Below are 71,828 nucleotides of genomic sequence, written 5' to 3' on the forward strand. Positions count from 1 at the left end.
GTGGATTTGCTTGAGGGAAGAACTCCTTCGTGCTGGATGTTGGGCACTAGTAAAACATTAAATCACCTGCTTCATCATAAAATACAGGATCCTTAAACATTCCAAACCTTCAGTTCTGTGTTTGGCACTGTAAAGAAAGGTAACTGTAAAACTCTGTGTTAAATGTTAAGTGCAAAATGTTAAAATGAGCTGGAATCTCTCTTATGCAAGATTTTTTTGGTGTGTGTTACAGAAGAGCAAATTTCAGTACTAATGTCATGTGCTCATGTAGCTACCAATTTCAGTAGGAGTTAAGCAGGTACTAATAATGTGCTTTTGAAAATCCAGTGAAATAATTTTGTACTTTTACTACTTAAATGAAATACTTTTGCAGAAATTGGCCCTGAGCTCCTGAATGAGAATATATTTTCCATTACTTAATTTTCCTTCATATCTGTCTTGAAGTGTTCAAAATTCTCGGTTGAGTAGTTGTGAGGTTTCTGAACCAAAGTCTGAAGAAGAGCTGCTTTTTCCATTTGTCATCCTCATAGAATCAGGTTTCCTTTAGGAATATAGATTTCTGAATATTCAAACATTTAGAATAAGGGACTCTGTTTGAGACAATGTGGGAGAATTGTCCAAATCCTTAAGAGCATGCAGTAGAACAGTCTTTTTTTAGGTTTACTAAATTAGTAGAGGAACAGTGAGACAACACAACACATGTGAGGCTCTGAGGCACCAGGCTTAGGCATCCAAGAGGACAGAGCTGGTGTGGGAGTCAGCAAGGTTGAATCCAATAAAAATGAGCTGAACTTCACAGTTCTGGGTGTCCTTCTGGGCTGTTTTAGACACACATGCATTGCCATTTATGTACATTTGGGCATGTGTGCATGCAGCTCCTCCCTGGTAACGGAAGGCAGGAAGAGATGGGGAAGAGGGAGGAGCATTTGTTGGAAGTTTCCTTTCCTTGCACTCAATTCTGCTGCTTCTGGGGACTGAGGAGTTAGAGGCTGAGCAGTGGGGAACAGGAGCACATTGTTTAAGCTCCCCACAGAACACTTCATGATGGAAAACATTGTCTGCTCAGTGTGTGTGGGCTCTGCAGCCCCAAAGCTGGAGCTGTGATTGCCTTGCCTTCTCTATGTGTCAGTAGCTGTTGTGGCTGTTCTGGGCACAGGCTCCTTTTGAATGTATTTCACTGCAGTGACACCCGAGTGGCAACTGGACAGAGGTCCCAGGGTATGCAGAGTGTGCAGAGCTGCCTGTGTAAAGGAAAGGGATTTCCCTGCTGTGCTGCCTCCTTGATGTGTGAGTGCTGTGAAGGTTTATATACCTGTGTGTGTAGCACATATATCTTGAAAAGAGCATTTGTTCTGGACAGCTTTTGCTATTAATTTGCTATTGTCCTTCATGACTAGCTTGTTTCTTTCTCCTTTCTGCTGTATTTCACAGATTTTAAAATAAGGCCATCAAGATAAATTGCCTTTTAATGTTTACTGTCCCTTCCAAATAGATTCCCCCCTCTCCCTATTCACAAATCACCTTCAGAAGAGCTAGATGTACTGCAAGATTCCTCACTAACACATAATTTTTGCTAACTAGAAAAATTCTAAGTAAATTTTAAACTTAGACTTTGAAATATGTATCTGTGTTTTTTCTTTCTTAAATTATGATATGCCAAAGGCCCTGGACTAAAATGCCAGATTCCTCTGTCTATTAGGGAAGCCGCTATGCTGACCTATTTTGCCTTGACATTAATTAAATTGGTAGAGAGGTGTTCCTTCATTGCCAGGTGTGGTGTAGGGTGCAGTCTGCCTTGGTAACTTGCCTCACTTTGGTGTCACTAGTGTAGGTCTTGACTGGGTATGACAGATGGGTTTGGGATTTGCTAGGCCAGAGATATGCCTTTATTTTCTGGGAGCTTTCTTGATGTGTGATGTAGCTTGTGGCACCATTCAGGTGACACATTTGATCCTGAAGTGGCTTCAAGCTAACTCTGTGTTACCTCTGGATGTCATTCTGAGCCAAGGACTAGCTGAGGTGTCCTTGCTCTGTGAAGTAACCCAGGTCTAAGCCTGGGGATGTGGCACAGGTCCACACTGCAGTGAGATGCAGTTCCAGTGGTTCAAAATGTTTCAGTGGCTCTCTCACAGTGAAGGAATTTGTGTATTTTTGCAGGATCAAGCCCTAGACCTATGATAAGGGATTATAAATGCAGACAGCAGTTGTAAATTTTAAAATAGATTAAATTGTTTCTTCTTATGTTTCACTGTTTGTCTCTGAAAGCTTCCCAGTGGCTTTTAGGGCCCTTCCTAAAATGAGATGTGATGAGGTACTGCTGGGTTTCCAAGTTTAACTTTACCCAATACCATGTCATTTTTTTTCTACCTTTCTCTCTTTTTAACTAGGATGCAATGCAAGTTCACAGATCTGAGAGTCTTTTAGGTTGGGAAGAGTTGTTTGTGGGATCCAGAGCTGGAGTGTGTGTGGAGTGATGGGGCTGTGCACCACATGCCCATCCTCTGGTGTGTGAAGTGGTGCCAAACCCAGTGGTGGCACTGCAGAGCTGGGTCCTGTGCTGCTACCCCCATGTCTGTCATGTGCTCTCCCTATTTCTTTGTAGTCCTTTCAGGCCAACAGGGAATACAGAGAGCAGCTAAAGATAATAAATCAGGGGGATTATCTGGTGAATATCTTTGCTATGATGTGCAAAATCTTCAGATGGGAACCCTGGCCTGAAAGGCTTTAGTTTCCTCATCCCTTTGCTCAGCACTATGGGTCTGTGAGATGAAACATTTTATAACAACCAGCACAGACTGGAGCCCAATGTGGACTGATGGCAGAGGACACACCACAGAAAGGAGAAACACTGGATTCAAGTGAGGTATGAGCTGTCTAGAAAAGTTAAAACTAAAAAAAGCTAAAGTTGTCTGAAAGAGCTAAAATGTAATTCAAGCTCTCTGACCTAAGCTAAGCTGCACTGTGACTCTGGAGGGTGCCTGCTTTCTTTTAGAAAAAAAGGCCATCCTATCCCAGTGCATCCATGCTGTGGGATCAGATGTTGTTGCCTGGTATAGTTCCTCAGGCAACAATCTGGGGGCTTAAATTCTTAGCTCTTATCCCTCTTCCACAAATGGTAGAGGTCTCACAGCAACGACAGGCAAGGATATTTTAACCAACAATATTGACAGAGACAATTTATAGCCTATTGTGTGGATGCAGCTGCTGAGCATTCATATCCTGCCACCATCTTGGCATTCCTGACTTTATTTTTGACAAAGGGTCTTTAACCAGGAATACCTTCATACCTCAGCATAATTCCTATCTTGGCTGTTTGCATCTTTTCTCTATTGACTTTCTCCAGCTTTCCTTCCTTCCCTTACTTCTCACACACACACACATCTCTGATTGAAAAAAAAAAAGAAAATGTGTGTATGTGTAAGTAAATGAAGCTAAACCCATCATCACAAACCATAAGTAAAACTTGGTAACAGAAGAAATGGCAGTTTGGCAAATATTTTACATAAATCAATTCTGAAATCAATAACATTTTTGTATTTACTACTACAATAAAAGAAATCTTTTTACACAGATAACAGAAAAAGGGTTTTGAAGGGCCATATTTTCAAACCCCCCTTTTAGGGTTTCCTTAGGATGGTGCTTACTACAGAGAGGATCCTCAGTGTGTTCTGCCAAGGCATTGCAAAACCTGTGAGCAGAGACCTGGGAGAAAGTATTTGTGCAGGTATATTTTTACTTTATGAAACTATTAGTTTTACCTTTTACTCAGGTAAGACGTGCTCAGCCCAGCTGCAGTGCCCCCAGGTCATGGAGTATCTCCATACAGCTCCCTCTGAGCTCCCCTTGCTCCCCAGAGCAGTTGTGGGTTGAAGCACACAAGCAGGGCTGCGGTGCCCAGCCTGTGCCTGGGCTGTTACCACGCCACAGGTGTCAGGAAATCACTTTTCTCCCTTGCTAGACCACACAAAGACTCCTCCTTCAGCTGCTTTTGTTGGGATTGTTACTATTTCCTGACTAAATTTTCACAGTGTGTTCATCCTTGCCACAGCACAGATTAAAGAGGACAGTGCAACATCCCAAATCTGGTGGAACAGTGGCTGGAAGATGGTGGTAGATTATTTTCCCCAAGGTAACTTGGGTGAAAAGTGATGCAAGAAACAAACAGCTGAGAGTCTTATTTTCACCCCTGCTTTTTCCTGGGGTTCAGCACAGTGGCACAATATCCAGGACATGCTGTGCAGTTGCATCTTGCTGAGCCCACAGGCATTCTGCTCCAAGTGGGAGCTCCCTCCACCGCTGCTGAGGGGCTGCTGGCTGTGAGAATGATGGTCAATCACCCCTAAGATCTTCTGAGTGATTTCCAAGCAGTTTGAGTGAAGTACTAAGCAGTTTCAGCCAAAAGGACTGATATAAATTAAAAATGAGTGACTTGTGTCATCTTGAAAACCAGCCCCATGCTTAAGATTTTTATTTTTTAAAGCGTGCCCTGTTTTTCATCTTGCCTGCAGGGAGGCTCAGCTTGCTGCCCGGCTCAGCACACAGAGGAGAGTTTGCTGTGGCTGTGATTGACAGGGCCATGGTGTTCTGTCAAGGAGGTTTTGATTTAAAAACCAAGTGGTTTTGGGAAATTTCATTGGAATAGCTTCCAGTGACCTGAACTGAAGTTGCCTTTCAAGCACAGGGATGCTCATCCTTTTCTATCTCCTTTCCTTCTCTAATTCATCTGCAGTTCTTGTGGGGAGACAGAAAGGTCTGTTATTTCCTGGTCTATGCTATTTTTTCCCTCTCTCCCTGTCTTTCACCACTGAAGTATCCCAGCAATGCCAGGAGGCTGGTATGCCCTGGGAGGGTAAGAATAGCCTACAATGCCAGAGGTCACTCCTGTTGTTGCCTGTCCACTTGCAGTTGCCTGGACAGAGGATCCACACAGAGGTAGGAGCAATTGGATCTGACAAGCCAGAGCTTTTGTAAGACAACGTGTTAAAGGCTGAAGAAGATCAATATTCAAAACTAACAGTCCTGTTCAAATCATCAAATTCAATTAATCAGCACATTGTTTTGGCTGAGTTCCTGATTTCTGTCCTTGACCCTCTGCAAAAATTATTTCCTTTTTTACTTTTTTCCCCCTTTTTCTACCCGCTTTCTTCCCTGTCTAGGTCTAATCTCCTTTGGAAATGACAAAACTCTTAGGACATCAGGAGCTGGAAGTGTTTTGAGCCTGTTCAAACATGGAGCACTGGGATTCACTTGGGTTTTTGATAGTCACACTCAATTATAATGTGACTATTGTAGGTAAGTAGACCTCTCTTCTTTCTTTTGCTGCTTCATATCCTGAAGCCACCCAAGTGCCCTACTGATAATCAACTTTAATTTCAGGTTCTGTGATCTGTACAGTAAGTTGTTTTCTTGATACCTGATAGAAGAGGTTAATGTATTTATTTTCTTGTTAAACAGATTACTTCTCTATCTTTGATTTTTCCTAAACATTGCATAAAATATTCTGGCAAGGTTTTCAAATTTGGGTCTTCTTGATGCCAGGGCTTCCTGTCAGCTGGAAGAAGGGATCATGGTAAAAACACACAGAAGTAATGCTGAACTTATACCACATAAATTGAATGGTAGAATGTTTGCAATAGCTTTAGTAACAAATTAAAAAAGTTAAAGAAGAGGACAGAAGACCCACTCTCTTTTACAGGAGGAAGTTTGTGGTTACTACCATTGTGGTTAATTATTGCTTTTCATTCTTTCTTCTTTTAAACAAATAAGGATCATGTGCATTAAAAAAAAAAAAAAACACAAAAAAAACCCACAGCAAAATGCCATTGTCTTTTCCTTGGCTAACTGTTTGCTGCTTATTTTTCACCTGTGTAATTTAAATAAGGTTCTGTTCCTCTTTCATGGGCTACTTTGAACAAAGTGTGAGCCAGTGAAAAACTTCCAAGGGCCCTTTAGAGACTCTTTCCCTGCAGCAGTGCTGTAGTTTATGCTGTGCACTGCAGGGAGCATCCAGCTGAGCCCCAGCAGGGCTGCTGGAGAGGCTTGTTCTTGTGTTCCAAAACAAGATTGGGCCTTTAGGGACAGGGATGCATGGAGGGGTTATCTCTCAAGTGTATGTCACACTAACTGCCTCCTAAGGAGCCATTGATTTTTCTTAAGCAGTACTCCCCATTGTACATGTTCAAATTAAAAATTGATAGTGAAATAGCATGTAGTATTTTGAGCCTCATTAACTAATGAGCTTCAAACAGTTTTGAGGTCCTCAAAGGGAAAAAAAAATGCTACCAAAGGATGAAACATGGTTTGCTAAAGATGATGGATTTGTAGAGCTGGTGTTTCCCATTGACCCACACTGTGTCAAAAAGTGAGTAACAGGGCAGCCTGCCAGCAAACACAGGAAGCTGGAAACACAGCAAAACCACCACTACAACTCAGGTGATTAAAGATAAAATGGAAAGGTCTCAACTTATTTATGGCTGGATAATATATTATTTTGCCAGGAGCAGCAGTTTCTCTGATGATCTCTCATAAACCTTACACATTCTTCATGTTTTTTCACTACAGAGTGCAGTTTTGCTGATCTAGCCCATAATCAGTCTACTGGCTACAAATGGATTTTAGAGGGCACTTGAACTGTATGTTCAGTACAATAATAGGTATCACACAATGTTGTGGAAATACTTGAATATTTTAAATTAACACCAACTACTGGGAAATAGCTTTATGGGAAATACATAAGAAAATTCTCCAAGGCAACACCCATAAATAGTTGTATAGTTTATAGAAAAATGCTTTGTGATATGTTTTTTTAAAAGCCTTTATAGTGTGAATTGGTGCTATTTCACAGATTGCACACAAAACCTTGTATGCACGTGAGAGTGCATTCACGATTAATGACTTGATTTTTCAGTACATTTCTCAGCCATTAATTCTGTATAATATACTTCTCTTTAGTCACTGAGTCTTGCTGTTTCTCTGCTTGTGTTTACATTTGTGTCTTAACAATTCTGTAAAACAGAACTAATGTTATAATTCTTTTAAGTTGGTTCCTCCCCCCCCTTTTTTTAACAGTGTTTTTCCTCTTTTCTTGTAGGGGATTATTAAATTAAATTACTTTTTCAAAACTATATAGGGAATTGATGACAGGATTCAAAAGGAAATGTGAGAAATTCAAATGCAAAACTGAATTTCAGAATATGTGTTTGTACAGAATGCATTTTTAACTTTTGGCAACAGAATGGCATATCTTTAAACCTTCCTATCCTGCCCCGGAAAAGGTTTTAGATTTTCACAGAATCATGGAGTGGCTTGACAGAAGGGAACTTTGAGTGGAGAAAAGCTGCTCACTGAGGTGAACAAAGGTCGGAAATCATGGCCAAGATGGGACAGCCAAAGAAGCAACAGAGAGAAATGGCTGGGGTGCACATTTGCACAAATGTACATTTGCAGAACACTTTGCATGAGTTTGCTAATAATAAAAATAGCTAATTAACAGCTTGTTAGTAAATACCATTCTGAACACAAAAAAGATTTTGTTGGCCAAAATGTCATACAATGTCATGGCCAAGACCAAGAACAAATACTATGTCATGGAGCCATCTTTTCTGTCTAGATGAGTCTCATACTGTGTTACCTGAACTGTATTGTTGAAATAGGACAAAATTCAGGGGCAGGAGCTCAACAGCAAGGGAAAATTGTGAGTGAAATGGATTGTTTAGTCAAATTTGATCACTTTTTTACCAGTGTTTTCATTAGGTTTCAGCTGGCATGGCTTATTTTGTGTTTAACTCCTACATTGTTGAGTCTAGATGAAGATTATGGAATATGTCAGCTACACATTTTTCACTGGATTTTCAGTCCCAGTCAAAAAAAAAAAAAAAAAAAAGGAGCTAATAAGAGGGGAGATTGTTTCCTCAAATGCCTCATGTATAGAAAGAGCATCACTGTATGACCTTTCTTCTCAGGATCTGACTCTCTTATCTCTTGTAGGGAAGATCTGGCTGATGTTAATGGTCCTGCTGCGGATGGCAGTGGTGGTGTTAGCAGGCTACCCCCTGTACCAGGACGAGCAGGAGCGCTTTGTCTGCAACACCCTGCAGCCAGGATGCTCCAACGTTTGCTATGACTTGTTCTCTCCCGTGTCTCACTTCAGGTTCTGGCTCATTCAGACCGTGTCTGTCCTGCTGCCCTATGCTGCATTCAGCATTTATGTTTTGCACAAGGTAGCTGTGTACATTGTCAGAATGCACTGTCTGGTGCATGGGTGCAAGAAGAACAAGGGTTTGTCAAGCCCTGAAGATGTGAAGGAGCTCTGTAGAAGTGCAGTTGTCAATAGAGAAGATTGTGGTGCAGACAGCCTAAGTGTCCTTAATTTTTCAGGGGCATATACCATTCATCTTTTTATTAGGACGCTACTTGAGGTTGCCTTTGCAGCTGTGCAATACTTTCTTTTTGGATTTTTTGTTCCTGACCGCTTTTCGTGCTACCACTCACCTTGCACAAGCACTGTTGACTGTTACATCTCCCGGCCCACTGAGAAATCCATCATGATGATTTTCATCTGGGGGGTCAGCAGTCTGTCCTTTCTGCTCAGCCTCGCTGATCTCGTCTGTGCTCTCCAGAGAATGACAGCAAGAAACCAAAAGAAAAAGCAGCTGGCAAAACTTTACACAGACAAGGAGTGCATGATATATCTTCCCCCAGTCCAGCACAGTAGCTCTTCTCCACCTCAAAATGGGGATGGCCCAGTAGCAAACAGCTGCCAGACCAGTGATGGCTCCTGCTCACTTCCCCCTGACGAGGAAGAAGAGGCTGTTCCTCACCCTGGAGGTGTCCCTCAGCAAAGTGCCAGCACTAAGTGCTGTGTACCAGACCTTGCTGTCAAGCAGCAGAGCACTGAAGAGCCCTTGTGTGCCAGTGACCACCAAGGAACTCCCTGCAGCCAAGTGAGACCCAGGCTCCAGCAAGACTTCATTAAAGATGCTGCCCTGGCTTTGGGGCCTCAGATTGAGTCTCCCCTTGGAGTTTCTTCCTCTGTTCTCCAGAGCAAGCTTTTAGGGTTCTACCCTACAGCTGAGCTAAAAAGCCCTGATGCACAATCGAATTATAGCAGCACAAGCTGCCTGAGGTCAAAAACGTCCGAATGGGTATAGAAGCCAGAGTGATCACTGTGCTGTGACCTTGACAGGGCAAATCATTGCACCACTGAAGAGGCTTCAGGGAGTTTCAGCTGAATCCCTTGGCTGTGCTTATGCTGCAGAGACACTCTACTCCATTAAAGAAGAAGCAAAAACTTTGGATAAGAGTTTGAAGGGACATGTTCTTTAGAAAATGTGATATCTTTGGTTTTTTTGCATGTAGATGGTTTAAAAAGGCTGTGGACTGTCACTGATGTGACTGACCTGGTTTTCCAGGAGTATGTGTGAACACTTGTTTATTCTAACCTAGTTTTATTGCAGAAGATTGAGCTTAGCAAAGACAGGTTGTCTACTCTCAGAAGCCTAATTTATCTCCTCATACTAAATTCTCAAAGCCCACTCTAAGACAGGATATTCAAGAAGACAAGGCAGTGAATAAAATAAAAACACTTGTTTTGTAGCAAAGTGTTAATTTGTTAAAACCCCGGGATCCTGTTTCTTGAAGGCAATACCCCTCTCCCAGCTAGCAGTGCCTGGGCAGTACCTTCCTCTGACACTGATGCCAGCTGCAGTCTGACCACGCCTGAGGTATTCAACTACAACACCTTCCAGTGCCTAAAGGAAAGCCAGAGGGGGACTTTCTACAAGGGCATGTAGTGACAGGACAAGGAGGAATTGCTTCAAACTGAAGCAGGGTAGGTTTAGATTAGATGCAAGGAAAAATTTTTTTACTTGATGGTGGTGATACAGTGGAAGAGTTTGCCCAGAGAAGCTGTGGATCTCCTGGATGTCCCATGTCTGGAGGTGTTCAAGGTCAGGTTGGATGCAGCTTTGAGCAGTCTGGTTTCGTGGAAAGTGTCTCTGCCTATGGCAGGGGTGGTGGAACTAAATGATCTTTAATGTCCCTTCCAACCCAAACCATTCTATGAACTACAATAACCTCCAAAACAGAGTGGCTGCATCTACATTAGCTGCTGGGCATGGTCCTGTGCTTGGGAATTTCTCAGGAGACAACAAGGAGGTGTGAGCCAGAAGGGTGTCAGGGAGTGCTCCAGCAGCTTGCCAGGGGTTGAGCAGCAATGCCCATGCTCTGGCTCCACTGACACATCTTCAGGGTGTTACTCCTCAGCCTTAAATAGTCACACTGGGCTCTCAATTTCAGGAGGTGGGAATGAATCACCTGACCTGTTTTAGGGGTCTCTAAAGGTAAGATGAGTCACTTTCTAGATATACCTATTTCTCCCACAATATGATTATCTCATCATTATCCCTGGGTTTAGGGAAAATGGTTTTTCCCCTGAAAGAAGGATATAGGGGCAATGTCTATATCAGAGTGCTTGCCCTTTTTGTCTGACAGAGTTATGATGCTGATAATTTGAAAACATGTCTAAATTGAGTGAATCACAGGAGATTTTATTACAGCTATGCTTTGTGCTTTCCTTCAGTGTTAATTCTGTCCCATTTGCATAAGCGTGGTCCACACTACAGCGCAGCAGAGCGTGAGATGAATTTTCTTTTAGCTACAAGTTGGGGTTTGAAGGTTGCACATACCTGCAGATCATCAGTGGGAGTGGATGTGGAGGAGCATGTACCTAGAGAAATGTGCTGGTGGTAGAGTCTTATAAAACAAATTATTCCGAGGGTGTCAAGAGCTGGTGTTTGTAGATCCTGCTTGGTGCTGGAGTAGCTCCGATGCTGTTTAGACCAGGCAAGGTTTAGCCTTGCTCTTGGGCTGCCACGTAACAATTTTCTGTAATAACTCAAGGGTTGGCTCCCATCTGCAGGGCATGAAGGGACAACAGCTTTCACAGTCTAGCTTTTCTCTCCTATGGGTGCAGAAGTCTTCAAGACAGGCTCACCTGTGTATTATTTCTCGCATGTATAAGGCAAAGACTAGCAATTATCCCTTCTCTTCTGCATTCCCCTAAAATTAGGTGGCTTAATAGGTAGACAGAACTGCTCTTGGGATCAGGAGAAAAGTACTTTGGGATCCTGAGGTAGGCTATGGGCATTTTTAACTACTACCTTCTAAGTAAGGGTTTCCTCTCCATTAGCTCTGTTTGTTTCTTTTATTGTGCATGCTTGTTGTGTGATTTGTCATTTCCAGGGTAGAAGCAGCATTAATTATTAAACTTATCGTAGGCAGAAAAACATTAAATATTTAAAGTTCTCGTCCTCCAAACCCTCTTTAATGGGGTCTGTGCTGATTACACATGCCATGACAAAACATTGCAACAATGAAACATTTTATGATTCATTGCATCTTCTCAGATGCGAGAAGGAATGCGAAGAGCAAATGTGGATTCAGCCTATTGCATACATCCCACAGCATGAGATCTAAATAGGGTAGGAAAAATAATAAATGCATTGTGGCTGGACACAGTTTGGTTTTTTTCTCTCTGGTTAGACATTTTTTAAGGACTGAAGCATCTCATTTGAAATTGGAAAGATCCTCTTTGTGTTTGAAATGGAAAGTGAAATTAGTGGATGTCTTCATTTGTCTGCAGAGACTGTGGCCTTTGGGTTGTGCTGCATCTCTGCAAACCTGGCTGATTTTGGGACTTGTGGGTCCATTGAAACATAATTCAGAGTCAGTGTAATAAGCACTTAATGTGTTTGTAAAAACTGCATATTAAAGGAGAAAAACTTGGTATGGAATTTTCCCTAGGGAGTGAGTAGAAGCCTCTGGCATCAACAACTTGCTCCTAGGGCAATGACTCAGAGATTTTACTGCTATTTCTCCAAGTCACAGTTATTAATTACAAAGATGCAGCAAGATCAGCTGATTTGTCAGCAAGGGAAGACCAAGGGAAGAAGTGTAAAGGAAGTTTGAACTGTTGTGAACTTCCAGAGCTCAATGAAATTAAAAGTGATGGGTGGAAGGGACATCCACAGTGGGGAGGAGAAAATAGCAAAAGAAGATCTGCTTGGAAAAGCAAACATAAGCTGTAATTTCCCCTTGTACTCAATATCACTGAACGTGGAGGTGCTGTAGACATGTCTAGATGTCTTAGAGTGAGAAAAGAACTAATAGATGTGAAGCAAAGAAGCAGCAAGGCTTTCTGCTGTTAAAACAAAAATTTAGTCTTTTAAACTCATGTATTGGTTTTGTAAGTCCTTCCAGAAATTATTGCATACTCAGAAAAATGTTACAAAAGGTTTTTATTATGTTCAATGATATTTCTTTAAATGATTTCCTAACCTATCTACTTCAGAAAAGCATTTCAAAGGTGGGTTGAAAGCACAAAACTCCTCAAACTGCCCTCGGGGAGCTTTGTCTTGTGCTCAGAGTGCAGGTGTCACTTGCACCCTGAGGTGGCTTTATGGAACAATACAGAAGATATTTACTTTTTTCTCATCCAGCCTCATGTGGTGCTGACCATGGGATTATACAGAAAGGATTGAGCTCCCTGGAAAAAAGAGCTGGAACTGATCAGAAATCTAGGATAAAATAGTTTTCACGTAAGAAATAAAATTTGTACTGGAAAATTATAAAACGTCTTAAATATTTTTTTCTTAGTGTCTTCAATTGCACTTCAATAGCAATTCTCTTGCTAAATAAGTATCTAGTAGGCTGCTGGAGGCACAGAATTTTCATGTTTTCTAACATGCAAAATCAAGTATCACTGGAAGGTTCTGCAGTATGAACACGATTGAAAGAAAAAAAATCAATTTTGTTGCCTCTAACTAAAATATATTTAAATTTTTCTCTAAACAAATATTTTCCAATATTTTTGTTTTGTTTTGCAATATATTTTTTAATACCCAAGTCAAAGCCAAACTAGTTTAGAAGCCAAGATTCAGTCAGTTATAATCACTTTATCCTCTTGTTGCACTTTTTAGGTTGGGTCACTTTGATTTACTCTCAGCAGCATAACAGAAAGCTGTGACTCTCTTCTCTTGTGAAAGACACTGTAGACAGGTGTCTAGGGAATGTATAATTTCCTGTCAGCAGCTGTTGTTCTGCATGAATATCTCAGTTCAGCCCAGAATAAGTATTAAATCTGAAGTCAGCAGTGTAGAGACATCCTCAATGTATTCTCTCAAGTTATTATCTGCCCTTACATGATACATCATTATTTCAATTAGCTTTCTAAAATAAATCCTTAAAGAGCATATTAATTGAGCATTATATTATTGTAATGTCCTGATTACAATGGAGAACAGATAAATTGTTACTGCTTGTAGTATTTTAGGACACTAAAGAAATACATCTCAAAAAATAGGACAGTGGAGTAGTTCAAAAGGCTGTTCTTTAACTTCTGTCTTTTGATCTGCTTTTAATAGCCCGATGTTCTCCACTGACAGAGAAGTAATTTTACAGCATAATGTCTTACACTGTAATGGAGTTGTTAAAATGTTCTGCAGATTAGATGGTCTCTGCTCACTCATAGCATGAACTCTTGGCCTGTGACACCCAGCAATGCTTTCCTGAAAGATGAGTTCACCGAGGCAGAAATGTGATCAGAATGTATCAACTGCATCTCTATGTTAAAATTATCTGGTGTCCATGTAGACAGATTCCAATCACAGTCTGCTTCATTAGCTTCTGATTTCTCCCACTTTGCTGTTTCCTTCCCTTTGGTTTGGCAGGCAGGAGGTCCCAGGCCATCTCCACGGCTGTCGTTTACTCATGGGAGTCCAAGAACAGTTTTATAATCCTGTGCTGCTCACAGTGCTGTGGAAATGCCAGGAGGTAGAGAGCTGTCTCCAATTCAGTGTCTGCAGGTGACCCTTTGTGCTGAGTACTGGATTAGCTCTGAAAAGCCTTAGTGAGGATGATGGGACTTTTGAGCTTGTTGTTAGCAACTGAGGTTTATATATGGTGCTCTCAAGAACGATGGGGGATTTGGGCTCAGCAATCAGAAGTAATTTCCTTCATTTCTGGCTTTCTTATGTGAGTAACATCTATTTTGCCAGTGAGACTTTAGGCACCACAGCATTTTCTGGCACTGAAAATGCTACTTTTACAAAAGAAATAACAATAATGGAAATAAACAGGAGATTTTGACCTAACAGAATAAAATTTTGCATTTCCCCCTGTGGTGACTTGCCTTTTCCTTGCACTGAAGATAGGCAATTTTTTTTTTTTTTTAAGAGAAGCCAGGATAAGATGCTTTCAGAACACCACTTGTCCTGACAAATTAAACACCTACTTAGACACCCACTCCTTCTGCTCATTTCTCTATGAGTCAGTGTGAGTGATTCTTACTTCTGACAGACAATATACAGTGCAATGAGCTCTTTCTTTCTGGCACAAACTTTAAAGCTCTGTGCTATCTTTGGAGGTCTAGTGAAGATATTCAAAGGTAGGCAGATGAACAACTTGTGCATTGGCTCACAAATCCAAGCTTTTTCCTTCTTCAGCAAATCTCTTTCTAAATCATTTCTCTGAAACATACATTAGGAATATCTGTAACACAGTTTACCATTTGTGATGCACTGACAGATACCTGTTTTTCCAGGTTCACCAGAGGTTTTCACGTACAACTTGGTGACTCGGTGGGACCTAATCTCTGAATGACTGGAGAAAAGTACAGGATTTGCATTGCAGCCCCACTTTGGTCTCCCATCAGTCACTCAGAACTGATCCCACAGACTACCAACCTCTATGAAATTCTCAAGGTGACCCGATATTAAGGAGTGGTCCAAACACAGATTTTTTTTTTGTAATGTAGATAGAGAGACAGATGTGGTAACAATCCACCTCATGAGCTGGAGTTACATGAAACACAGAGCTACTTCAATTTGGAATAAATCAATCCTAATTTCCAGAGCTTATAGCAATAGAATTTAGAACGTGCAGATAGACAGGACATATTTTCTTCAAATTACCCCTATCTGCAAAATATATTCCATGACTTTTACACAGAAATATTGACAACCCCTTAGAACAACAGTCTTACGTTCCCTATTTACTTAGCCCTTTGTACTTCAGCAAAAATCCTAAAAATAATATAGTGGGGGGGGCAGGGGGGGAAGGAGTCAGGGGTTGATTAAAACATCCAAACAGTTGCTTTATTTATACATGAAGTTCCCGAAATATACCTACAAGGCTTATTTCCAGAAACAACTTGGCTCAGCACACTTTATATTCTGAGAAGTTTTGCTACAAATTGAAAGCAAAGACTTAAGCCAAACATTTAGGTTGTTTATTCTTGTTGACATGCTCATTGGTATCCATCAATAATAATCTTGCTGTGTAGAACCTGAGATTTAGCCCACTAGAGCCTGGACACCAGGTCAGCTGAAACAAAGTCCCACACTGCTTCTGACACCAAATTCTATACAAATTCTGACCTGATTTTGGAGTATGTGCAGACATCACAAGACTAGTCCAGCTGTGGCACCAAAACACAACTTCCATGTTTCTGCAGTCCCTACAGAGCTGCCCTCTGCATCCCTCAGACAGCCTGCAGGCCCTGCCAATACAGACTGAACACCTTGAACTCTGAGGACTTCTGCTGATAAATAAGAATTTAGTAGATCTCGTGAAGCTAATCCTGTGCTCTAGGGCTGCATCGAGAAACTGTGGCAAAGTTAAGGCCAGACAGGGCAACTGTTTATCACAATTGTGAGCACGAGTCTGGCTGCAAAGTTAGCTACAGATAAATTTATTTGGATTGGAGGATCATCAGGATCTTCCTCAAAAATGGACTATGTAAAGCATCTCATGAGGGTGTGGGTGCCTCAGTCAGCACCTGACAAGAGCTCACCCACCATCTCTGGGAGCACTGAGCTCTCTTGGTGGAGTGTTCCCTGGAATTTCCATGTTAGTGTCCATGTTAGTGTTTGCAGGAATTAGTTTGTGAAGAGGAAGTGCTGTAAGTGCCAGCTACTTCCCATTTTGCCAGTGTCTTTGTGCTCTCTCTGCCTTGATGCCAGGCAGGCTCTCATGGTGCAGAAGGCTGTTTGTCCAGTGCCCCAGCTGCCAGCACACACCTCAAAAAGCAGCAAGGTACAGTCTCCACCACCCACCTGGGAGCACCACTTCCAGAGTTTCCACTTCCATAGTTTCCAGGATCTTTGGCGGTGTGTTTCCAAAAAATGAGGCGGGACTTGATTGGCAAATTGTCTGCATTGCTGTATCTGACTGATCCAGCCCACCAGCAGCAGCCATGCAGCTACTAAAGAGGCAGGATCCTGGTATGAAGGGTGACAGAAGAAAAGGGAAAATGTGATAAACATCGTCTTCAGCTGCATACAAAACATTCCTTGCTGTTTTCCCCTCTTTGCCTGACTGGATCCCTCTCCTCCTCCATGTTATGCTAGCATGCTGGGATGAGCTGAGCATCCTTGAGGCAATGGAAGATGCCAACTCATGGCAAATCCACTTTCCAGAAAGGATTTCCTTGCTTTGTCATGGCCCTGGCAGTCACTCTTACACTGGTGAGAGCTTCTGTCTGTCCAGAATTGTCTCTCAGCGTTGTTTGTGTCTAACAGAGGTCAGGTGGTGACTTTGGGGAAGGTGGCTCCCATTTGTACCTGGGTACCTGGTAATTTGAAGGGAATGCCACCAGCATAGGTGGTAGTGGTGATGACATGTAATGCAGGCCACAGGAAACTGAGGAAAAGCGGCCTTTTGCAGCTCTAGGGTTGGCTTAATTGACCAGGCTTTTAACTGAGAGAAAAACCTTTGCAAAAGCTGCTTTAGACAGTCAATACAGACCAAGAAGCTTTACTGGCAGAAAACCTTAGCAGACAGGTCTGTGAACATGAGCATGTTTTTGGAAGCTCTGGTTTCCCCATTAGAATGGGTTTGCATTGTTAGGACTGTGCCAGCTGTGCGAGCTCGGGCAGGCAGCTGTCAGTTGTGCTTGGAGTCTGGTCTCAAAGAACAGAGGGACCTTTGTCCTTCTCTTGAAGATTTATGTAGCATTTATGTCCAAACTCCTGGTGGCATTAGTCTGAAGAGGTCTGTAGCTAGGAAGGCTTTATATTACCTTGGCTATTTTTCTTAACAAATAAAAGAATTGTGGCTCACTGTCAGGCACCAAGTTCCCTCGAGCCCCGGTGAGTGCACACCAGGAGCCCCATCTGTCAAACGCCCACTGATGGACATGAGGATGGAGAGCTTGTGGGTGTTCTTCTGAGAGTGAGTGCTTCCTCTTGGCTGCCAGTGCTGTGTAAAGATGGAAGATTTGCAGCCCACAGATCTGGTGTGCATCCAGATCTGGTCCCTGGCCCAGGCTGAACCCCTGTTGCCTTCCTTCTCCCCTCTGCCATAAGATATTGGTGAGCTGGTGTTGGCTTTTGGAGAGGGTAGGAGGCTTCCACACTAAATACCAGGGCTAGGACAGTTCTCAGACAATGTCTGAAAATGCCAGGCTCAGGTATAAGACCTTCATTCCTCACAGTGTGTTGCTCTTTAGCAGTACTGAGCAAGCTGAGTTACCAAAGATTTTGTTTCAGGAAACATTAGGTTGGATCATGCTACTATTTTATTTGAACATATTTGCTGCTCTCTAGAGGAGCTGATGGAACTTGCATGATTTAAGGATATGTGGTTATGTACTTAAAGTGGTCCTAAAACTTGGATAAATGAAGAAAATTTCAAAAAGGAGAAAAACCGAAGTAAAAAAATGGCCCCTCTAAAATTTTTTCAGGAAATTAAGCAACAGCAAAATAAAACTTAAAGTAAAGAATAGAGAAATTAATATATCACAAAGAGGTAGAAGAAAGCATGTTAGGGGACTGCCAAAAGAGGTGATACCAGAATAGCATCTTTTCAATAAATTATGATTATACTGAAAAAATTATTATTATACCAATCAAAGGCCTTGTCAAGAATAACACTCCCCCCTCCAAATCCTTAGCAGACAAGGCACAGAGTGCTTTCAAGGGGTCAAAGAGGTCAGAGCAGTGACTAAGAAGAAACCTCTCTGCAGAGCAATCAAAACTATACATTGTGCCAGCTTGTACAAAGACATTAGAGAGCCCAGGAAATAATGTAAAACTTGAGCAAACACCAATTAAAGACCCCATCAGCAAGAAAATACTGAAATCTTGCAGCAGAGATGATAGAAACAATCACCAGTCTCTCCTGAGAGGGTTCAGCTCAAGGTTAAGACACCTCCACTTTGTCACATAGCTGCGAGGTCGGTGTCACAGTCCCACTACTCTTTGAGGAGATCTGGTCAAATCCAGATCTGGGCTGCAATAAGTTGCCCACAAAAGTATCCCATGTAATTAGAGTTGCCAGAGGGTAAATGAGATATTCACCTGTGTCTTTCAGACACGACAGAAAACTACAGGAGACCCATGCTCATTTGGAGAGGCAGGTAGAGACTGGAGAGGAATCTCCAGGATCACCTGGAGCCCCTGTCTGAGCAACTCAGCTGAGGCCCACAAGTGACTTAAGAGTCCAGATTCTGCTTCCATGACCTACTGACAATATTTCTAACATTCTATTGACTGCAATAAGAGTTCATAGAATGCCTTACCTTAAAAAAACCCTATACAGAGATACCTACCTGCATTTACATGTCCCAGTCTTGAGCTGAACCTCAGCCTTCACCTGAACATGGCACTTGGAGGGAGGGGGGTGGAGGGAGGAGGGAAAAAAAGAAGGTATGAAAATGTTGAGAAATATTTAGGTAGTGATAACAGCTAGAGAAGCACTACTTTAGAGGATGTTACCTGTCAACAAATATGATACTGGGTTTTAATCAACAAAGGAGACACAGAAAACTAAGTTGGGAGAAGAGGATTGCTGCTGACTTGGAATAGCATATGATGCCAGACATTTTCACAGTAGAATTATTTAGAAAGAGAGCACAAAGGACAAAAATCACACTGCTCATGCCATTAATATATTTCAAAAAGACATCTTGTAAACCACCACCACACTCCAGAATCTTCTAAAATGCAAAAAGAAAAATTGACACTATAGTCTGACTTCCACAAGTACAGTCACTATGGCCACATGATCATATACTGAGCTCTTTGAATTCTCAGGTGTGCTGTTGCTAAAGACTTAGTTGAGAGAAGTGCATAAAAGAAGTGTTGTATTTCCAGAGGAATATGGTAGGAAATGTAAATACACAGCTGGAGCAATGCTGCTACAGAAACAAAAAAGTTGTGCAGTGTTGACAGAGACAGATGATCTCTTAGTATCAGGAAAACACAGTTGCATCAGAATCTGCCACTTCAGCAATTAGTTCAAAAGACAGGACATTTAGAGGTGGCCACATTTTATTTTAGGAGACATTACATAAAAAGTTTGTTCTGTCCAATGTTAATGATCACTGACTGGAAACAAAAAAATGGCAGGTGTGTCTTAAAAACAATGATCTTACTTTTCTCAAAGACCAAATATAATATCACTTAGTGATAAGTGATAAGTGATAAGTGATAAGACAACTTATCACTTTCCTTCCAAGAGACCTAAATTATCTATGTAACACCTTATATTCAAAAGCTTCCATAATTTAGTTGAGATGAAACAATCTATAAAAGTTGTTGCATGCACATTATTTACTTTCAGCTTCCACAGATTGTTCACTGTTGGTTTTGGACCTTACAGAAAATTCAACCCAGAATAATTTTCCATTAACTTCTTCTAAGACAAGCAGAAATATACAATTTTTAAAAATATTCTTGTCTACTCTATTTCCCCAGAAGTAATTATATTTGAAAGTGCTGTGTAAGTTCATGGGTTAAACCCTAATTCAGAAAAGCACTCTTATTCAGGAAAACATTTATGCACATGCTTACTTTAAGTAACTTAAAAAATCTCACTGAAATCAATGGGACTTTGGCATGCACTTAAATAGCCCTTACCACCCTACATGCTTATGATCCACATCTATTCAAGAAAGCAATCAAGCACAAGTTTCTGAATCGGGATCTAAAGGTATTCTGTGAAAACCATTTCTATTCCAAGCTCTACTAATAAATTAGGTTTTTTGTGATTTTGCTTTTTATTTCCATTAAGAATGTATAATGTGAATGTGCTTTGCTTCATTTTAAGCTGCAAAGGCCCATTTTACGTACTGCTTGTTAAATCAGATTCTAATGATTCTTTCCCTCATGCAAATCTTTCCTCTCATTCATGGATTGTATTTAAATTCTGCTCAGCTTGTATTCATGATGCCTTGTCAGTGATTTGCATTGCTCTGATGCGTTTGCCCTGGTTGCACCCCTCACTCACTTTGGCTTGAGAACATAGAAGCCATAAATAACTCTTTAGCTGCTAAAAACAACACACACAATTCTTGTACACTAATGAGCTCGAGGATGGCAGCAATGAAGCTCCGTGTGGGTCTCCGTGGTTTCCTGATCTGGCTATTCCAAACTCCCTGCTCTGTGTCCTGGAAAACTAAGATTTAACAACTTGTTATAGCAAAATATTCCTTCCCTAGAGTTTTGCAAAAAAGTAATTTCAGTTTAAAACCCACAGTGATAAATGTGCTTTCCACCCCACATGTTTGGAGAGAGAAAGTCGTGCAGCTCCCTGCAGAGTGGCTGCAGCTCCACATGGCAGTGGTGTACAGAACACACAGTGCCCAAAGCTGCACGGTCTGCATGGGAAGCATTTCCCCTTCCTTTCCTAAAAGATTTAATTCTGTTCCCTCCCTACATCTGGACAGAAAGCCAAAGCAAGTAATTTGTTTCCTAAGCCAGATGGCTACATTTTCTGATTTACATTGAAAGAGAGCATTTAGATTTCAACCACTGAGAAATGATGAAGGTATCATGTCTCAAACACATTTTGAATAAGTCTCTTCATAGCATGAAAATGATTCTTTTTTATTTTGGAAAATGGGACATTCTGGTTGTAAGTTTATTTTTGGAAAAAAGTCAAGTAGAAAAAAATAATTAGAGACTAACACTTCTTTGTGAAGAATGTCACATATAATTATCAACGACAGAAGTTTGGAGGAAAGAACTTCTAACTAATGCATTTAAAGCATAACTGAAAGCATCTAACAAGTCACACGTAAGGCAAAACTGGTGGGATAAGAACCCTTTTTAATGCAACGTATTAAAGTTAGATAGTGTTCAAGAGAAATAGCCGAGCTTTCTCCTTTAAAATATATTAGGCATCTACAGGAATGTGGCCACATCTTCCCGACTAAATTTCTCTTTTCTTGGAAAACTGGATTTTAGGGAAAAGCATCTTATTTCTGTATTCTACCCTGCTTGTTGCAGGGGCGGTGAGCCCTGCCCAGAGGGAGTCAGCAGCGCTGTGCAGGGTCACGCAGGGAGCGGCGGCTGCCATCCCTGCATCCCTGAGCCCCTGAGCCCCTGCATCCCTGAGCCCCTGCATCCCTGAACCCCTGCATCCCTGAGCCCCTGCATCCCTGCGTCCCTGAACCCCTGCATCCCTGCGTCCCTGCATCCCTGCGTCCCTGCATCCCTGCGTCCCTGCATCCCTCCGCGCTCCGCGGAGAGGAGAAGCTCCGGCAAGGGCGGCAAAGCGGGAATTCCCGAGGGGTGCAAAGGGATGGAATTCCCGCTCTCCCCAGCGGAGGGCACTGCGGGATGGCGAGCGCTCTCCTCTCCCACCGCAGCTGCCGGATCCCTTGCCCGGTGCAGCTCCAGAATTGCTGTAAATCTGCTTTTCTATACCTGCCTGCCGTAGGGAAAGGGAGGAATGAGCAATTTTCCTCCAGTCTTGTACAAGCCGATTGGGTTTGGGATTTGGAGCGAGCCTGGCAAAGCCGGGCACGGGCTGAGCCTGGCAAAGCCGGGCCCGGGCTGAGCCTGGCAAAGCCGGGCACAGGGCTGAGCCTGACAAAGCCGGGCACGGGGCTGCGGCCCCTGGGGGTGCTGCGGGGACCTGCTGTGAGAAAGTGCTCGTAACACGGAGCTGAGGACACAGCAGAGTCAGGAAATCCAGGGTTTTCTCCTAGACTTGCATTTAAGTTTTACTAGCCTGGGTATTATCACTGCAATTTCTGCCTCTCAAGAAGAAATGTGACTATTAATTCACAAGTGAATGTAAAGTGTTTTGAGATCACAGATAAGAGACTAGGAGGAGTGAAGAAGTGTTATCTCAGCCTTCAAAAAGCTTGGTTCAGCATTTGACCTTAGGTACTAGTTTCTGAGGTGATTTGACTATCCTTAGTCACCTCAGATTATTGCTCCACATTTTAATACCAGACACTAGTTATTTCCATACCACCACAGCATTTATTATGTGTGATCCTTTCTGCTGAACTAGTGAAACTCATATACCTGATTACAGTAATGATGGGCAGTTGTAAAACTTGAATAAATAGAGCTGTCTGAAGATTTCTAATTGAGTTCTCTTAAAGGCTGCCTAGAACTCATCATGACCACATGCAGGGAGCCTGCCTTGTTCAATGTTTTTTCTTTGGACTGACGTTTTCAGATCTCTTTATTCTTCTTAGTCTCATCCTATTGTTTCAGGGTGACCTTTGTTACCCAGCCTCTTTAATTCTAGGCACAGATGTGCTGTCCTTCCATACCATCCACTTTTGCTATGCAGGACAAAAAAAAAAAAAACCAAAACAAAAAAAAAAAAAAAAAAACAAAACCAAAAAAAAAAAAAAAAAAAAAAACAAAACAAAACAAAAAAAAACATAGCCAGGAAGGGTAATGGAGAGAGATTGCTCTTCACTGCCTTCCCTGTTGGGCCAGAAGCTGCACTGACCATGGTGTGTGGGAGTGGAAGTGTGTGCCTGGAGAAACACAGGCTGTGTGGCTCTGGAATGGGGTGCAGGAGCAGGGCATGCTACAGGCAGGTTGTAACAGGCACTTTGGAGACTGGCTGTGATTCCACAAGCTGGTTTGACTGGTCCACGCTGAGCTTTCCTCCAGCATGATCTTGACTGCAGGTGAGTTTTCACTCCAGGAGCATCTTTTGTCACTTTTCAATGTACATTATCACTCATTCTCTCTTCCCTCACATGTCCTGTCTATCCCGTGTAAAATGTTATGTTTTTATTGCTTAAGAGGGTTACCTTACTGTGCAGGCCAGGTTTGGCTTTTGCACTGCATGTAGTGCTTGTGACATAAAGTGTATGCTGAGCACCTTCACTGGGATCAATAAGTGGTCTTGTATTGAATTTTCTATTTCAAAGTAGAGCTGGGATTCTCCCAAGGTCTTTCTTTCTCAGCTAGTGATTCCTTTTTAAATTTGGGCATTCTGCCTTATCTCCCAGTACCAGTTTCCCCTTGTGAAAAACTGTTTTTGCTTTCTTCTACCAGCCACTTTCGGGTGTCTAGAGATGTGTCCTCCTGAAGGAACCTGGAAAAAGCCCAGGCTCTGAAGCTGGGGTGAAAACACTGTGGGTAGTGTGTGCACAGAGGCACCCCTGCCTCCAGTTTTTCTACCCCACCTGGCACAGCTTTGAGTACCCCAATAGTATAAATATTATGTAAAAAAGGAGAAACACTCCTTGTGCCAGTCTAAGCCTTCCCAGAAAGCCTGGTCACATTTGTATTATTACAATATACAAGAATTCCCTAATTCCTTCTTTGCTTGAAGCCCCTTCTCAACAAAATGATTGATTACCAAAGCTTCAGGGACTTTTCCTGCACAGGGCAGACTTTGGAGCACACTTCCAGCTAGCTCCCAGGGACTGAGCAGCAGGGCCCAGGGGATGTACTGTGTCCCTGCTGAGGCTCTGCAGCTCCCTGCACTGCTGTGCCTGCTTTTAAGAGGTCACCAGAAGCTAGGACAGCTCTCTGGGAGGCTGCAGGGTTTTTCAGTTTTTGCAGCAGGAGAAGAAAGATGGGCAAGATTTCCTTTCTGAAGCAAGGAAGGGAGGGGGACAAAAATAAAAGAAGAAGAAGAGAGCTCTCTAAAGGTATCTTGCTTATTAGAGAAGAAACAAACCCCAAAGCATGTTTTTCTGCTAATTTGGTCACTTGCCTGAACAGAACAGTTTGGCCTTTCTGTGGGAGGCTCTTGGTTGCCCTTACCCAGCCCCCCAAATTCTGCCACACAAGTTTGCTATGGACCACATCAGTGACAGCAAAACTTTCCCTGAGCTCTCTGGAGCCAGTGTGTGTGCCTGCTGTCCCTGCCCAGGGATGAGCCCATGCCAGCAGGGATGCTGTTGGCACTGCTGCTCTGCAGGCCAGGGCTTGGGCCATGGGTCTCCTTGGGTTATTTTCAGTAGCCCTCTGGCAAATTTACAGAGAAGGCAGTTTATCATCAGATCTTGAAAATTATCATGTCGTTTCTATCACTTCACCAATACTTTTTGGATCTTCATAGCAAATTTAATCCTAAAGTTTGATAAAGGGCATCCCAATAATGTTAAGTTCATTGTAGCTGTGGGTTTTTATTTTTCATGTACCTAAATGCCTTGCTGGTGGTGTTTCTGATTGTTTTCCCCTATCTACAAATTTTATGCTGATTCACAAAAATCTGCACTTCTAAGTTAGAATCTTTAGCTCCATTTCCCCAGGTTTGTGTTTCTAGTGGTTTTAATTTTACGTGACTTTCATTTGTTTAACCTTTGCATTAGTACTCAGTCACTTCCAAAGCAGGCATCTTGTTTACCTGGCTAGCTCTGAGACTCCTTTTCTTTAGTTCACCTGTAGCACCTCTTGGTTCATTCTGGAGGAGGTTAAGCCAAAGGGCTACTTCTTTCTTTTACTAGAAATGCTTTTATTTCAGTGCGAGCAACCTGCACCAGCAGCCTGTGAGAGACCTGTCTAAACAAGATCTCAGAGAAGAGTTGTGACTGTACCTCTCCTCTGTCTTCCTTGCTGGAACAAGGTGGAGGAGAAGGAACTCAGATTTTTATCTGCAGAACTGATTGTGCCATGTGGGTCTTCCCCAGCAGGAAGACCTGACAGCAGAGAAAAGTGTTGATTTAACAACAACCTTGAAAAAAATGTTTCCAGCAATACAGAAAAATAGTATGGCCTTCTCAACTTACAGCTATGTCAATATTCTGATGCTGGTCAGTTGGTGCATAAATAGGTACCATGTGTAAATCCCAGTGGAATTTCCTTTGCATTTAAGAAGTTAAATTTATTTTTCCCATCAAGTAGTTAGGAGCATTTTAATTTACTCCTTTTCATGTTCCTGGCAACTTTGTAGAAGTGGGGTCTATTAAGTCAGGAGATCTTTGAAAGGGACACCAATAATCAAGTCAGTGCTCAATGAAACAAGGTTTTTCCCACAAATCATGACTGATATCTGTGTCATTAGTAGGGTAGCTGCCCATCTCTTATCATGATTGGCAGGTTAATAAGGGACCTGGGGCTATCTTTTCACTGCTAGCACACAACCTAACCAATTGCTTTTAAATGACTGCTAATTTGACAGAATATAAGCAGAATACGTAAAAATATCTGGAGTAATGTCTAATGCAGTTTTTACTCCTGGTTTTCTGAGTGCTCTCATTTTAGAAAACAGATTACTATGTTAGTTAATAGATTTTAAATTTTTTTTGGACATTCAGATTTTAAAGAAAATCTTGTAGTTGTTCTTTGGTTCAATTAGGACCAAAAGAGAAGGGAGTTTTGTAATGCAATTGTCCTGTAAAGGAAAATGTTTTAAATTGGGGAGATTATGTGAGCAGACCACCTGTAGGGCATTCATAGCTCTTTTCTATAATGCTCCAAGCCATGCCTTGCTGCCTGCAGTCTGGCTAACAATGCAGGGAAAAGCTGTTTAAAAGGCTGTTCTCCCTTTTCCCTCTGGTGTTCACTAACTGTTACAAGTCTTCCTCTTAAAATAAAAAAAAAAAAAGTCCCATGTCCCTTTAATTGAAGAACTTTAAGGCTCCATGGTGGCCAATTGGTCTGCAACAAGAGGAACCAGGCAGCAGGGAAAGAAACTTCAGACTATACATCACGTTTGGTGAAGAGAAAAGATCAAAGTTTTCCCAAACTCAAAAGAAACCAAGTTCCCTACAGATTAACCCTATTCATTTAGCTCCTCTTAAAGGAATGATGTTCTGAGCCACTGGGCAGACAGGTAAAAAGTTCAACAATTGCCAAAGCATTCTTCTGTTAATTCAACAGCCTTCTGCTCAAATAAATTAGCTTACCCCTGACAGAAGAACAATACCTTTTTCTCTTGAAAAAGGACCATATTTGATATACAAAAGTTAAGATGTTAGTTTAATCTGTTAAGAAGAGATTGATCTAACAAATCTCAACTCACTGTTCCACCATAGTACATGAGCTATGAATTTAAAACATTAACCTTTTACACTTCAGTATGCATCCCAGGAAAGGCAGGTGCTTACAGAAGTGCAGACAACAGATATGAGAGGCGGGTGTGCACATTCCTAAAATAACACCCGTTTTAAAAGGATACTTAACATGCCATGGGAGATGACTCTTTTGTAAAGGCTCAAAGACACCATCATCTTTCAAAAAAGGAAAGAAGCATGGTAATGCACCTCCCAGTTTTGGCAAACACTTTTTCAGAGCAACTTGTTGAGTGACTTGTTTTCTTGTGTCTACACAGGTAATGACTGGAGCATGAATGTTGCTCATAGTTTATGGAACTACCTAGAGATACAGCAGCTGGAATAACCAGGGCAGGAGGAGAGGAAAAGCTTGAAAAAGTCATTTATCAAAAGTCATTTTATTGACAAAATAGAATACTCATATTTGCTCTTACAGGGGTAGCCTCTAAATTTTTACAAAAAAATTTACAGACTGTATAGCTTTGGATATATACATATTTTACACATCTGTACAAGGTAACAAATAATTATATAAATACATCCTTTAATGTAGGAAACCCGTATTTAGCTGGGGTGTATAATTAAGACATTTTTTGATTCAGTCAATATTGTAAGGCATTTGCCTGGTCATCCACATCCCAAAAACCTGCAGTCCCCAGCAGACTCCCACCTCAGGATGGGGGGAGGAAGACCCTCTCTCCCACGAGTAAAGAGCTGCTGTTAGTCCAGAGTGATTCAGAAGCTGCTGTGCCTTGCCCTCTGCAAGACACGGGTGAGCCTCTACCCTCCTCTGCCAGCAAAATAATAAGCTGGCTCCTTGAAGTACATGCTCCCTGCATATGAATGGAGGGGAAGGAGGAGGGGGTTGGAGCCTGGGGCCTCTGCCAGCTGCATTGTTCTATACAAGCTGTGGCTAATAAGGACCATTAGGGGTTCATTAATGGCACCAAACAGTGAGGAGGCATTTTAGGCAGGCCAGTGTCCCTCATTCCCTAACCTTTGGCCTCTTTCCCCCTCCTCACACTTGAGACAGGGGCATCTGCTTGGGATAGGAGACAGAGCTGGCGGTGCCTGATCTCCACGTCAGGCCGGTGCTGACATCGCTGTAGAGTGAGCCACCACCTCCGGCCCCGAGTCCTCCTGCCGTGGTGATTACTGCCTGTCCACCTGCTCCTGCCCCCGCGCCCCCAGCCACGGCAGCGCCTTTGCTGGCCCAGCAGCAGCGGGTGCAGAGGGCCCTCCAGGATTCCAGGGTCTTGCCAGACCAGACCCAGACGCCAGAAGTGATGCCCACCACCAGGCACATGAAGTACTTGAGCATGAAGACGGCGTAGTCAGGGCGGCGGGCCTGGTCAGGCTGCTGGTCACGCAGGCAGGGGCAGTTGTGCGTGGCCTCCCAGCGGGGCCGGTTGTGCTGCTCGTAGAAGAGGCAGGCGACCACGCTGGCGGCTGGCACGGTGTAGAGCACCGTGAAGAGTCCCAGGCGTATCATCAGCTTCTCCAGCTTGTGGGTCTTGGTGGGGCCACCCTGCTGCTTGATGACGCTGCGGATACGGAAGAGCGAGACGAAGCCAGCGAGCAGGAACATGGAGCCGATGGCCAAGTAGATGAGCAGAGGTGCCAGCACGAAGCCCCGTAAGTTCTCCAGGCTCTGGTTGCCCACGTAGCAGATGCCAGCCACGGGGTCCCCGTCCACAGAGCTGAGCGCCAGCACAGCGATGGACTTGACGCTGGGGAGCAGCCAGGCGGCCAGGTGGAAATACTGCGCGTAGCCCGCGATGGCCTCGTTGCCCCACTTCATGCCCGCCGCCAGGAACCAGGTGAGGGAGAGGATGACCCACCAGATGGAGCTGGCCATGCTGAAGAAGTAGACGAGCAGGAAGACCACGGTGCACAGCGCCGGGCCGGTGCTCTCGTACCGCACGTGCTCGGCCACCGCCAGCTCCGGCTGCAGCTCGGCCGCGCCGCCCGCCGCCCCGGCCCCCGCGCCGCCCGCGCCCGCCCCGCCGCTGCACGCCACCTTCTCGTGGCCCGCCACCAGCCGCACCAGGTAGCCGAGGGACACGAAGAGGTAGCAGGCGGCCAGGAAGATGATGGGGCGCTCGGGGTACTTGAAGCGCTCCATGTCGATGAGGAAGGTGGAGACGGTGGCGAAGGTGGAGAGGAAGCAGAGCACGGACCAGAGTCCGATCCAGAAGGCGGTGAAGGCGCGCTCGTCGGGGCTGAAGTAGGGGTTGTGGCAGGGCAGGGCGCAGTTGGCGATCTGCCCCGTCTTGACGCGGTTGTAGAGCGGGTGCCGCTCGCTGGACACCGACACCATGGGCGCCCGGCACTGGCAGCCCGGTTCGCAGGGCGGCGGCGGCCGCGGCTTGCGCGGAGCCTCGGCCGGCGGGGCGGCGGCGGCGGGGGGCGCCTTGGCGGCGGTGCCGGGCTTGGAGCCGCGGAGCGGGGGCTTGGCGGGCGGTGGCGCGGCCGTGGTCAGGTCCGTGCGGTTGTAGTCCATGCAGAGCGTGTCTGGGCTGCCCTGCTCGGGGAGGCGGTCGCAGCGCATCCTGTCGGGCCAGGCGAAGCCGTACTGGCGCATGAGCGGGGCGCAGCCGGCCTTGGCCCGCTCGCAGACGCTGCGGCAGGGCGGCAGCGGCTTCTTGTAGTCCTCCAGGCAGATGGGGGTGTACATGCTGCAGAGGAAGAAGCGCAGGTCGCTGGAGCACTGGATCTCCACCAGCGGCCAGAACTGGTGCACCTCCAGCCCGGCCTCGTCCTGCGTGTCGTGGTTGAACTGGTTGGGCATGTAGGTGTAGTTGTAGCCGATGCCTTTGCAGAGGGGCACGGTGATCTCCTGGCACGACAGCTCCTTTGCCGAGGAGGAGGACGAGGAGGACGCGGCGGCTGCGGCCGAGGCGGCGGCGCAGCCGGCGCGCTGCAGCAGGGACAGGGCGGCGAGCAGCGAGGTGATTTCCAACAGGTAACTCCACTCCATGCTCGGCGGCGCGGGGGCGGCGGCCCCGGCTCCTCTCCCGTCCCGCTCAGCAGCCGCGGGGAGCGCGGCGCCACAGCACCGCCCCGGCCCCGCTACCCCGGGGGGCGGAGGGCGGCCCCCTCCGTGCCGGTCGCAGGTGAGAGCTCTCGCAGCCCCCGCCGGACTCCGTCGTCCGCGGGCACCCGGTGAGGGGGAGCCCCCACTCGGCTCCGGAGGATGGGGGTCGCTCACGGGAGGCCCCTCAGCCGCCGCCGCATCGCTCCCCGCGGGGTCGGTTTCGCAGGGGGAAGCGCAGCTCCAGCGCCGGCCGGGCACGGGGCGGCGGCGGCAGAGAAGTTTGGCCGTCAGCCCCCGGGCGGCGCGGTGAAGAAGGCTGAGGCGTCCCGGGAACCAGGCGGTGCCGGGCTCCCACCGCCCCGAGCGGGCAGGCAGCGGCGGGGCCGGAGCTGGGGCGGCCGGAGCGGCTCCTTCTGCCGCCCTCCCGAGCGCACGGCTCCGCGGGTGACGGCCGGGCGGTGCTCGCCCTGCGCTGGGTCCCCGTCCGGCTGCCAGGCACCCCGGCCGCGGTCGCGCCACCTGAGCCGCGGGTCGAGCGCGGCAGCGCCTCCGCCAACTTCTCGCTCTCCGGCCCCGGCAGCGGCGCTCCGGCCGCCGCGCTCTCATGAATATTTATAGCGAGCGCCGGCGGGCCCCGCCCCCGCCGCCTCGTCCGCCTATCAGCCGCGCTCGGGCGGGACGCGGGGGGCGGGACGCGGAGCTCCTTAAGGTGGAGCCGGTGCCGGACTGTGGTGGTGCTGCTGGGACGTGGCGGTGTTTGTTCGGACCCTGCCCGTGCGGGGACGCGCGGCTCCGCACCGCGGTGCGCGGGCTGCGGCAGCCACGCACGGCCCGGGCTGCGCAGGGGACCTCCGTCCCCTGCAGGGCCGAGTCACAGCCACTGCAGCAGCAGTTTAAGTAGCGCTCGGGGCTGTCTCGGAAGGGGTTTCCTATCACTTCCTTGCTGCCCGCGGGATTCGCCGCCCGTGCCGGTGCGCGCTGCCCCATGCCCTGCACGTGTTGGTGACGGGGGTGGGAGCGCGGCGAAGCCGGGGGTCCCGGCAGTACCGCAGCCCACACCCGGCCCCGCTGCCCCGGCCCCAGCGCGGAGCTCCGAACACCGCGCGGTGCGAGCGCGGCGCTGCAGGCTCTGCCCGGGGCCGCGGCGTGTGAGGGGCGACACGGGGACCCCCGAGGCGCGGGCACCCGCGGGGCACGGCGCTCGCCGGGGCGTGCTGAGGCGGTGCCGTGTGTGCGCCCGGCCGGGAGCTCCCGGCGGGAGCAGCCCCGCGCCCCGGCAGGTGGACACGGCTCCCAGCCGGGCGGGTACCCGCGGTAGCCCCGCGGCCGGCCCCGGGTGCACTCTACCCGCGGGACAGGGGCCCGCACCGCGGCCCAGGGGCAGCGCCGGGAGGCCGGTCCTGGCACGGCCGCGGCTCCCGAGCGCCAACCCGGCGCCGCGGCGGGGACCGGACCGACAGAGGAGCCATCTGCGGCTGGATGGCCGCTCGGCCGCCGCCGCCCCGCGCCCGGGAACCCCCCCGCCCTCCGCTCCTGGGGGCCGTCGTGAGAGGAGCCGCTGCCTTCTCCGCTCGCGGCGGGGAGGGGGCGGGCGGGAATTCCGGCGGCCCCGCCGCAGCCAGACCACCTTAAGGGGAGCGGCGGCGGGCGCGGGCTGCGAGCGCGGCGGGGCCGTCCCGGGGGGTTGTCGCGCTCCCGGGACGGGGCGTTTGTTTGTTAATTGCGGCGCTGCTGCGCCTGGCGCTCGCGCGGCGCTCCCGCTGCGGCCCTAATGACTGGAACCGCGGGAGCGCGGCGGGGCCCGTCTGCCGGCGGCGGGAATCGTGTGATTCGCGGGGAGTCACACGGAGAGAAGCGGGGCCGGGGGGGCAGCCAGCCCGCCCCGGGGGGCGGTGCGGGGCGCTGGAGGAGGAAATGGAACGCGTGAGGCCAAACAAGGAACAATCCCCGGGTTGTTGGCTGAGCCAACAGGCTGCTGTCGCCGGCTCTGTCGCCGTGTGAGCGCACGCGGGGATTACCCCGTTCGGAGGAAATGGGCGATGATGGGGCGATAAACGCGCCCGCTGTGTGACCACAATGGGTTTGCAATTGGCCGAGCGCCGCTCCCGCCCCGGCCCGCAGGGGGCTGGGAAGCTCCCGGAGGCCGTGGCCGCGCTCCGCCGGGGCTCGGGCTGTGCAGCCGGTGCCGCCGTTACACGTGGTGCTGTTTGTGAGCACGGTCAGAACTTTTCCAAAAGTAGCAGGTGGTTATTTCAGCGCTAATTTAGTGAACAGCATTGTGAAAAGTGTTTCGAGATCGAACAATGCCCGGTGAAGAAAACGTCTGGCACAGGACTCAGTGACGGATAGAAGTGTAAAAAGTCTCCAGTCCTGGATGCGATGCTCCATTTTAAAAAATGGCTTTTTTTTTTTTTTTTTTTTTTGCTGGTGGCTACTTGAAGCTCACCTTATTTAAAAATCTCTACAGAATGTAGAACTGAGCGAGTCTAGTCGGGGGAGCCGGGCGAGTCTGTAAATTACCGCTCTGTCAGGATTCCTCTTGCCTCTTACAAAGTACCTTTTTATGCTGAACTTAAACTTTACACTACAGAGACAGCAGATGTGAGGTGATGGCTTCCAAAAGCAACACAGATGCTGTAAAATTTCCATTGCTATATTTCAGCGAGGAAGCTCAGGAGACATGCTGAATGCTGCAGTTTAGAATTACACTCTAACTCTCCTAGAAATAAGAGAATACCGAGTTTCTCAACAGTACATTTGGCTTCATTTTTGCTGTCATTCATATGCTCTTGTTTTCTTGCAGCGAGAAGAAGAGATGCAGCACAAAGATACTGTGTGTCTTGAAGCTGTTCAGTAATGACAGAATTGGTAATATGGAACTTTATGGCAATTTAGTAATGACTGCATATCCAAATTCCCCAGTAAGACCATGATAATTTTTTAAATTGTCTTTCAGGTATATAAAACAGCACAGCTGTGGGGAGGCTGCTTTGCTTTATGTGACTGAAAAGCAGCCTGGTTAGCTCAACACTGTGGAATCAGGGCCCATTGTGTGTTCCTCATACTTGGGAGACTTCCCTGAAGTCCCTAGAAGTCCTGTGATGAAGGAATCAAGGGTCAAGTCTTTAAAATGGTTTGTGTGTTTATTCCAGAAAATTCAGCAGCTGCTTTTTCTGAAAAGCTGAACTTTGCTATAGCAATGCAGAATACTTTAGAGCACATTTTTCCCCTGAGATTTCAAAACAGATGTCCAGTCATCAAATCCTGCAGAAATATAAAGCTGGCAAGAATGTTACAGATATTATAACTTTTTACAAAGTTACAGATTTGACTTGTTGTCAAATCTAGTCACTTTCTGACTGGTCTTTGTCACTACATATCTTTGTTGCCACAGATACTCACGCCTCTTTTAGTCAAACAATTAGGTTTGGCACTGGCCCCTCTGACACAAGCTTGATTTTTCTGTGCATCTGAGGCTTTGCATTTGGGATTATATGGGTCCCACCAAACCAGGTAATGGTAACTACAGGACATTTTAGTTCAAAAGAATTAAATTTGTCTTTTTTAAGTGGAAGTAAAAATTGCACATGAAATCTTGGATTCAACATGCTATTTTGTTTATGTAAAAATAAAGATGTTTCATTTATAAGATTCAAAAAAATTGCTTTTTAATTTGCCACTGAATGTTCTCCAGTAAATTTTAGTGTGGCATTGTCTGCATTGGATAGGTCACTGAATGGTGCTTTTATAAAAGTGTTTGAAAAGAAGAACTTGGTCCATGGAAATTGTTCAAATAATCTTGTTAGAATGAAGCCTTGACTGAAGGCAGTAATTTCATGGATTAAACCCAGAAGGGCTGGCTGGGCTGATCTCCTTCCTATCACAGGCCACAGAGCTTTGTGCAGAGACTGTCTAAGCAAATGCTGGTTAGCTGCAAGACATAGGGGATTTTGCATGGACAAAACATTGAACAACACCATGAAACTGGAAAATGTGGAACTTTTTGAGGACAGGATAAATAGGAGTTGGAAGAAAGAGTATTTTTACAGGCCATTTAGTAAACACGGTGAGGTAGAGTTGCATCTAACTATGTTCAGCTTTCCCCTAAAAAGTTCCAATTAAAAGTAAGGGAAACTGTTTTTTTCCCCAGTCTGTCCTTTTCTCTCACATGCCACATGTGGTCCAGAACTGAGCAACATGATGGCACATCCAAGTATGGGAAGGAATTGCCTGGTTTGTACTTCTGGAATTCCAAAAAGTGCAAATTATGAACAAAACTCCAGTGCTGTGAAACCTGAAGAGAAATAGGGGTAGGAGAATACAGTATGCATCTCTGTCTTACAGTTTGATATTTTTCCTTTTACGAAAATAAATAAATAAATGGCATTCAATACATCTTCTGAGTCAGCCTGTACTTTATTGTGATTCATGAGAACGTTTTGTAGGCAAGAACAATGTTCTGCTTACATTTTTTCAGGCATGTCAGATCTGATTGGGGATGGGCACAGTACCATGGTGGTGCTACTGTTATTCAGTGAGACACGAGAGAGACCTCAGGAAAGAAGAAAATAGGCTGAATACAATGTGCTGCAATAGCTACTCCTGGAGTGCAGTGAGCAGGTGACAGAGCAGGAGGAGAAACTTCTGGAAGAGTACTTTGGTGTCACTTTGTCATAAAGGATGATCACAAAGGGATTGGTCAGTGCTGTGGTCTGAGTATTGCTCTGACAGTGAAAGTGCAAACTGTGGCCCTGAATGGCTGGAGGATTTTCTGCTGAGTATGGGAGTAGACCATGTTTAGGTTTCCTCCTGAGGCTGCTTGGTGCAAGCTGTGGCCCGGAATGTGGCTGGAGGATTTTCTGCTGAGTATGGGAGTAGACCATGTTTAGGTTTCCTCCTGAGGCTGCTTTGAGAGCATGGGCTCCACCAGAGAAGGAGTATGAGCTGCAGAATGAGTGGGAACAACAGTTTAGCATGAGGGCAGTATGAGTTCCTATTGAAGTGCTTTAGCCCTGTTCTCTCACACTGTGCAGTTGGTGATTGTGCTGCAAAGTATTGGCTCTCTCAGTGTAATTGTACATTGCTTCAATTCTCATTAGTGAAGCAATGCAGGAGGAATGAATGCAAGAAAATACAGATTATAAGGATGATGAAGGAAAATAAGTGTTCTTGAGGGCTTTTTCCATAACATTATTTTTTTTATTTTCCTGCCACTAGTTAGCAAGCTGTATTTATAATCCACCTGTGCTACAGACTGTAGTACCTCATGGTGTGGTGTTTCACACATGATAAATTGTGTGACTTTTGAAGACAGATTGCACTGAATTAAACTGTTGATCCACTGTCACTGTATTTGGAGAACAACACAAACTCCATGCAGTCTAATTGCTAACCATAATGTATGTGAGGTTATACAGACAGAGTGAGGAGTGTTGTTTTCCTCTGATTACCCGGGTAACCATGAATTTACTTTTAGGCTACTGCTAGGATATTAGTATGTAAATGCACTCCTGAATCTCAGGAAGGTTATGTGGATTCAGGTTTCTGGGGGTTGATATGAGAGTATAACCATGCACCACTCTGAGTATAAACATGCACCACTCTTCCCAAAGTGAAAGCATGGCCAGGCCTCTGGCACACCAGTGACTCCTGCAGTCATGTTTGTGGTTCTGTCTCCATGCTTCACCAAATGTAATTAGTGCTCATATATGCTGGAATTACACATTCACCATCATTACTCCCAGCATGGGCTGGGAAGTCCATTTGGGCAGTTTTCAGTTTTGGAGACCTCCGTTTTAACAACTTGGGTATAAAGCCCTGCAAAGCTTGTGGTAAATATCCGCTGTTGTATTGCCCCCTGCCTTACCTGTCTGGGATGTGGCCATCTGGGATGGGCAGTCTCCAAATTACAGCTCCCACCTGGCCTTAAGGTGATGTGACCTGCAGGTGTCTGGACTTTGATGTCACAGCTTTGGGGGAATTAAGGGAGACTCTGTCATTAACTTGACCTTGTTACTTAGTCCATGTTTGGGTGATAGCAGATGGGTGAACAGCACATTTAACTCTTACCAACTCTGGGTATTGGTACTCACCGGGTGGAAGGAAGAGCCACAGCGCAGGGTGGGGGAGTGCAGGGTTGTCTCTCGGGTAGGGTAAGTCAGAGCTGGGATGGCTCAGTTGCCACACTCACACAGCTGTGGTGGCACTCCTGGCAAGAAATCCAGCCCAGCCTGTGTGCAGCTCTGTGCCAGCTCATCCAGCCTGCTGGAAGAAGGTTGGTGTAGAGACAAGATTAAGCAGTGTAGTCCACTTTGAGCTAGGAACTTCTGCATAAGCTACATGGAGACATTACCCATGGGAAACATACCCTCTCACATGCTGCAAATTAAATGAGAAACTAAAGAGGTGATGTGCTTATGAGTAAGAAATGAACTGATGAAAAAATGACACTTTATTTTGATAAGACTAAAACCCAGATATAAGAAAGCAAAACTTTGTATAACTGATTTGAAAAGAAAGGTCATTAAATCCTTGACAATAAGAAGTTGGTCATCAATTCTGATGCTACTTTTTGCATCTTGGAGGTCAGTGAAACTATAAGTTAAGGGAATAATGTTTTGCATATGTTTGAGGTAGACATTTTTTAAGTTTCACTCTTTCCAATTCCAATTTTGAATGGATGCCCAGTAGTAATTTTTAAAATGCTGAATGATAAAATCACACTGAAAATTCTTACTGAAATTATTGTCCAGGAGATAAAATTGAAATAACAGATGTATCTTTTATCAGTGATTTTGAATATTTATTCTTTGTATTTCATTTATTCAAAACATTTTTTTTATTTCTATGGTTATACCCTGACTAATTCTTCACTGTACTAATTTTGCTGGGACAACAGTGCTTGGTTATTCCAAATATGAGTAAGGACAGCAAGCTTGGGCTTGTACTAATTTTGATGAATAAATTTGCCTTGAGAATGACAAATTGTGTTAGCACTTTTCACTTGATAACATTAGACAGTCAAAAATGTTAACACTTTGTAGGCAATCAGCATTAGGCAGTGTTTGGAGCTGCTTATAGGGAGCTCTCAGGTGCCTGGTCTCAGCAGAAACTGCTAAAAACCTTTCTCTATTTTTATTTTAGTGAAAGAATGGTGTGATTGAAAAGCAAGGTGTTCAAAGGAAATTCACTGTAATAGCCAAATGTCCTTTTCATTTTACTCACTGAGTTCTAAAATAAAGATATTTCTTTGCCAGTTCCTTTGAATTTTCTTGATTCTTAGTTGGCATAATGATGGCAGGAATAGTTCTCTCTGTGTATGGTGAGGGAAAAGGAAGAAGTACCCCACTGGCATGAGATTTTCTGCAGTCTGCTGTAGGTTCACCACAGTGTTACAAAAGGTGCAGTCTTGATTGTTTTCTTGTCTTTTATTTATTTTTTATACATTTATTTTGCAGTTGGGGATGGAATTGTATGTCAGAAAACAGCCACAAGGGGAGAGAAATACTAGAAATTTGGTTGTAACATTTTTCCTGGTAGTATTAGTTGAGTGTTTCTGTCTTGGTCTGGTCAGGGTCTGGTTTTGGATGAAAAGCTTTCAGCTCTTCCAGGGGATTGTGGGCTTCCAAGAAAAGGGATGATAATAATCATGTTGGGATAGCTGATACTTTTTATTGTATTAGTCTTATTGGATTTATTCCTTCTGGTTTACTTTACTAAAAAGAGAACCCTGAAAGGAAATAAGAACTGGAGTATCTTATTTTCTTGCCACTTTGCTAATTTTGCTATACATATTTTTGTATTATAGATTCCTTACTTAGTAAGTGTAGCCATTGTATGAATCTTATCTTCATCCTTTGCTTTTGTAAGGTAGGCTGGTTGGTCTTTTATAAGTTAGGGCTCACATAAATTTATCACATCCATTCAACCCTGTTTGTTTTTGTTTGGGTTTAGCTCCTTGGCTTTTGAATAGTTCTTCTAGCAGAACTGTGATGGAAAACTTGAAACATTTTTACTGCTGTTTAATTTTTTTTTCTGATTTGTGAGTGGATGGGTCCAGGTGATATGTTTGAATCTGCAGGTCAGTGAGAAAGAAAGACCTTTCTTGACCCATGAAATTTCCTGCATGCATTTTTGATAAAAAAATAAAAAGCTTTTTCTGTTTCTTTTTTGTCTTAATTTTCCAGGAAACACAACATGCTTTGACAGAATTCAGAGGACTTTGGAAGACTTTGTCTGAAAACTAAATCTTCTGGATTTGAAATATGTTACTGGAGTCCTCCTCTGACATTACAACCTGGATTCCTTCTGGCCCTGCTCTGCGAGGCTGAGGCTGCCTTCCACCTTTGACATTTTGCCATGATCTTTCCTCCTTGAAGGGAGTGCTGTAAGTGGGGAATCCCTCAAAGTGGTCAGTCCTCAGAATTCTCATTTAAATGGTAAGACTGGTTGATAGAGTTCTGCCACATAAAGCAGGTAAGCTAGAGATACAATGAAATGCTACACTGGCATTTCTTAATAACATACTATGTTTTCAATCAAAATATTTTTGTTGATAAGTTTGGCTTTTTGGTAAGAAAAGTATACTTGCAGAAGCACATATTTAGACATGCCAAAAACCCCCAAACAATCCAACCAGAAAGTGTTTAGCTGAAAGCCTCATTTCCCATCAAAAATAGATGCAGTGGAAAATTTTCAAGCAGCCCTATATTTAACCTCCTTGGATCAGAATTTGGTTCTTGGACTGAGGGAGGCTTACAGAGTTTTTTGGCTGCTTTTGTTAGGGTGTCTGTTTTTTCACTCATGACATCTGCCTGCTTTTCAAGCTATATTCAACCTTGTTATAACTCTTGCTATTGCAGCACTTTACTGTGTTCAGAATGCTGATTCCCACTGGACTCAACTCACTGAGTATGTGCAAACTCAGTTTCTTCCACAGGGTGCATCAATCTTGCTGCTTTTTTTTAAATTTTGGCTGTGTTTTACTAAGAAAATATGTGTGCTGTGTACTGACTGTGCAGAAAACAGTATCAATACAATGCAGTTCCTAGTTCTTTGCCCGAGGTAGCCTTGCTTTGGCATGTTGTGGATATAAAAGTTTATCTGAGTTCAAGGGCTAATTGGATATTTGAAAGAGAAGGTCCATTGGGCAAGATAAATAGATAAATCACATCAATCTCAGGAATTCTTGAGTGGAATATAGTTGAAGTGCTAGAGAGTTATTCTGGGAAACAAGCATTTGATTTCTTTGCTCATGCTCTCTTCTCTTCACTCTGACTTATGTCTGCTTTTGGAAGAGGATACTGACCTAAATGGACCTTTGATCTGAATTGTCATAGCCATCCTTGGATGAGGAGAAGTATACTGACAAATGAGTAAGATTGGGCTTTGGCCATCTGAAATTCAGCAAAATTTATCCAAAAAAAATTTTTTTTTCATCAAGAAAAGTACAACCGAATCACTAAATATATAAGCATAGGAACAGAGAATTTTGTCTGAGTAGATTCTGATTCTAGAATCTCCAGAATCCTGATGATTTATTTTTTAAGTAGGCTTTTCAGCTTCCATTTATCCTTTGTTGCTTTTTTGTAGAAGTAAAAATTTGCAACAACTATGTCTCAAATACGACTGTGAACCTTTTTGTGTGTTCTTCCAAAGCTGTGGGTAGAACATTAGTGTGAGAATTCTGCAAAATTCACTGGACATTGTATTGTGACAAGAAGAGGATACAAAGCAAATATTAGAAATCAGGGAGGAACATTTTTAGTATGATCTGCATTAGTTTGAGTATGAGTTATGTTCTGTCATCAGTTCAGTGTCAGAATGCAGTTTGTAGCCAGAAGCTACCACCAACTGGCAACACGAGGCCTTTCTTAAGCAAAAGTTGATTGTTATTCTTTATTGCTTGTTTTGTATTTGTAACAGCTTTACAGAAATATCTTTCCAGATATTCTTAACTTTTCATGGTATTTTAACTTAGTTCATGACTGCTAAGTAATACTATGCTGTTTATGTCTTCACAGGCATTAATGGTAAAATCTGTAAAGGAGCATATTCTTAATAAAGCAGCGGGGGTTTTTTTCTATATTTTTAATAAACTCTTCAGAATTTTATGATTTCCTGAAAACAGATATATTTAGTTTTACTCCTGTGTGCTTAAATTTACCTGGGTGTTATATTGACCAAAATAGGTGGGGCCTCTTTTATTTCTTTTCCTGACATGGCAGACACTTTTTATTCAGATTTCTGTCAGCACAATTTTATTGTAGTACATTGTTAGTACTAGAAGTTCCCTTTTATTATTTTAGAACTACTTAAAATAAATATTTGCAAGAAAATATAATAGCCAGACAACATTTAAAAGAAAGAAAGAGTTTGAGTATTGTTGAGAAATAGATTCATCAACCCTAAGTGTGTCAGGAAGGACAACAGAGAAAGGAAAGCACAATATTGAAGCATAAGTGTGAGCTCATATGGTACCAGCTGCTCATGTGTGGAATCCAAATACTTTCTGAAACATAGTGCTCCACAGTCAATTAGCACTAATTCAAATAATCATTGTACAAGGAAGAAATTTTAGTACACTAGAATTCATGAGCTGGAAAAAGTAGAAAAAAATGTTCATCCTTTCCCAGAAAAGCAGTAAAAAATATGTAAATTCTATTAAAATTAATTTAGAAATTCTGTGAAGTGAAAGAAGATATTGTAGTCCTGTCTCTATAGTGTGTCAAGAATGGCAGAATAGTGCAACTTCTCTCACATAATTTGTATGGCTTAATCAGAATTTTTATGATAATGTCAAGAACGGAGAAGCAAATAGGGTTACAAAATTTGTCCACTCTTGAAACTGAAGAATTGAGGGGAGTAATTGGGTGCAAAATAAACATGTGTTCGCAAGTAATTGGACTGACACTGTTAAATTTCCTTTATTTTAGTACTAGGTAGTAATTACTTTAACTTAAAGGAAAAGAGAAAATTACACCCTGTAAAGTTTCTCATGCAAAATAATTTGTCCTCCTGTCAGTGATGCTGGTTGCTTTAAAAAGTTTGTTTGCTTGAGAAAAGGTTTGTCAGATCAGGTGGTTAAGTGGGAGATAGGATGAGGAAAAAAAAATCTGTTTTTTTAGTGGGAATTAACTTTTGGGGGTGTGGGGCAGAGAATGGACAGTGAATATCATCATCTTTTAAGTGTTCAGTACTATTAAAACTATTTTCCCTATGGAGAGTCCTTCATTGGCAGAAAATCTGTGAAATAGACAGTGAAGGCAAATGCTGTGGTAAAATATATATAAAGAATCTAATGTCAAAACCCAGAGTTAAGGCATACATCTTCTACAGATTTAGGAAATTGTGAGGATAAACTGAAAAAGTGTTTCTGTGTTTAAAAAGCCTAATTCTCATTGTATATATCAATCTCTTGTGTGTTTTGTCGACATATTTGTGCTACCTAACTGGCATTTTTGAAGCTAACAATATTTTTACAAGAGCCACTGATTTAGTTTGGGATATAAGAAATAGTTGTTACCTTCATGGGTATTGTTAGTTTTATGGGTAGTAAATCAGAATGTAATAATTTTCACTTTTAAATAAGCTGCTTCATTCTGTATGTAAAACAAAATAGCTTCAAGGTGCTTGGTTTTGTAATTAACAAATGTCTAGTTGATCAAAATATCCTCTCTAGTATGAGGCATGGAGATTAGGCTAGACTGTGTTACAGAATAATGTGATTATAATGATTTCCTTAAGAGAGCACAAAAGCAGCATCTAAGTTTCAACTGACGTTTATTGACACACAGCATCTGTTGGGAGCCCCATCAAACTTTCTATTCTTTTCTGTTTACCACCTCCTGCTTTTATTTACAGTCAGCATATCTGTTAATTAGCCTCTGGTAGAGCCAGTTCTTCTAAGAAGATCTCTTGTCTTCCTGGTGATGGCCCCATGAGGTGACCATGTACAAACAGCCTGTGAGAGAATTAATCTTTAACTCATTAATTTCAGTGCCCTGATTCTGCAATGTTTAACTGCTGGCCAGGTTTCCTGCTCAGATATTTGGAGAATTGTGATCCTTGACTTCTGCTGACCTCAGTATCATGAACACAGCCCAGTGAGCTCTCAGCTTCTCGTGGGTGACCTCACTGAAAGTCTTATCTTCCTGTAGTTTTTTGGTTTCCTATGATTGGAAATGCAGAATGCACAGACTTCCTCTGTGGAAGGTTATTTACTATAACCTATATAACTGAGCTTATTTACCTAGTTTCTAGTACACTTTTGCAGAATAAAATTATTCCTACACTTCCTCAGCTCTCTCTGTCCCATCATGCCTGAATGAAGCATTTTGCAAAGAAAAGCTGAAGTGACATTGCAACACATGGATCTCACAAGAAGGTGCTCTGGAGGATGCTCTACCATAATGTTTTACAGAGACCTTGTGATGATGTGAAGCTGTTTATAGCCACAGGCTGAGTGCTAGAGGTGCTTCTTGTAGTGCACTTCTCTCCCAGCACGGCTTGTTGGTTAGAAAAGAAAAGCGTTGTGGCTGTACTTGAAGGAAAAATTCAGGAGCAGGATTCAGGGATCTCCTGCCAGGCCTGCAGTGTGTGCTAGAAGGGCTTTGAGAGGTGAGAGCTGATCTGCGCATCTCACCGGGGTGTTAATGGTTGTTTGTTTCACCTGAAACCTAAGAAAAGAGTGACTGGCCACTTATTTGCACAGTCAGCCGTAGGTAATGCCTGAAGTGATGACCGAGTTCCTCACTTTTGTCCTCTCACTCCTCCAGTGAGGAGTAGCCAAACTCTGAAGACTTAAGCAAAGGTTAAAGGTGTCCTTGAAATCCTGCCCAGTGCAAGGGCAAGTATTAAAAGCCATAAAGTACATGCTGTGGTAGTGTGAACATTTTTTTCATATTTAATGAGAGCCTTACTGATAAAAATTCACTGTTTCAGTTAGGAAAAAAAAAAGAAAAAAAACCCAACAAAACAAACCCAAACTACCCAACCAGCAGCATAATCCCTGGAATACATCCAGCTTTTGTACTGGAAAAGTACCTCAAAGGAGTATGATCTTCTCTCTTTAGTGGGAAAGTTGGGGTTTTTTTGCTTATCTAAAAGGTTTTATGCTGGCAGAACTGCATTTCATTGTCTACTTTTTGTGGCTAGGCAGATCCAGGTAAAGTAACTTAGTTTTAAAGGAGCTAGAATTCTTAATTATGAACTAGAAATCTTAATTCCTCTAAATTAAATTCCTAAGACATCCAAATGTTCAGGATGCTGTGAAAAGACACACAAAAGTTAAAAATAGAAGGTAAATGCTTGCTTTATTGAGAACAGTTCATGGCTGTGGAGGGCTAGTGGTGATGCAGTGTTGTGACAAAAAATCAATGAAAAAGTATCAGTTAAAGTTTCCTTTAACACCTTTAATTGCAAGAAGTCAATGCTGACTGATCTGTTAATGTTTCATGGGGAAAGTTGACACTGAGGAGAAAGGGTGGGGGGCAAAACATGGTATCTGCTTTTACTTGTTTTGTGGTTGTAGGACAGAGAAATAAGAGATGCTGAAAATGTTTTCTAAAATTATGTGGCCCTTCATCAGTGTTTTATAGGTACTGTTTAAGCCATGTTTGCTGAGGAGAAGCTCCTTTACTATTAATATGCTGTCATCTTTCAAATCTCATCAAGGCAGCACCAGGATTTTTTGCACAGATTTCTTTTGACGTACAGCCTCAATAAATATGGAAATTACAACTTAAATCTCTTTTTTTTTTTCTTGCAAAGCAGTGCAGAGCCCAAATTCATTGAATTTCCACTTTTATTTTTTCTTAATGTTGAAAGACATATATGCAAATTTTATTAACAATATGCATGGTTAAATTTAGCTGTAAATTCCAGTCAGGGATTTTTGCTTTGTTTATTGTCCAAGTCAATATGTCTGTGGAGAAAAACTCCCGCTGTGCAGGAATACATAGTCAGCTACTTGGAAAAGTAGAAAGTTTAATTATGAGAGTTTATTCTAGCAAAAGGTAAAGCAAGCACTAGTTTTTGGGTTGTTTGTTTTTGTTTTGGGGTTTTTTTTTAAATTATTACTTCAGCTAAAGGAAATTCAACATACAGAGTTTGTTTTGACACTAACTGTTATCAGACAAACCACTTGGTTTTTCTTTAACCTGGTCTTCTGTGTAACTGAGAGGTTCTGAAAGAAAGTAGAGGTCATGAATAAATGATGCATTTCTTAAACTTGCAAGGTAGATCATGACATAAATGAAATAAAATCCAGGTGTGAAGGGAAAAAAGAAGCATAAACACATGTATTGCTGACAATATCTTCATTAAAATATACTTTATCCTATGAAGATATTAGCGTCAGATGCAAATTTCCTTTGTTGCTCTCTCTGAAGTTGTTCTGATTTTTTTGTGTGGTAACAGTGAACTACCTTTATACAAGGTTTCTGAGTGGAAGGGTGAATTATTGCTGGGGAGTATGTGTTATAAATGAGATCCAAACATATTCTTGTGTTTGTAACAGAGAGCCCTCCAAGACTGTAGTTACTGGAGTGGTTCCCATATATTCAGGTTTTGTAAGTCATTTTCATGGAATGCATTTTATCTAGCTATGTAAAAGACCCCATAGCTTTCAAAGAAAGTGTTTCTCCTGTCAATGCAGAATTTATGTAATACTGTAATAATATGTATTTCTCCTTGTGGTTCAAGGCATATTTTTCCTTTCTAAAACTGTTCAAATGTAATATGAAGAACTTTTTTTATGATAATTCTATTATGGATTATATTAATTGGCTTTAAGGGAATAAAAGTTTTAAAAATTATGTGATGGATACTGATTGGGTTGCATGACTTGCATCAGGTGTGTAAGCATGTTCTTTTTTTCTTTTCATCTGTGTAGGACTGATCCATGGCCTGGGCTTACAGGTTCTACAGTAACACAAATGGTACATGATAACTGTGTGTGGAGAAAGGCTGGCAGCTGTACAGAGGAAATTTCTGAACCTGTGCATAAGTTCAGAATAACCAACTGCCTGTAACTTCCCCCAACAACTGCTTTTACTGAGTCTCATTAAATGGTCTTACGTGTGGGACACTAAATGTGTTTATGGTAGAGTGAGAGTTTTGTTCTGAGTCCCTGGTGCATCAAGGGTTTCTCCATAATTTTCTTCTGGCTGCCTGACACAGTGGGACAGGCCCAGGAGAGGCACAGACCCTGAACCCGAGCTGGCAGAGATGTGAAGGTGCCCAATCTCCTGTAGACCTGAGTGGGACTTTATGTCCTCAAGTAACCTAAATATCTTGTAACTCTCCATGTATAAAGCTTAGTTAATTAGCAACATAGCCTCCTAATTCCCCACACATCCATGCATTCTTCCATACATGTTTCTCTCATTGGCTGATTACTGTTAATTGGCAGTTTGGATGCTTAGTTATGATTCTGTTTTGGGAGGTGTTTCTTCCTAATCTTATCCTATATTTCTTTGAACTGTCTGTTCCTCTTCAGCTCATTCTAGTCTTACACTTTCTATCCATAATAAAGGCATTTAATTTCCAGTGACTGGCTTCCCTCTTACCATGGCGTGTGTGAACCAGGACTGCTGGTATTTATAAAGCACCTTGTAAAGATGCTATAAAAAGAATCATTACAGCTCAAAATTGACAGGGATTTGACAATTTTGTCCAATCTACTTTTTGACCAATATATGACCGACCAATATTCAAGTTGCATATTAGCCAAATTCTACTTCGAGTGACAAAAAGGGCAGGCTAGGCGTGCGTGTCACAGGTAGTTAAAGGATGCAGAACCTTGTGCCAGTCTAATGCTTTTGTCACAGGAACTACTCTCTGTTCTGCTGTTTGCTCTTCTGAAACCAGCAGTAGTAAACCAGGGCATAAATCAACATAACATTTTCTTCCCATGCTAAACTTTATCTTAGTTTTAGGAGTAGGATGCAGTTTGGGCAGGATTTAAGTGCTTAGATATCGCAGATTGCTTTTTGTTTCTGAAATGTTTTCCTTTTTTCTAGTAAATAAAGGAACATTAATTAATTAATTAACTAAAGAAATTAATGTGATTGACTGTTTCTTGCTGCTCACGGATTCACGCTGTTTGGCTAATCAATGGCTGTGGGTGTTGCATGTGTAAGTAGTTACAAACACTTTGTTTTATTCATGCTGACTTTTATCACAGAACATCTTAGTTTGTACTGTACTCCAGGTGGACCACGGCCTGTGCATTCCACCCCAGTGAGGGGTGCTTTCAAAGGGCCTTTTGCTACCTTCTGTTGCTCTATTGGTGCAAGGTCTAAACATATTCCATAAACAATCTTATAGGATCAGAGACTAACTGAACTGGGGATGGAGAGAATATGGTAAATTATGTTAGGAACAGGCTGGTGAGCTTTGAGGGACCCTCTGCAACACTGCCTGTGGCAGCATGTCCTCTTCCCATCATCTCTTCAGCTCTGGGGTTGTTGCCTAAAGTCATGTGATAGATTTATGCATTTAATTGTCTTGTCTTTAAAGCTATCCAGTTGCTTTCAAACCAATATTGTTAACTTTCTACCTAACAAGGCTGATAAAAATGAAAGATGTTTGTACTTGGTTGGCTTCTTCCATGATCTGGGATGCATCTGGGAATTCAATCTATAGAATCTCTTCTTAGAATTATCCAAATATTTCTGAGTGCCAAATATAACCAAATAAAATGTCCAGAGATTAGTAGATTTCAAACAGTTTTTAGACTAAATCTAAAAATCACAGCAATTTTTTTAAAATAGAACAGTTGGTGTTTCCCATTCACTGGATTTTTTGGGGCATTAATGTAGTGTAAATAGATAATTTTTACATGGAAATGCAGAATATAAATGGTTGGCTACTGATATATTTTCTCCTACTCTATGTGTGCTAATACAGTACCATACCAGTACTATTCATGGGAGATTATGCTGGTGGAAAACATGATCATGGGATTTGACCTCCTTGGAAGCAAGGACATTTCCAGGTCATGAAAGGCCAAATATTCAGCTCTTGACTAGTGTAGAACTCTTTTTCTGTCATAACAGAAATACTGACACCTGGTTTGCACTTGAAAGTGTTATCTGGGAGGCCTGTCAGGGAGGGATATGAATTTTTGCTGACATAGCTATGCTGGCAAAAAACCCAGTGCAGAAGCTGCATGAGGAGTTCTTTTACCTGTGCATTTTACTGCTCTTGAGGGATAGGTGTGGGTTGCTTGATAGGAAGTCTTGTTAGTGTAATTTCTATATTAACGTTTCTAGTGTAAATCAGCTGTAAGCCTCATCCTGCAGGGACTCATGTGCCAGTTTATCACTGCACACAGAGATGATACATCATAGCTTATGCTGACGTTGCTCCCAAGAACCTTGTCCAGAGCAGCTCTAAGAGTAGTGTCACTGTCTCCTGTTCATCTTCTGCCTACATGCTTGTCTTACAGCTGCAAGTTCCTGACAATGCCTGAATTTTCATGTTTGGCATCTGTCCTGTTGGAGGTTCTAGTCTTGAGGATACCTTTGGGGCCACACTTAGGAGATGGTACAGACAAAATCATTCCTTAACTGAACTACTTTCAGGGAAAAAAAGGGGGCTGGATGTAGATATCACAATGAAAAGGAAGGAAGGAAGCTCCCTAGTAGTGATGCTTATGACGTGCAACATGCAAACTAAAGGATGAGAAGTACAAAAGTGGCATTTTCCTTGGGTGAATCGGTTCCAACATGAATTAGCATGTGGGAACACTTGGTGGATCAGGATTGTCCTTTGCTGGTGCTATATGCACTACCATAAATAACAAGTAGCTTTAAAGAAATTGGTAGTGAAAGAGGAGAGTAGAAATAGTTTGAGTGAGCTCAGGTTATGACTTGAAACCTTCCCTTGTCTCTTACAATGCTCTTCCTTTATGCCTCTAATAATCTTTCATTTAGAAGTCCTGTCTTAGAATTGATGCCCTGAAGTGTGGGCTTATAATGTTTGTTGCAGGAAGGACTCCTTTTTATTTACAGAGAGAGAGTCACCTCAACTAGAAATTACAGCTAACATCCAGTGTGTGGGTATTTTGTATTGGTTAAGTTACTTCATAACATCTGAAATGAAGGCTGGACCGGATACCAGAATACATTATTTGCACTAGTAGAAATAATTTCACATCATACTCTGCAGGAATTCAGACTTGTTCTATTTTTGGGCTTGAAACAGGAACAGCTTGAACAAGCTAGGTGATGTTTTATTTGAGACAAAGGTTTCTTTTTTCCTCAAAGGGTTTTTCAAGACATGAGGAAAGCCCATTTCAAATAATACTGCCAGAGTTAGATCTGCAGCTGTAAGCTCTGTGGCCATGCACTGAGGTTGATTAATCAGCCAAGGTTAATTGAAATTGGTATTTTCATGTGAAGTCCTAGAGACTCACTTTGGAAATGCATGAATCTGTAGGCCTGCAGTCTCCCTGACAGATGAATCTAGTCTTGAGGATTGCAAATTCGATCCCTGCTGTTACCAGTCCAGCCACAGGGGCCATTTAACAAAAGATCCCTGAGTTAATGATTGCTGTTCTATGACAGGGATATTGGACTTATTATACACTGAACACAAAGGTCTCTGATCCATATTTGTGCCTTGTTTCCTGCTTGGGATTCAGCACCACATGGTGGTAACTGTCTGCTTCATGCAGGAAAGCGTTCTGCTGTGATATCAGTGAGCGATGATATCAGAAGAACATCCATTTCCCATGAATTTAAACTATTGCTGCAGTTAGGTGCAATTATTGAGAATCCCTGTAGAGATGTACAAAAAAATGTTGTCTCTGTCCAAAGATGTTGATTCTGGAATGCAGCAGTGCCAGTCTGACATGCTTAGTTTGGGGTCTCAGTGGCTGCTGTAAATTGTACCCTGGAAAATGGTTACTAGGGCTATAAAGTATAGTGCTGCATTTCAAGCTCTATTTTAAGTATCAGTGGCTTTGTCAAACTATATATGTAATTTAAATCAAATTTATATGGTGAAAATATGTTGAAGAGGAACCAATGGAATGAGTTCATAACAAAGAATATTGACTTTGCATATTAACTTCATTAACTTAATGCAGTCTCTTGTGTATTGGAAAAATGTTCAAGTGAGAATAATAGCTTTTGAACTACTTACAGGCTAATAGGTAGTGATTGTAGTCACTAAGACTTTGAATAGCTGTAGCTGTTGATTACACAGATTAAATGTGAGTGCAGTTTTCAATATGGGTGATTTAAAAAAAACCCTCATTTTCTGTCCTTCATTTTGACTTTTATGGCTAATGACACTGACTTCTAATGCATATTAAATTTTGAGAGTGGGAAATTGAATTCCTCTTCTTCTGTCTCATAGCAGAGACATGACTGCAGAAGCTTCCATGTGCTTATTTTAAATTGTTCAAGATTGAAACTGTCAAATATAAGGTTGCTTTAGTAATAATTCTCATACAGTGGGACATGCTCTGTTGAAAGAGTTGATTGGTTATAGATGATTGTAGTGTTCATAACACTAATTTTTTATGTGCTCCTTCCTTATGTGTTTTTCTCTTCATATCTGAACTGAGAGCTCGTCTCTGCATCCGCTGTGATTTCTCAGTGAATGCTGGTTCCTTTTTTTTTTTTTTTTTCTCCAGGGCCTAATTATGAAACAGCTTCAAATAAATACAATTTTTTAACAAAAAACATTCTGCTTCCTGTGAACAATGGGCTGAATTTTTCTCTTTATTCTTGGGGAGTTCTTATTCAGTTGGAGTGCTTTGCAGTTGGCTAGGCCTGAGATTTCTGGGAGCTGTAATTGTGTCTCATTAATTCTTACAGTAATGTAGGGTAACTATAAGGAGCATGCAATTAGTGGTCTGGTCAATGAATAGAGCAGTTAATCAGCAGACAAAGGATGGGGCTCAGGACCTATTAGGCTGAAAGGAAGTGTTACTATTGTCACAGGCAGTAGGAATGCATGCAGACATGCCTTAAAGTTGAACTGTTTAAGGGAACTGTGTATGTGTTTTGATAAACCAGTTTTCCTACCTATTCCACGACTTGAGAGAGATTCATTTAAGCTTGCCTGCTAGAAGTCAGAGACCATAGCAGAGGTTTTCAGCAGGCTGAATGGGCTCAGTGTATTCTCTCACCTTAACAGAGGCAGCCCCAGGGTTTATCCAAAATAAAAAGCGGCTGAAGCATGTAAGGCATCCTTAGCTGTTCCTCCTCCTCCTCAGAAAAATGGTTGGTGAATGTAAAGTTTAAATCAGCCATTGTGTAGATTGTCAGTCAGTCATCCTCAGCATGTTTGTCTTCATAATGAACCTTGTTTGTTCTGAATGGCTGTGCTTTCAGTGCATGTAAATGTATGCAAATACTCATAACAGTTTAAAAATGGTGGCTCTTATGGTAACAAATAACCTCTCCTACTTTCATGAAGACCTGACTTTTACTATATCTAGGGTTTAAAATGCAAAAATGACTCCAACTTTTGACAGTGCTTCAGGGTTTTTTGTTAGCTTCAGATCAGAACTTCCAGTTGTTTCTGCCTTTGAAAAAATATGAACCTCATGAATCCTATGAAATGTTATGACATATGATGATTATTAAGGAAAAAGATTTATCAATAAAACACTGCCCTTGAGTAACTCTTATTTCTAGTAGGCAATGCTTCAAATAAAAAGTCATTTCTTCTCCTGAGTTAAGCAGACACTTGGCATAAAAAAGCAGTAATTAAAATAACTTTTTTTTGGGGAAAAAAGGAGAATCAAACTTTAATAATTAACTTATATTCAGAGCCTAGTGTTTTTCTCAAAACTGAAAGTAATTTTTAACTGTCTTCTTTGTATTAACAGGTCTGTGGCTTTATCTCTTCTCATGGTATTCACATCAGCAGCAAGTAATGTTAGAAGAATAAAGTCTCTCAGGCTTTATATTAAGGATTCAATTATTCTGTATAATTAGCCCTGATTTGTTAAATATTTGAAACATTTTCTACTCTTAGGTATGGAACAGTGTACTGCAGTGATCAAAACCATAAATAACTTGTACCTTTACTCAGAAAATGCTTTTTTATCAAATAATAAGGAAGATTAAGCCTAAGTCTCTCTCTTTTTCTGTTTGGATTCTATTCCTACAAGAAATATCACTTTTGTCCACAATCTCTCGTGTATTTCTATTCCCTTGAAATACAAAGAGGCAATGGATTCTGGTATAAATTAGGTAGATTTAATGAAATTTATGAGTTGTAACTTGTGCCTTGAATATAAAATACTTGAATGAGGCATAAGGTATTTTACTGATGCCATTATTGTCACCTGTCTGGTTTTTTCATTCTTCTGTGCCTGTTTTTTGAAGCACTTAGGAGCTGTGGAGTCTTGGGAATAACAATTTCTGTATGCCATACATAGCAAATCTTTCTAAGGTCATCTTATTTTAAGTATTTTCTTTTAAAGAAGCGGGGCAGACCTACCCTGCAAAATGAGAAAATGGTACAACTTCCACACTGAGAAGCTGGCTGTTACCTCAGATATGTGCTACTTTCCCATTTAATTAGGAAATGATTTCTCATCTGGTGTCAGACAGCATCAAAACGTTGCTGCTCAGTATCACTGGTAAGGATTACAGGTTTAGTGGAAGTTACCTCCCCACTGCCTACCCCAGTAAAGATTTTCCTGTTGAAACACAGATTCATTCATGAGGGACTATTGATCTGGAAAGTCACTGAAATATTATTTGGAGAGGTAGCAGATTAATATTCTTCCATATGTTATAAAGTATGACTGTAATGGGCATTATGATAGAAATTATAAATACTCCTTAATGTGTAAAGATTGATGAAAATCTTTAACCTTTTTGTAATAACAGAATATCCATCTCTGTACCTCTCTTTACATAGACACATGTATTACTTAGTAATAAGAGCTAGTGTTCCTCTGATAAACAATGTAGCATAAGGTAAATTAAACAACTCTATTACTATTTTGAGAACTTCTCTTTTTCTTAATAGAATGTGAATCTAATCTGGTGTACCTGGCTTGTTGGGCAAGTCTTCAGCCTGCAAGAGTCCCAGAGCAGAAAAAGTTTATAGCTGTTACCCAAATGTATACCAATGTAATTAAAGTGCATTATCTTTAAAGAAATCCTTCTGCATGTGTATTATTTCTTCTGGTGCAAGGTAACATTGATTATTATAATATAAACACATGGATCTTGCTCTCTAATTTAAGAGAGTCTACCTGTCTTATGTTTTTTCACCTGTTATCAAAACAGGGAGAAAATATTGTTTTCTGGCCAGTTGCCCCACCTGTTTTAAACTTTTTTAATGAGTATTTTTGTTAAGTGTCAGGTCTGACCTTGATGAAGCTGTTACTTAAGCTGGTACTGTCACCATTAAATCATCTCCCCATTATGAAAGAGATACTGGTTTCAAAAGATGGCTGAAATGAAATGAGGGGATTGCCTCCACAGTGAAATTAATTTAATTTTAATTTTTTCACATATTATCTACCTATCCTGAAGAATCATCTTAGGGATCAGGCTATGGTGCATACAACCAGTAAGTAATTTTCTAAGTCAGCTGAACAATAAATTTGTAGAGCGTATGATACTGCTCAGAGAAACATACCACTGAAGTCACCCCTTTTTAACCTGAGATTTGGAAGAATAAGCTATTTAAGCCAAAAACTGTGGCTCAAAGAGTGCCTCCTTAACTGCAATTACCCCAGGTGACACCTAAATTCCATGAGCAGCTTTCCTGTTCCATGGTGCCTGCCATGCTGGTTGCAGCCAAGGTCCAAAGCAGCTCCATTGGGGCAGAGCTTGTTGCCCTGTCTGGCAGCTTGACTAGGATCCAGGAAGCAGATGTTATGGGATCAGAATTACCTGGGACAGCTGATCTGCTCCCAGAGCACACAATACCCTTGAACAGCTTCATCTCCTCCTAAAATGCAGTGACAGCAGCTGCTGCTGCCAGAAAAATGGAGCAGCTCCCTTTTACATAACATTGTGATAGCTAGATATTCATCCAAGAAATGTCTGAGTGGGCTTGTATCCATGCTGTGTATTGCCTTGCAGGCTACCCTAGCTCCTAGAGTAGAGGCTAGACTGAGCTAGCAAAAGAAAATAGAGTTAGTCCTTGAATGTCTTTACAGATGAAATGGTTTGTCAGGAATTTGAACCAGAATCAATTCAGTGACCCAGAAGAGAATATGGAGTATTGGTGTGCAGCATGGTCTGTGCAATTTGTCACAGCAAATAAGCTGCTCTATAAGCTACTTGCTGCAATTGTTGGACAACATTTTCTAGATACAGTTTCTTTAGTAAACTTGCCTGTAAGAGCATGAAATAAAATGGCCAGGAGCAAGAACAGGTAGTCTTTCTGATGGCTGTGCTGAAAGGAAATTTCTTGTGACTGTTATTCCTTATTTCACTGTAGTCTATAGTAAAGGAGGAAGTAAAACTCTTCCTGACTAGGAATTGTTCCAGCTGTATTTAAATTGTGATGATTTGGACCATCTGTGTACAATTTAGAAATTATGGTTGACATTGTGACATTGTCACTATGTTGCAAAATTTCTCTGCATATCTGCTTTAGTTCCCAAATACTTGATGGCAGGATAATGAATGCTGTACTTTGAGAATAAGTTTTGACTTGCATATCAGAAAGACTGGTGGCATTGGAAAGACTTGTTTTCTTGCAGAGACCTAGAGATTGCAATGCAGAAAATGTCTACATTGGCAACAATGTGATGCCAGGTAATAATTTACAGAGAGATCAAATGTCTTTTTTTTTTTAATGAATGAAATATGTAACTGAAAGACCAGAGGAGGATAGGGGAAGTAGTTTGACTCCAAAAGTGCCCTTAGATTAATTCTAAAATCTATGAGAAGGATTTTGGACAGTATGAACTTCTCTCAGGCGGAAAGTCCATAGTGATCAGAATTTGCCCAGAGCTGACACGCCTTGGTTTGAATCTCTGCACTGTCAGCTGCTGTGCTTGCATCAACTTCAAGTTTCATGTGATCACTGAGTTGCACATAACTTTCTTCCTATCCACATTTATGTCTTACTATCACAAAGGAGGAACAGTCATACAGGATCAGACTAAACATCTGTCTAGCTGGGTATCCTGTTTCTGACAGCAGCCTGGGGTAGAGTATAAGAAAATGTCAAGCACGTAATGATCTCTTCTTGGTCTACTCTCCTACCTTCTACTGAATCATGGTTTTGGGACTTCCTGAGCTAGAGATAATGCTAACATTTTTCATCCCTCCTCACAGTTCCATTAGTGGTGCAAGCCTTAGAGACTTTCTATTTTTTTTAACAAGTCTTTTGCCTTTTGTATAAGAACTTTTATTTTTTTTTAATGTGGTATCTTACACAAGCACTCTTTCTTACAATGCACTGCTAAGCTCATATATCTTTTTCGCTGTTTAAATTCCTCTTTGGAATTCTTTTCTTGCTTGACATCTACCAGAATAAGTTTGCTGCTAATTTATTTCTATTTACTTTGTTAGTTAGCTGCTCATTAATGTGAGGGGAAGGGTGTGGGGGATCCCTAGGGAAGCTGCTGGCTGTACAGGCTCCAGCAGGATGGCTCCATTTTAGCTGCTGTGCTAGAGAACGGGGAGGAGTTAAGGTGCTCAGTCCAAGACAAAATTTTTGAAAACTAACAGTTCCAGGAGCCTTCAATTCCAGAAACCTCGCATTTCTTTGCAAGACAAACTTGTTGTGCAACCCAGGTCGCAGCAAGACAGGAAGCAAGCCAATTGCCACTGACACAGGTTTTGAATGATGCGGATAATCAAACTGTAAAATAATTTATTTGGCTTCTTGTTCCCAGCAAGTTGTGACTGGTCCTTTTCTAAATCAAGCCTTGTCTGAAAAGGATAAATGGTGCTGCACTGCACACTGCCTTCCCTCCCCCTTCTTTGCAGCAGGAAGTAAAAGCGTCTGTGGAAGAACTTTGGTGTGAGCAAACACAGTCTTGAGCCAGGAAATGTTTATGCAAGAGCATGTGAGAACCTGAAGGAAAATGCAGATGTAAAAAAAAAATCCTGTACCTAACAACTGCTTCTCTCGCCTCATCAAATGTAAAGGAATTTAAAATTTCTTGGCATTTAGTGCACGTGGTTTTTAAGTAAAGAAAAAGAATGAAAAAACGTCTATGAGTACTATAATTTTGTGTTAAATCAATTCTTTTTCAATTCAGTATTTACTTCTTCTGTTCGAGAACTTGATAAACCAGTGTTTGTTTCAGGAGGAGTGGATCCATATCTTTTATACCTGTAGGTGTATAAGTCTCTGGGCTCTGACATTTGAAAAAATATATTGCTTTACATACCTTACTACCAAACTGTTACAACTGTAACAATTCTGACTACGGAAATTCTTATCTAGATGTAAATGAATAAGAAGGGAGGATGTGCTCTCTAAAAGCTTCATACATGGGAAAGAAATAAGAAATATTACTGAGTCATTCTTTGTCACTTAGTTGCCAAAGCAAGCTATGACAAAGAGTTTATAATTTTTTCTATTGCTACTTTTGCATGCTGATAGGTTTAAGTGGAGTGATTAAGCCCCTGGAACACGAGATGCAGTTTATGTGTCAGCTAATCCAGTGCTGACCCCAACTTTCTCGTCTCTGTGGGAAGGTTCTCTTCTGCTTCAGCATCTTGTCAGCTACTTTGACTGCACTTAATCCTACTCATATTTTGTGGTATAGGCCAGGCCAAAAATATGTTCTCATAATTCAGGCCAGGCAAATTAGAAAGGCTTTTCCTGCTAGGCACACTCATTATTTTATTGCTCAAATGTCTCACTGTGAAAGCGATGTATTTTTCCTCCTCTGTCACAACAAAATAGTCTAGAATCACTTGCTTTTCCACTGTTATCCCCTTCCTGTCCAGTTCTCAATAATTTTGATGCTATGCAGGTCTCTTTTAGCACCTCTGTTTTTCAGATTATTCTCCCCCATCCATCAGCTGACCCTCAGATTTAGAATCCTCCTTTGTTGCCGTGTGGCATCCCTATTGCCAGTCAGCTCTCAGGGTCAGTCAAATATTGCTGTTCTTCTTATTGACAAACAGACAAAAGAATCTGGTGAGTGACCTGCTATAATAAACTAAAAAAGAGCTTTCTATAATGAGCAAGTTATGTCCTGTTTTTGAATTCTGTTCCTAAAGTCTTGCTTGTTGAGGTCAATTTTCAATGGATTCATAGGAGGCTAATAGTGTGTTTTCTGGATCTGTACTGCTTTTGGGCACAGGATGTTGGAGGGCACTTGTTAGAGGACTAACAACAATGGTAACCTCCTCTTTTTAGAGGTTTTCAGTCATTGAGAGTGATATGGTGCTTAAAAAAACATGCTAAAAATTTCAGGGATGTGATTTTTCGCTTATGCCAAGGAACCCTTCCCATCCTTTGGAACAAAAAACCTGGTAATAAACTGGGATTTGGAGGTTAGAACTTTGTATATGTAAAAGGTTTTGTTTATTATCCTCATGGATTTGACTAATACCTATCAATAATGCAGATTCTATGCTGTAGGTGGGGACTGAGCTGTAGGCATAATTTTATGAGTTACTGTTTTTGGGAAATAAAAACCATGCACATTCTTTTATATGAATGTCTCTGACTTAAAAAACCCCAACTTACTGCACTCAGATGAAGTACAGCCCTCCTTTTCATGCACTTGTTTTCTTTTTGGTTTCTTGAATAAAGTAGATGATGAGCTAGAGGACACAAAGACAATGCATGTATGCAGAACCTCAGTCAGGATTATAGGCTAAAATGAAAATAAAAATCATAAGTACATACAGCTGTGCTTACATGAGAGTTTACATGTTTTCTTTGCTGGTTTATCATTAAAGATTTTTTGTTTGATTTTTAATTTTATTTTTTATGTTTTAATTTTTAATTATTTTTTTTAATTATAAGAAAGGTAGTATTGGTCTCCAAATTTGAATCTTTTGCTGCATTTCTGATTTGGAAAACTTGCAATGTGCTTCCTCCTCATACTGCTACTACTACCTCTACTACTGCTACTACTACTACTACTACTACTTAATAATTATAGTTGAGTAATTGTTAAGCCATGCTAACTACAACAAGAACACACAAGAGAGTTGTCTCTTACTTTGGGGAACTTACCTTCTGACAAAGAGACAAACCAAGATGCACGGATGGAAACTGTTCTCAGTAGCACAGGGTATGGAAGCTGAGTGTATTAGCAGCAATATTCTTACTGAGGTTTTTGAAGGCTTCAAGTGAAAGGAAAGGATGAAGGTAGACTTGAAGAATAATGAAGCTGCCATTTAGTTATTTCTGGGGATTTTCTGCCTCAAAGGGACAGCACTGCAGAAAGCACCAACATGGTTACTTAGGTAAATTAGGGGCTTGTCTGGACTGCTTGATACACAAAACACAGGGGTCTGAAAAATGGGCTACACATGCGAGTAAAAAATTAAGTATCTTATGTTTTAAGTAGAAGAGCATGCTGTATGACAGGTGATGCCCTCATTACAGTGAAGGAAGGCATTGGTCTAGTGAGTCATGGATGAACTCTCTCAGCCTCTAAGGCCAGGCAGCTCTTGGGCACTGCCTCTCTGTGCTGATGGTCTGGAGAGGTGTGCTGGGTCTCACAGACATCCAGAGTCTGAATCCACTCCTCCACTCCTGCTTTATCTTCATAAGGTGGAGTGGCTGTAGAAATCTGACTTTGCATGTGTGTTAATCATCACCTGGTTCATTATGAAACTGTTTCTAACGTTTCAGTAGCCCTGTCTGAGATACTGTCTCCCATCCCTGACACATTGCCAGGACCACACGATTTGTATCCAGCCTCGAATTAGATGTTGTTTTGTACAATGTCATATTGCAGCTGCTCCTAAAGTTGTGGTTGCAAATCCACATTCTGCAATTGTAGGATGATGCTCATGTGCCCATTTATGGATGCTGCTGATACTCTGAATTGTTAAGGTATTGATATTCTGCTGCACCAAACACAGAAACTGGGGAGGCTTTGAGTAACTGTGAGCACAATGCACAACTCACCAGAGCAACTTTTAATGAAAGTGGAGGCAGGCTGTTGGCAAGGTGTCATACAGGAATGGCTGAAACTTACCTCACAGGTTCTATGCAAAATTTAAGAGATTTAAATAATTTTTTGAGTAGTCAGTTTATCTCGTGTGCTGAGTATTCACTGCAGCCTTTCCACTCATTCCTCTGCCAGATTTATTGTGCTGCAACTCTTTACTCACCATGTTTGCTACCTTTCAAATCAAGACTTTCGTCGTGCTTGCCTTCTCTTCCTCACTCTTCTGTATGAGGCTTCCCCTGCCCTGGACATGTATTGCAGAGAATTGGTGGCAAGTGTCCTACATGTTGAATTAGAATGGTGATAATGCAAGACTGAGTGATTCAGCCCATTTGCTGTCCTTTTCACCTCAGTTATGAATTTTAAATAATATTTATTCCCTGAAATTATGTCAATGTTTTACTGACATGCAGCTTACCATTGGGTTTATTTGTTGTATTTTTAAAACCTAATGCCTGCTATCTTATCCATTGTTTTATAGATGTGTAAAGGACTCTGAAAGCACCTACATGTTGGAATTTAGCAGTGCATGATACATTTTATTAGGATTAAGAGCTTGTAAATTAATATAGAATTTCTGAGAGCTTCAGAATATACCTGCCTGAAAAAATAGCAGTAGTGACTTGATATGATATTTGTATGTTTGCTTTTAGTTTGCAGAATGTCTCTGAGAGACAAGCTTCCTGCTAGCCAATTTATTTTTCAGATAACAGGGACTGTCAAGAAGTACATTCAGAAGGAAAACACAGTAATTAATTTGTCACTGAAACCTGAGGGGTCCTCTTCCTCATATAGGTGATAATGAAGGTTTTGCATGTAATTAGCAGGAATAATTAGCACATTTCTGGTAACAAATAGACTGAGTGGTTCTCTGCAAATAAATTAATTGTTGTGCTAACACAGGCAATTGTCTCTTTATTGTCTGACAATGCCCCTTGTTTGCACTAAAGCCTATTTCCGACCTTAGCAGCTTTTCACAAATAGGAAAGAGAATCCATAAAATTGTACCTCATCCATCTGCTTTTAAGAAACTCCAGGACCACCAAGGGACTTGTTTGCTGAGACTTGTTAAACAATTTATAATCGTGAATGTGTGTTTTACGATATTAACAAATGGATTGTTCAAATCAACTTAGTGGGTAAGCCAGAAAACCCACACTAATCAATCAAACGCTTCTCTGGGCACCTAGGAGAAGAAATGTCTCTGCAAAATAATACAGCAGTTAATTCACAGTGAAGATGAATAAATCCCAGAATTCCACACATAATCACACAATGAAGCAGTACTGGTTTTATGTGGTAGACGTTCCTCACAATGCAAAATCACACTGTGATGTGTGCATCCTCTGCTTCACCGCTGTAAAAGGTGAAGATGTCACAGGTCTGCTAAAACATATATATGAACAGTCTTAGATTAGGCAAAGCTTACTTTGCCTGTATTCTGGCTTCATTTGCTCTTTTCAGAAGATCTAAAAAGCTACAACTGAGCTAGGCTTTCTACTTCAGGAGGCTTTTTTTCATAATTTTTCTTTTCTTTCCTTCCCCCCCCCTCCGTGTTTCCTCTGCTTAAGCACAACTCTCACCTCAGCAAGAAGCTTACATTAGCTTCTGACTCTTCAGAAATATGGAAACTGTTGGTTATAGTGAAGTCTGCAGATAGATTTCATGCCTCCCTTGTGCCTGTGAAGGGGATAGGAGAGGAAAGAGGGAAAATTTAGTTTGAAGACGGAGTGCTGCATGTATATGGTTGGGTAAAATAACATGTTCAGGGGAACTACTGCTGCTTCTATTTTTTGCTAGAGTAGTAATTCTTCAGTCTTCCTCTGGAATGGAAACAATGAGAATATAACTGATAGGTGTCCCTTTTTCTTTGAGGGTAGCGTTACTGTGCTTTGTCTAAATAACAACTCATTATTTCACTTCCAAATGAGTATTTATATTGATGTGTTGTTTGCTTTTTATATTTTTGTTTTTTCTTGCTTTTTTCTAGTAGCCATGGAACTGTGCAGTACAGTTAAATCTTGAAACACAATCCCAACAGTTATTGGAATTAAAGTATCTAACTTTAGCAGAAACCAGTCCTGCATTTTTTGGTGAGAAGTGTTGTTTAATAGCAATGGTTTCCTAAAAATAATAATAAAAAAAGGGCAATCTTCAATTTTCTAAATAAGTGTTTTCTGGCATCATACATCAGTGGAAATTTAACCACTGGATCGACACTTCCCATTTTCCTGCCTTGTTGGAGAAATGCTACTCGTTGTAGCTATTCTGTAGCTATTCCATTGTTCTTGTCATTGTTTTCTAATAATGGGTACAAGAATATGGAAACCACCATCAAAAAACCCTCACAGCCAAACAGTGCTTTTGCAAGTGTCTGTACCATTGTGAAATTTAAGACTTGTCGAAACATGTGGCTGGTTGACTTCAATCCCTTCTCACCAGTGCATTGCACATCAGCCAGACAACTTCTGTTGTGCATCATGTCAGGTGTTGAGTTGTTGTCTATGCTAAGTGAAACTTTGTGAGTATAAAAATAATGCCTACTAAAAACACATAAAAACTTGCATCTATCAGGTCTTCCCAGGGATATCCTTCAAAAAAATTTTGGACTTCCTTTACTGTTTGCTTTTGTGACCACAACTGGTCATTGTGTTGAGGTATCTTCTGTTTAGAAATGATCCTGTGGAGAGGGATGTAAGCCTTAGATATTGTGCAATCAAGCCTTTTACTTTTTGCAGGAAATTTCTCAGTCCTGAACTGAGATTTGTCCACATAAGAGAAGACTTATTAACAATGTTAGTATTAATTGATGATTTATGTGGAAGTGGAGAGACAAATGGTTGATGAAAGCTGGCTCAGCCAGCATAGAATGGGGAAGAGGGGTTCTGAATGGGCTGACTCAATATTCAGGGTAGGACTTCTGAATTGTTTGGAAAATGTGGCTTCCATGAGATGTAGAGGAGTGCCATTCAACTTTGTAACCTCTTTCTGTCTGGTGGATCTTTAGAATGCCACTGTTTTGTTGCTTTATCTAGCGCGAATTTTTATCTAGCGCGAATTTTCTGTCCCACTTTTCTTCCCTGTGCATATCCAAGTGCACAGCCAGCACCTTCACTTGTTGTGTTGTGCGTGGTGCTGGCTGCTCTCTGCCTCCCTTTAGCTACTCTCAAAAAACCCCCAGCTGACCAAGATGGTAGCCTTACAAGCATTCAATAATAGAAAGCTTGATGGAAAACCAGGTTTATGCAGCAGAGGCAGAAAAGCATTCCAATTTTTCTGATTCCATGTTCTATCACTGTCTTCATTGTTGAGCCAACAAGGTAACTTGGCCAAGTCATACAACATACTTCTCAAAGAAGAGCAATATTTTATGATACTTTAAAAATTTTGATCCTTTTTTTGTTACCACAAAATTCTGTTTCTCTTGTACGATGCTGATTGTCAACAGATAGAAAAGTGAATTTAAGCAAAGGATTATTCATATCACATGGAGATGGCAATAGAAGCCCTGGTACAGCCTGGCAGAATAATTGATGCAATCTGTGACCCACTCTGTGCTCCCTGTGCTCTCCTAGGGCCCCTCAGCTTTGGATGCCAATGCATAACCTGTCCCAAGTGCCTGCAGCTCCTCCCTGCTGCACTCCTGGGGCAGCCCTGTCCGTGTGTGGGGTGCACAATAAACCCCAGGATGGGGTGGGTAAGGCCAGCTGTGTGGTTCAGTGATGAGCCAAGATGTGTCCATGTCCGTGGGGCTCTCCCTGTGGGGTGCAAGGTCACATGCTGGCAGCACAGCAGGTTCCAGACAGCTCAAGTGTGTGTGCAGCCACGGGGCTGGGCATCACCAGAAAATGTGTTAAGTGACTGAGTAATTTGTACTGGTGACAAATGTTGACAGAAGAAAGATAAAATCTAGGATTAATATTGTTCTCATTAAAATGTTTCCCTTGGTGCTAATTCTGCCTGCTGAGATATGCTACTCATATTTGAACTGCTACTGTACACAGAATTTGGTAGGATGAACCAAGTTTAATTCTTCAGCTTTTAAATAAAGCATGTGTTTTCTTTTTAAATAAAGCATGTGTTTTCTTTTTAAATAAACTCAAGATTTTTTACTTCTGTTGTTTTATAAATTTTTTATGTGATGACAGCCTTGTGGTGGTGAAATAAATGTCTTCTCCCTTTGTTTGTGTTCCATTTGTAACAATGAGCTAAATTCATGTTCTTTATATTTCGCTCTATGAAGCCACTTGCAAAACTGTTATCCAAACCAAATTAAAGTGTCACTTGCTGATCCTCCATCTCAGTGCTTCATCTATATTTTCCCTAAACTGAAATAAATCAGTGTGTGATAGATCTTAGCAAATATCTGCGGTGGCTTTATAACAATTGAATAACACCAGAACTTTTGGGAATCACACATGACGTGATGGTACATGACAGTGGGGGATGCAGACACAAGATTTTGTAATGTTTGCCCCAGTCCTGTTCTAGAAAGTTTTCTAATATAGTCCCAAGTCCAGTATAGAAGGAGACAACTTAAGCAAACAGGTAGTTTAACTTTCCATGCTCCTTTTCTCTGAAGGCTCAACAGTACTGGTAACTTTCAAAGGAGTAACTTTCTGGAATTTGCTTTTAGCCATTGCTGGTAGTCTGACTTTACATTGTAGGATTAACTGAGGACATTTACAAGAGCTGGAAAAGGTTTTCTTTGGCTGTTGTTTAGATTTTTTATTTTTCTCTTGATTTAGTTTTAATCTAATCTCTTCTGGGCACCAAACAGAGCTGAAAAGTGAGTGACTTTTTATCTAAATTGAAGTGATAGCAATTGATCAGGTTTTCATCATCTGTCTTTGCTGTCATTGGTGCTTCCTCTGTGATCTGCAGTTGACTGAGAGAAATGAAAACTTAATTGAATTCTTTAGTTCTCTAGCTGTTTATTTATGGATAGGTACATTGAAGCATGGTGATGTAGGACAGAGTTATCTTTCTTGCTATAAATATAAAGGTTTTATTAATTTCATTAAAATCAGGGACATATCTGACTTTCATGAAAAAGCAGGATGAAATCTAGCTCTGTATCCTGATTTGGGAGTTGGTCATGGTGACTGATGATAGAACAGCAAGCTGGTCACCTTGGTGAGGTTTCAGGTAATGCTTATCTCCCCTATTTTCATTTTGTTACTGACAAAAGAACTGAGAAGGTTTTTAAAGAATGCATTTTGCAAAAATATGCTGGTACCACTACCTTTGTGGAATTTGAGAAATGCCTGGTAGAGTCTTCAAAAAATATCCCAACATTTTGTTTTCCCTTCTGTTTTAGTTACTGTCATTAAAAAATGACATTGATTTGGATATTTTACTTTATGGATTTTGCACCATTAGAACAGCAGCTTTACTGTGCATTAAGTAGTCAAGAGGAAAAGCAAAATTCAGCCTTGTCAAAGGAAAATGAACCTCATAAATGTTTGTGAGTAATAAAAAGCATGTAATTACCAGATTTTTTTTTCAGATGCCAGAAGTATTAGCTTGAACTTGGAAAGGCAGATATTTTGTGTTATGCCATATGGTCACTATAAAACTTTTCAGAGGTATTTTTCCAGGTAGATGTATTGTCAGTACCAACTCCTGTAATCATTGTGCATTGATTTCACCAGCACATGAGCAATTCTAGTCCAAGTTAAATATTAATAGAGTTTCCTGCTTGCAAACTCTCTGCTGCTTTTCAGCTTAGCAAGTAAGCTCCTTGCCTAAGGATTTGGTCAAATGAGGGAGGTAAAAGCCCAAATCACCAAAAGAATACCTTAAACTTTAGTTTGTTTGATTTTCTTTAGAATGGTCCAGGGCATAATTTCAACCTTTTTTCATTGGGTAATTATATTTCTAAATATCATGACATTGAAACAAATTTAGGGGTTTGAGGGGTATATATGATATTTATTGTGATAAATGTCCTTGAATTCTTCTTGTTAATTCTCCCTATATTTGCAGAGCAAACATTGACAGCTCATGTTGTTAGGAAGCACAGAAGAAAGATCTAAGAATTAGCAAAGACTGTTATGTACAGTGAAGGTAAAGTCTTCAATTTTATTTTTTTCCTTCCCTTGTGTTTGTGGCTTTTCTGTTGTATTGGAAGGCAAAAAAATATTGTCTCAGAGCAACAGCCTTTTTTTGTTCAGATTTTTACCCATTGTTCCATCTTAATGATGCTCACTGAAGTTCACCAAGAAAACCCCTTGCAACATTTATTCTCTCACAATCTGCAAATTGCAAATAGCACCTGAGCCTTTGTTTGGCATTTTTACCACTCTGGAGGGGTAAAAATAGTTTTTATGAGCATTGGAATGAAAACATTCCTAAAGTTAATGCAGTGTTTCTAGCAGTCCTGTAAACAACTCTTATTAAAATTATGGGTAATACTGGAATGTATTTGATTATAGGAAGAAAGGTTCTTGGGACAGTAGCTTCTTCTGCCCCCTGAGAGTATTATTAATTTAAATCACTCATCAGTCATACCCTGTCATTTAATCTGAATTGAATGGTCTTGGTATGAAAGTTGCTGTGAATGGCACTGTCCCTTTCTTCTCAGAAGAAGGATTATTGCTTTGATAGTAGAAAATTAAATCATCTACAGTGGGCTAATAAAGTGCTGTAGATGTCACTGCATGCTGGAATATAAAGATATGAAAATGTATTTGGTGGCAAGGTTTAGGGGTGGCTCCTATGAGAAGCCACCAGAAGCTTCCCCTGTGCCTGCCAGAGCCAGAGCAGAGCCAATGCCAGCTGGCCACGGCTGAGGCCATCAGCAGCAGTGGTGGCACTCTGAGCTAACACTCTTAAGAAGGGAGAAAATTCACTGTTCAGGAGAAAGCTGCAGCTGGAGACAGAATATGTGAGTGAGAGTGCTCTGCAGACACCAAGGCCAAGGAGATAGAGGAGAGGAGGTGCTGCAGGTGTAGAGATTCCCTTGCAGGCCATGGCGAGGAGCACGGTGAGGCAGCTGTGCCCCTGCGGCCCATGGAGGAGCAGAGATCCACATGCAGCCCATGGAGGTCCATGGAGGGGCAAAGATCCACATGCAGCCCATGGAGGAGCAAAGATCCACCTGCAGCCCATGGAGGTCCATGGAGGAGCAGAGATCCACCTGCAGCCCACGGGAGGAGGAGCAGAGATCCACCTGCAGCCCACGGGACCCCACACTGGAGCAAGGGAGGCTGTGACCCATGGAAAGGCCATGCTGGAGCACACTCCTGGCAGAACCTGTGGACCCATGGAGAAACAGGATCCCACACTGGAGGAGGTTTGCTGGCAGGATTTTTTTGGGGAGGACTGTCTCCTGTGGGAGTGACTCCTCATGAGAACAGGAGAAGGCTGTGAAGGGTCGTTTCCCAGGGGAGGAAGAAGCAACAGAGACAGCACGTGATGGACTGACCACAGCTCTATGAAAATGAGCTTGAGAAGAAGGGAGGGGTGAGGGATAGGTTGTTTTAAGATATGGTTTTAATTCTCATTCTCCTACTCTGATTTGATTGGTAAATCAAATTTACCAATTTTTTTCCTCAAGTTAACAGCAATTGATGAGTAGTCTCTCCCTGTCCTTATCTCAACCCTTAAACCTTTTGTTATATTTTCTTTCCTCTGTCCAGCTGATGAGAGCAATGATAGAAGAGCTTTGGTGGGCATCCAGCCAGGGACAACCCACCACAAACAGATACCAGAACAGATGTGATAATGTCTGTGAGCAGTCAAAGAGATATCTGTGGATTATTGTCATCAATTATTCCTACTGCTTACCAAGAAAACAGCAATAATGACAAACCTTAAATGTCATCAGGAGAGAGAAAACCCTTTTTAAAGAATAATCAAATTTGTCCTCTTTAATTTTAAAATCATTCTCAAGTTGAGGGTTCAGCCACTTACTGTGGCTGATTTTTATATGGATGATCAATGAAGGGAGGACTTGAGTAAAAAAGAACTAACACTGGCTTGCTTTCAGAAATAAAGATAAAGTGGAAGAACACAGCAACTTCACAGCAAAAATCTTCCATGTGCTCAAAATATTAAGCACCAATAAGTTTTTCATGGCTGTTTAGAAACAGTTTCAGTTATAGCAAAATGGATCCCAAACTTAGATTTTATTTTTTTGACTCCTCAAAAGAGAGGCTATTTGCCAAGTTTTGAACTCTATAATAAAGTCAGCTCAGTCATCATCAGAGTAATTATGCAATAGAAAGGCTGCCAAGGGCTGTTTCCTAACCAGTATCACTGGAATATGCAAGACTCAACAAGACACTTATCTGTCAGGGATGCTGTAGGATTAGTGAAATTATGCTGCAGGAGGCTTGGATTTAGGTAGTCCTTGAAATCCTATTGACAGAAATCTTTCCTAACCCAAATGATTCTAGGAACACATTGTAAGAGCTGTTATGTAGTGGGATTAGCTTTAAAAAGAAAATGTACATATTTTTCAAAATATTCCTAATATTTTTATCTTTTATTTTTTCTTGCAAAAGAGGTTAATTTCTGTCAGCATGAATTTATCTTGCATAGTGTCTGATATTAAAAGTAAAAAAGAGCAGAATAATTATATCTGTGTACAGACTTTTATTGTGTATTATTTTATAACGAGTGTAGCTGTTTTCATGTAGCACAACTCTCCATAACCACTTTTCCTTGAGAAGAATAGGTGATCTTGAAGCCTTTTTTGCACCAAAACAGAATAGTGCACCTTTACATGAAGGATGGCCTGGAATTATTATTCACAGAGTTATGTGAAACATAATTTTCATGAAAATTATGTTTCATCTGTCCCTGAAACAAATCCTTTAGGTAGGAAGTTCTGTGCTGTATTGGACTCCCCATGTTCCAAGAGTTTTTCCTGTCACAGCCATGGTTGTTGCTTCTGGGCAATGGATGTGTGACTGTCCTTTATGGAGGACATTGGCCTCCTTGAGGCAGTGCATTACATTAACCCGGCAGAGAACCTGGTCCCAGGAGCATTTGGTTTCTGGGACGGCAAGATAAACTTCCAATCCCAATAAATCGGTGACATTTTGAGTATTAAAATCACTTTAGAATCATGGAATAATTTAGGCTAGAAGGGAGCTCTGGTATTCATTTAGTACAAACCCCTGCTGAAATCAGGGTGAATATCACAGTTACACCTTGTAGTGAAGAATGAAAGAGCACCAGAGTAGTTCAAAGCTGATATGGCAGAGGAAACTTATGACAAATCCAAAATCCCCAGTGATCCCTAAAAAGGCAAAATGATTTTTGTACATGCTGATGTGATGGATGCTCCTCAAATGTACTGAACACTGCTCATGTTTTCCATTTTTATTGTGCTCACATGTACTAATAATGCTTAATTTTTCCACTTTTATCTGGAAATTAATGCCTCTGTTTACAATGCTGTCTTTTCCTTACCTTTCCAAATTTTTAAAAATCAGGTTTTGTCTGACTTTCTTTGTTCATAATCTATTGATAGATCATCTATAACAATACCTCCAGTTCTATCTTTTTTCAGAGGTCCTGTGTAGATTTTGAAAGTGTCAAGGAACCTCCTCCCACGACCACATGCTCTTTCTCATTCTTGAATGAGCCTGTCCATATGAGTTTTGGAGTGGGCTGTCAAAGAGAGGTTGAATTATCTGTGGAGGAACTGCTCTTTCTGATGGAGAGACAATATCCCATGGAAGATAGTTTTACTTTGAGATTGTCTCAAGTAATTAAATTTATTAATTTATACTTTTTTTCCTGTTCCGAATTAACTAGACTTTTATGAGATTTATATGACCACAATTTATTTAATATAACTTTATAAATTTTGCCAAAGCATACCAGGTGAGAGAATAGGTAACTCCTAATTACAGACGAGCACCTGCAGAGGGTGAGTCAGCAGACCAAGGCTGATAGTTGGCAATACAGGATTTCTCTGTTACAAACCATCTCTAAGTCACTCTGACCTAGGAAAACATCTTGACTGAGGGCTTGACTACACATTGAGCTAGTCAAGAACAGCCATTCCAGAATTCTTTCTGAATAATTGTGTGTGCCTATATATTTATTCCAGTTGTATCTCCCTATACTCTTGGTTATTCCTAGTTGTTTGTAATAGACACTGAAATTTTATATGCTTTTTCCATCCCACCTGAAGCATAAATAGGTTCTAAGGAAGTCAATAATGTTAATGTTAAGCTTTTCCTGAAGTTACATTGCTTGTAATGTAGGAAAAGGTTTTAGGAAAAATGCTGTAACTTGGGTTTGTCACAGCTAATTCTAGCACTAGACTGAGGTGTTGCTGATAAGAATATTCTCATTACTCCTCCCTCTGCAATTAGACACCTGTGGATCAGGATTACACAGAAAACCAGCCTGCATGTCTAATGTATGTCTGTGACTCTCTGTGATAGCAGAAGGCTCCTGAGATGAGAGGCTACTGGGGGATGAATCAGGACCAGGGTGACCAAGACCTCTACCTGCACAGAAGGTGGTATTCAGACTTATGTTCTGATTGATATATTTTTGTAGCTTCTAGGACACCACAAAATTACCCAGGTCTTCTGGAGAAATATTATTGTGTAGTTTAAATATCACCAAAGCCCTGATTTCTGCCCTGCTTTCAATTTTATTGTACTGTGGACTCCAAAATTCCAAGAGTTTTCAGCTCCAGCTAAACTTTTTGCTAGTATGTGGTATCTTGAATGGGACAAGTGAGTGTGTAAGGAGAATAAAGGTACATGGAAGGAAAATTCTTACAGATGAAGAAATGCAGAACCTAAGACAGACAGACTAGAGGAAACCAAAAGAGCTGATTCATGAGAGTAAAGAAGCAAAAGACAAAGACAGTGCCCTGAAGTTGGTGGCAGTTTTACACAGATATGCTGAATAGTGAGTTGTGGTATCTCACTAAACTCATTAAACTTTTGTTTCTGCTATAGGTGTGATGGAAACTGAGGCAATGATGACTTGATTGCATACCTAAATCTGATAGAATTTACAAGAATTTACAAGCTGAAGACCTAATTCAAACACAATGGTCTAACTTGGTGTGAAGAGTGAGTGACTGTCACCTGGGGACTGCACAGTGTAAGGCAGCAGTGAACTGCATCTTCTGAGGAATCTGTTGTCCTCTTGTATAAGATGTTTTTTTTTCCTCTGCAGGGATATACGTCAAAGTGATAGATTTCAAAGACAATTCTCTGCAAGCTCCCCATCTCCCCATTAAAAAGGGACATGGCTTTTAGCAGCACAACCAATACACTTAAAAGCCCCAGTTATAATTCCATGACCTGCTGTGTATTTTCATCTTTAAGAGTCAAGGAGTGAGTATCTTCATTACAAAAACTATGGATCTCATCCAAATGACCTATTGACCTTCTACAACCAATCCAGAAAGTGATAGTGTTTATTTCTGCTCACAAAGGGAGAAGGTGGGTGTGAACCAGAAGCATGTTAGGAAAGTAAACTTTCCTAGAGTGTTTCCTACATTTATAAGAACCATTTATTAAGCAATTTCAGACAGGCCCATATGCAGCTGGTGCAGCTGACTGTGGTTAATTTACAGAAAGTAAATTAGTAAATTAGTCAAGTAAATTCATCAGGGTAAATTTACCCCTCCTATCTGCATTTGCTCCAGTCTTCTCTCAGGTGCAAAACTTTCCTGTTGCATCAAACATTATCACTTACCCATGTGACATTTCCTTTACTTACACAGAACCAACAACGCCCCACACTTCTGGTAAAATCCTGTTGAAATTAGTGGTGAAACTCCTCTAGATGTCCATGAGGATTTCTCTCTTACAAAAGAACCTTTCAGAGAAAAGCAAAATATATTTAAATTTCTGCTTTGTGTTAGATGAAGTAAAAGCTGTGATCATACCTATTTAAATCATGTTCTCCTTTACCACATTTTCCTCTTATTTTACCTGTATTTAATTGAGTTACCATTTCTGCTTGTATCATTCTATGTGTGGAACTTATGATTCCCATATCACCTTGAGTTTATATTTCTATCAAAATAGAAATATTTTTTCTAATTTTAACCATTTCCTAATCTCTGATGCTGGTGATAACAGATGGGTTTTAATTATTTCTGTAAATTGTTAATGAAACTATGAAGAATAGCTATCTGATCTAAATCCCACGCAAAACAATTCTTTCTATATTATGAGGAATGGATGCTTTAAATTCTCATTTTTTTCTTTCTGTCTATAAACCTATTACTTCCTTTTATAATTTTCTTTATCCAGTCTCAAAATTTTCCTTAGGATAGCCAATATTTAATACCATCTGCACTAATCCAACATGTGAAAAATTGTCAAAGGCTTTCTGAGAGTCAAGATTGCTGCTACTACTATAGTTCTTCATGTCAGTGGCTATTTCCCCTAGAACCTTGAGGTTAGCAAGATGCTTTGATGCAATTTGGTTCATAAATCCAGTCCGATCTGGTTTTATATATTTTTTTGCAATTAATACATCTTTTATATCTTTAACAATTCTGCTACTGGCTTTTAAAATTGTTTTAAGTGGTCCCGAGGCCAAGTTAATGCCATTGGAATTGAAGAGTTCACCTATTTGTCATGATAGAATATCCTGAGTTAGAGAGAATGCAGGAGGGTCTTTGAAGTCCAGCCCTCAGCCCTGCACAGGACCAAATCTCTGTGTGTTCTGGAGAACATTGGTTTTGCCACATTTTAGATTTAGAGCACAGGTATATTCAGATTATGTGAACCAGTATGCTTGGTAACATGTTATCTTAGACCAAAGTTACATTAAACACAATTTGATTATCTGTTTAAATGATTTTTTTAGGTTTTAAGGTTTTTTTAGCCTCATATGTTCTTGCAGAGTTTATTAACATGTATTGTAACATATAAAATAATCTGTAAGACCTACATAAAGAAAAGTAAGGAAAAATGCCAGCAGAAAGCAGTAGAAATTGCTTAGAACTGGAGAGCAAGAGGAAATCACAAAGGCCTTAGCAGCTGAGAATCAGAGTGCAAGATACAGTAAATGCAGATGATAAAATGCAATTGTAGACAAAAGTAAGGGTAATCCTTCTCCCTGTGTTTGTATGGATGCTTTTTCTTTCTCAAAAATTTTAGATGCATGGGCAATTTTTTTTTTTGTAGCTTTTCTATAATCCAGCCACTCAACAGCCTCAGGAGTCAAGACATCTGCCTTGGAGATGTACTGATGTTTTGATGAACCTTAGAGCATCACAGGGTTTTGACATAATGTTGAAATGAAATCTTTGATGCTTGACAGCTGTTGGCTGCATGGAATCCTCTTTTTTTTTCATTTCCCCTTTTAGTGTGATGTTTACTACACATTACAAGAATGTGCGTCATTTTGAAGAGCAGTTTTAATTCCCTTTATCCAGAAAGCTTTCTGTAAAAATGATAAATTCATAGGAATGTGCTTTTGGTGAAGGATACTGGCAATTTTAACAGCTGTAAATGTGTGTGTAAAAGCAGAGGCTTGGGATAAAAGGCTGTGTGAAGCTTTGCACATGGTAGCAGGGAGATGCCATCAGATGAAGTGCTGGAACTGACAGTATCATCTTGGCATCCCTGAGCAGTGCTCTCTGTTAACCAGAGAGGAGCTGCACTTGGAAGGGTGTCAGCTTTATGGAAACAAAAAGATGTCCCAGAGAAGTAGTTGCAAATGCTGTTACAGTGCTGCTAATGCAGGCTGTAAAGCCAGATGGGATGGCTCATGTGGCTCTTGCAGGGCAGGAGTGCTCCCATTGCTGCAGAATTCCTTGCCATAGGGGCCTGAAGGGAGGAGAATGGCCCTGTAGCACAGGAGTGGGCAGCTCCTGTTGGCAGCAACAGCTGCCTTCTCCAATCTGCAGTGATCCCTGATCCAGTCATGACTGATAGCTCACACTGATGCTATGACAGCCCTTAGGGCAATTTCTGTGCAGCATTTTATTTTGTGTTTATTAAAGGTGGCATCTTTCCAGCTGCTCTTCACCAGCAATAATCATTTTTCACTCATTCTAAATGGAAAGAATGGTGACCCCTGTCTTTATGCAGCAATGGTAGAAACAATAAGAAGCCAATGCCCAAGACTGTGGAAAAGCCAAAATTGAACTAAAACCAATGGGAAAAGAAATTCAGAGGGAATGCTTTCCAGGGAATTCTTTCAACTGCTTTGCAGGTGTCCTTGTATGAGGGACATCAGTGAACAAAAAGGTGAAAGAATTAAGAGAAGTAAACATGGCAACAGGCACTGTGAAGGTTTTCACAGAGCTTGGGTCTACAGTCCTAAGTGGAAGGGCAGATGTAGATTTCAAGGTAATTATATTCACCTTTGGTATTGATTTCCCCCCCTTTCGTTCAATAAAACAGGGCTTATACATTATTTCCTTTCCAAATAGAAGCAAGACAGCAGGGCCTCAACTACCTGACAAGGCACAGGATTGAGTT

The 71,828-nt window shown here is 41.8% G+C and overlaps 2 protein-coding genes and 1 long non-coding RNA gene across 3 annotated transcripts; 2 read left to right on the forward strand and 1 right to left on the reverse strand.

Moving 5' to 3' along the window:
• Window positions 1-5,228: 5,228 nt before the first annotated feature.
• Window positions 5,229-9,149, forward strand: GJD4 (gap junction protein delta 4). The gene is made up of 2 exons (XM_039711838.1): window positions 5,229-5,292; window positions 7,987-9,149. Exons 1-2 carry the CDS (start codon window positions 5,229-5,231, stop codon window positions 9,147-9,149), a joined length of 1,227 nt encoding a protein of 408 aa, XP_039567772.1.
• A 17,492-nt stretch (window positions 9,150-26,641) lies between these two features.
• FZD8 (frizzled class receptor 8) lies at window positions 26,642-29,910 on the reverse strand. The gene has a single exon (XM_039710651.1). The coding sequence runs from the start codon at window positions 29,904-29,906 to the stop codon at window positions 27,282-27,284; it is 2,625 nt and encodes an 874-aa protein (XP_039566585.1). The 5' UTR covers window positions 29,907-29,910; the 3' UTR covers window positions 26,642-27,281.
• A 1,005-nt stretch (window positions 29,911-30,915) lies between these two features.
• On the forward strand, window positions 30,916-33,653 carry LOC120502805. The gene is made up of 3 exons (XR_005627598.1): window positions 30,916-31,297; window positions 32,104-32,168; window positions 32,257-33,653. It is a non-coding gene; the product is annotated as an uncharacterized LOC120502805 (long non-coding RNA).
• The last annotated feature ends 38,175 nt before the right edge of the window (window positions 33,654-71,828 follow it).

The sequence above is a fragment of the Passer montanus genome, unplaced genomic scaffold (assembly GCF_014805655.1).
Source record: "Passer montanus isolate IOZ18808 unplaced genomic scaffold, ASM1480565v1 scaffold10, whole genome shotgun sequence".
Lineage (NCBI taxonomy): Eukaryota > Metazoa > Chordata > Aves > Passeriformes > Passeridae > Passer > Passer montanus.

Excerpts from the sequence above, each read along its gene's own strand:
- GJD4 (XM_039711838.1), top strand. The coding sequence starts at position 5,229 with ATGGAGCACTGGGATTCACTTGGGTTTTTGATAGTCACACTCAATTAT. Across the intron at positions 5,293-7,986 it reads TTATAATGTGACTATTGTAG|GGAAGATCTGGCTGATGTTA; the intron begins GTAAGTAGACCT and ends TATCTCTTGTAG.
- FZD8 (XM_039710651.1), bottom strand. The coding sequence starts at position 29,906 with ATGAGAGCGCGGCGGCCGGAGCGCCGCTGCCGGGGCCGGAGAGCGAGA.